The sequence below is a fragment of the Polyodon spathula genome, chromosome 3, assembly GCF_017654505.1.
Source record: "Polyodon spathula isolate WHYD16114869_AA chromosome 3, ASM1765450v1, whole genome shotgun sequence".
Classification (NCBI taxonomy): Eukaryota; Metazoa; Chordata; class Actinopteri; order Acipenseriformes; family Polyodontidae; genus Polyodon; species Polyodon spathula.
The window spans coordinates 46,899,405-46,971,493 of NC_054536.1; the positions used below are offsets into that span (position 1 = coordinate 46,899,405).

At 39.2% G+C, this 72,089-nt stretch overlaps 1 protein-coding gene across 1 annotated transcript; it reads left to right on the forward strand.

Moving 5' to 3' along the window:
• Positions 1 to 4,407: 4,407 nt before the first annotated feature.
• rnf139 (ring finger protein 139) lies at positions 4,408 to 34,255 on the forward strand. Its single transcript, XM_041245328.1, has 2 exons — positions 4,408 to 4,709; positions 32,028 to 34,255. The coding sequence occupies exons 1-2, from the start codon at positions 4,565 to 4,567 to the stop codon at positions 33,866 to 33,868; spliced, it is 1,986 nt and encodes a 661-aa protein (XP_041101262.1). The 5' UTR covers positions 4,408 to 4,564; the 3' UTR covers positions 33,869 to 34,255.
• Positions 34,256 to 72,089: the final 37,834 nt, after the last annotated feature.

Consider the following 72,089-nt stretch of genomic DNA (forward strand, 5'->3'; position numbering starts at 1 on the left):
TAGCAGTACCTATGTGGGGGTTCGTCATTTTGCAGCAGTACCTATGTGGGGGCTCGTCATTTTGCAGTCATTCAGCACAATTATAAGACTAGCCAGTCACCTTTGGAATAACATTTTTTTTTTTAGCCATGAAATATGCTTAAAAAAAAATCAAGAATAAGGAAAATAGCAAATCAAAGCTGTGTGAGATTTTCTTCTACAGTGCAGATAGTGCTGCCGACTGCGACATTTCTGGCGGGTTGTAGCGTGGGAAAAATTCTCATTTTTTTCCTGAATGGCTTTTGCGATAGGATCAACCAATTTGTAACGATCACTCTGCACAACTGAGAAGCAGTTGTACTGTCCTCCCTAAGGAGATACTACCGGCCCAATATCTAACCAATTAAGTCAGCAAGAGTGACAGACAGCAAAAGCAGGGACGTCAGAGGTGTCAATTTCATAAACCTTTTATTGTTGTGAACTATAAATATATATAAATGAAATATAATGACAACAACTTATTGCAGATAACAGTAGTTAAGTGGAAGGTACAGGTGAGTAAGAAAGTAAAGTGAATTAAACATCCAAACAAACCAACACTAAAGTGAAATGAATGTGGTGGCCGGTGGGCCTCCAATAAACCCACAACCAATGGGGGAGAGGATGAACAGAGGGTGATAGCAAGGAACTATGGGAAAATGAGTTTTAACCTGGCCAAGGTTACTGACCCTAATTAAAGGGACAGGTGGGTGAAACTTACACCCACTTCACTGAGCAAGTGAATTGCTACAAATTGAATATCTGCATTGTCTCTGCGGTAGCCCAATCATAAGTTAGCTGGGTGGGACATAAACTGTGTCTGTTTCAGGTGCAGGTACCGACTGAAGGTTTAACCAATAGGAGAGTCAAATATCTGCCAAGTTTTATGCAGCTGTCCAATCATAAGCAAGCAGAGCCCGTTCACGGTATTCTGCATGAAAATTGTGAGTAGCCAATGGGAAAGTGAAAGATCTGACAGCTGTCCAATCATTTGTGAGCAGAGGCGAGATGTTATTATGCTGGATAAGTACTAAATTTCGCCGACTGTTATTGAGAAAAATAATACATTTCAGTATTTAGAATTAAATTTTCTATCTCTATTATTTTTTTTCACCAGACAAGGGGAACATCGTAATATGTTCAGTTACGAATTCACTTTCTCTGAATAATTGTACTGCAGATGAGCGATCTTTAAAACAGAGTAGTGTTGACAAATTTGTCAAATTGAAACAGAGAGACGCTAGCTACACTCTTTTATTTTAGTTTATTCACGGTTATCTGTGTAAACATGATATTTACAAATATTTACATTGCGTATTTTATGTAAATTATTTAAAGAAGAAGCGCAGCACGCACAATTACTATATATATATATATATATATATATATATATATATATATATATATATATATATATATATATATATATATATATATATATATATATATATATATATATATTAGCTCAAAGAGCCAGCTGCCCAACGTTTCGATATGTTGTACATATCTTTCTCAAGGGAGCCTGTGTTTGAATCAAAACATCAGAGGTATTTATAGGTGTTTGACAGCATGACAACTACTTGTTATTGTTTATTTTCAAATCCACGATTTATTCTTACATGATGTAATGGTGTTCTATATGTGACATCACTTTTACTTATATCTTTAAATCTATATTAATTCTAATTAACATTATTTTATATATATGGTTCTGAATTCTTTTATATAAAGTTGTTCCAGTCTCTCCAACATATTTTATTTCATTTTATATCACATTTTTCACAGGCTATTCCATAAACAACATTGCTATTTTTACAGTGGGTATTAGTTTTTAGTGGATATGTGGTGTTCTTATGTTTAATTATATTTCTACTTTTGTCCATGTATTTACAAACTTTACATGTACTAGTGCAAGTATTTGTAGAACGTATTCTGTCAATTATTCTTTTATGTTTACTGTGAACTAGAATATCACCTAAATTAGCTTCTCTTTTCAAGGCTACAACTGGGGCCTTAAGAAACACTTTTTTCAATTTTTCTGAATTATGTAGAATGCGCAAGTGTTTCCAAACTGTCTTAGAAATATTGGGCAAAAGTTTAGAGTACGTCATTACTAATGGGACTCTCTTGACCTTTTTATCTCTATGTTTATAATCTAGTAGATCATCTCTTTAGTTTATTCACTTTTGAATTAACTCTGTCTCGATAATTCTTTCTTTGTATCCTCTTTTTTTAAGATTTGTTTTTAATACATGTCTTTGTTTTACATAGTCACTTTCTTTAGAGCATATTCTTCGTATTCTTATTCCTAGCCCCTTTGGGATTGCCCTTTTAGTGTGTATTGGATGTGCAGAGGATATGTGTAAATACTGTTGCATGTCAGTAGGTTTATAGAAGAGGTCAGTCTCAATTGAACCTTCTTCAAGTTTTGCTACGGTATCTAAAAATTATATTTCTTTTCTTGTCCATCGAAGGTCCACCTTAATATTACTGTGTCTTTCATTTGCCATTTTATGAAACTGGAAAAGAGATTCTTCTCCATGTGTCCAAACCCCAAAAATATAATCTACAAACCGAATGTATTCTAAAGATTCTCTTTCTGATTTTCTAAGTAATTGTTCTTCCCATTTCCCCATGTATGTACTGGCAAAATGCATTCCTAATTTAGATCCTATTGCGGTACCATCGTTTTGTTTGTAATTTTTATCAACAAATGTAAAATAACTGTTTTCTAAAACTACATTGATCATGTTCAGCACCTCTGCTGTGGGTATTGATTTATCTAGTCTATTATCTAATGCTTTTTGACAAGCTTCTAAAGTTTCGTTACGAGGGACACTTGGATACAAGGATTTTACATCCATGCAAAATAAAACTGTATTCTCTGGAAGGTTGTGCTTTAGTGATTCAAGTCTTTTTTTTAAATTGAGTTGTATCCTTAACATAGCTTGGTAATTTCTCAACATGTGACCTAAGTTGTTTTTCTGCTATTTCAGCTATTATGTGTGTTGGACTATCAATCGTGCTGACTATCATTCGCATTGGGTGATTTTCTTTGTGTATTTTAATTTCCTCTTGATAGGCCTATTCTTGCATTATGTGGCTGCATGTATTTTTTTTAATTCTTTTGATATAATGCCTTTATTGTAAAGTTCTGCAATGTCCTTAACCTATTTTACCAATTTATTGATCCTATTGCTTTTAACTTCTTCTTATGTATCCGTATTCTTTAATTCACATTCTACAGATTTCATATAGTCACCTGTGTTCATTATCACTATTCCTGATCCTTTATCTGCCAGTCTTATACTTATATCATCATCATTTAACAACTCAGTCAAAGCTTGTTCTTCAATATTGGTTAAATTAAGTTCACATTTTTTCTTTAGTCCTATTATAATTTCTTGTTTAACTACTTCAATATACATGTCTAACCACTTGTCTCTTCCATCTGGAGGTGTCCAAGTGCTTGTACTGTTAACCTTAATCCCATGCTCCTAATTACCCTATGAATCGGAGATCTCTTCATTGAAAAAATATTCTGCTAATCTCATGCATCTCTTCCACTCCTTTAGTTCAGTGGCCAGTTTATCTTTATCAGTGTATTTTTTAGTCGGTATAAACTTAAGTCCTTTACTCAATACTGCTTTTTGGGATGTGGCTAAAGATTTCCTTGATAAATTATATACTGTGTCTTCTGTCTTATCTTTAGTGTATTTGTACCATTTCCATTTCTGGGTCTCCTATCTTTCTGTTTTGAATTCTGTGTCCTAGTCCTGTTCAATTCTCTATTTTGAATTTTTTTGTGTACTTTAAACTGGTTTATTTTTACTGTGTTAGATGTATTTTGATTGTCTTTCTTAATGATGGCACAGTTTTCAGATGTTCCTCTGTTTTCAGTGTCTTTAAATACAATAACTGAGAAATGGTTATTGTTGTATAAAAGATTAATTGGATCGTTCTTATTTTTAATAGTTTCTATTGTGCCTTCATATTTAAAACAATCCTTATTCTTTAAGTCTGTGTATATGTGTATGGGTCTATTTAGTAGGTCTGCAGCTGCCAGAACTTCTGCTCTGTAGCCCAAGAATCTATACTGCCGTCACTTAATTTCATTTTTTCAATATGGGTGTGTGTGTGTGTGTGTGTGTGTGTGTGTGTGTGTGTGTGTGTGTGTGTGTGTGTGTTATATGTCGCGAAAAGGCAAACAGACAAGATCAATTCCTGCCCGTGCCCAAATTAATTTGAGGACCACTGCCTTATATTAAGTTTGAGTGGGCTCCAATAATGGCGCCTGTAGAGATTCGCGCATTGGGTCATGGGATATCACGATTGAACCATGGGATGGATTGTCCTGCTTTTTTTTTTTTTTTTTTTTGCTTGCTATCATTGGTTCCGCACATAGTAACGAGGAGGACTGTGAAAATGGCGGTGGGTAGGGATCCAGGGAAATAACCTGTAATATTAATTTAACGTGTTTCGAAAATAGAGACGCGAGGGCTAGTATCGTCCACCGTTGGGACAAGTCCTCAAGGAACTGTGCACCATGCCATCACCTCAGGCCTTGGCCGTGCTAGATGTTGTGCTCCGAGTTCCCTGTATTTTCATTATCGACGCCATCTTTAACTCTTACCATGATCCGGGCTCTGGGTTGGCTGGCGCAGCAGCACAGGTTTTAATCCGGTTACTGGGTAAGTAGTACCAAGCTCAAAATGCATTATGATTCAAATAAGGTATAACCTGTTAATTTCGCTTACTTATTGTCATTGCTTAGATCTTTACGAGTTTGTTCATCTGCTGAGCAAGTGCACCGACCGAGTCCACGTAAAGCCGTGTTTTAAATAAGTATTTGGGTTAAAAATAATATCTGATAGGTGTTTGTTACATTAAAGTGATTTATTCACTGCAATGTATAACTTTTATTTATTTATTTACAAATGGTAGTATTATAAAAGTATAATACGGGGGGGGATCGCCCATATTGCGCATGCGTGGACTACTAAATTTAAAGGGAGGGGTTCACGCATGCCTTAAATCGCATCGTTTTAATACTACTTTTTAATATTGCATACCGTTAAATGAATTAATATAATACTGTATTTGTTGTTATGACTTATACTGGTTAATGTTACCTTACTACCCTGTTCAAAAAGGGTGGTAAGGTGACTAAATAAAATGCAGTATTTTGTATATAACTAGTCAATTGATTTAACTTGCGGTTTATTTTGATGTGCAATTATATTTATGTTAAAACGGGTTAACCTTTTCTAAATTATTAATATTCATTTGTATGACCCTTCTCAGTTGAGTGAAAATTATCTCTTTTTTTAAGTTTGTAATATAGTCTATGTCAGTATTGAAGCCGTATAATTATTTTCGTTAATATGTATAACACGTATGGTATGACAATCAAATTAGCTTATTATGTGGATTTAAAACAGACATACATGCAAAATAAATCACGTTTTACCTGCATTGATTCACACATGGTACAACATACTAAAAACATGGTAAATTATTGGAAAAATATAGGAACAATGTTTTATTTTATTTTTTTATATTTGTGTGTTTATATATGTGTGTGTGTGTATATATTATGTATGTATATGTGTGTGTGTGTATATACAGTACCAGTCAAAAGTTTGAGTAAACTTGCTGGAAACTAGTTTTTTTCATAATTGACAGTGTTTTCGTCGTATAAGTTTCTGTAAATACTTGAAAATGAAAAAAAGGAACACACATGTTACAATATACAAAAGATAAGGAGCATCAAAGCAATGTTCAAGAAAATTGTAAATTGTCTCTAAATCTTGGATTCTTTAATAACAGCCTCACAAACATGAGGAATTCGGTTAACAAGTTTCAGTGGGAAATCACCCGACATGTCTTCCCAGCACTTCTGCAGCAATTCCCAGAGATGTAGGGCACTTGTAGGTAGCTTTGCTTTGACTCTTCTGTCCAGTTCATCCCATACAAGTTATGTGGGATTGAGGTCTGGAGACTGGGCAGGCTAGGTCATTAGATTGAGTTGTCCTTAACTTTCCTTCTTCGCCAGATAGTTCTTACACAAATTTGAGGTGTGTTTCGGGTCATTATCTTGCTGAAGAAAGAAGGACTGCCCAACTAGCCATAATCCTGATGGAAGGGCATGCCTCTGAAGTATGCTGTGATAGCCATGCTGGTTGAGCTTGCCATGGACTTGGTAAAGATCACCAACTCTGTCACCAGCAAAGCAACCCCAGATCTTGACACTGCCTCCTCTGTGCTTGACAGTGGGAACCACACATGCAGAACTCATGCGCTCACCTTTTCTGTGTCTTACAAATACGGCGGTTGGACCCAGATATCTCAAATTTTGGCTCATCGGTCCATAAAACCGACTTCCACTCCTCAAACGCCCAGTTTCCGTGTTTTTTGGCCCAGGCAAGTCTCTTCCTCTTATTCTGCACTCTTAACAATGGTTTCTTTGCAGTAATTCTTCCAGTTACGCCAGCTTCACGTTTAATTAATCGCCGGTTTCACAGACTTGACTCGAATGAACTTGTTCTCTGATTCTGAGGTCACTCGTGGCCTGCCTGACCTTGTTTGGTCCACATGAGTGCCAGTTTCATCAAATCGTTTAATGGTCTTGGCCACAGCAGTTACAGACACTTGCAAAGTTCTTGCGATTTGTCTTAAAGATTGACCTTCATTTCTTAAAGTAATTAGACTGTCTTTTTTTTTTGTTTAACTGAGCGTATTTTGCCATTTTCTGCTCCCTTACGTTCAAGAATGACAAACTTGTGCCTATGCTAAGATATTTATAGTAATCATGGACCCTCACCTGTTAACAATAATTGGTGACAAAAGGTTAATTAGGAAACATGCTAGTTAACTCAGAGAACATCTAACAAAGACCCTTTTATACTTAGGCCAGTGTTCTAACACCGTGTTATACACATTTCAGACTTTTAACTGACTTTGGCTTCAGACTGAAATCCCCTTGCTTTGGGTGACCATTGAAAATTGAAATTGACAAGATTTACATTTTCATTTAAGAATAAATTTTTTGAATGCAATTCATTTATGATTATCAGCTTATATAAGTACATGTATCATATAATTAAATATTAAGTGTTACTAGAAAAGTTTATAAAATTAAAAGCATGGTTAAACATGAAAAACCTGGTTTCAAGCAGGTGTACTCAAACTTTTGACTGGTACTGTATATATTGTAGCGTGCACGGGGGAAGGCAGCAGCATGGCTTGTAGGTGACTTGCAAAGATTCGGCTCTTTTGTACAGCAGCATCGACGATATGCTTTAGTGCGAGAGGTCCCGTTTGCATCTGCCCCATGCTTGTGTGTGGATTGCCTCTCCCTGTGCGAGACGCCTGCCTGCGGGAACCTCCAACTGACATTATATATATATATATATATATATATATATATATATATATATATATATATATATATATATATATATATATATATATATATATTACACACACACACACACACACACTGTAAAACTTTAAATAAATACCCCAGCATTTATTTATTGTATTTGCCAGTAGCCCCGGCGCCAATTGGAGATCGGCAACTATTTGAGACTGTTTATTATGTAAGATCATTAACATCTGCAAATACTTCAGATGCAATCATGAAGCTGCCTGCACACAGTCTTATAGAAACGACTTAAGTAAATTACAACATTCCAGCAATGTCATTAAAGGTTGTGTCAGTGGGTAATAACAGATTATATTGTAATAATAATAAAAACTGTAAAATCCACTAGACAGCCCTGTAAATATCAGAACACAAGCATGTATGAAGGTAGTGTGTGTGTGTGTGTGTGTGTGTATATATATATATATATATATATATATATATATATATAAAATAAAAAAATTATAAATAATAGATATAATAATAATAAAATAATAAAAAGAAAATAAATTTAAATAATATTAATTATATAAAATATAATAATAAAGATATAAGATATAAAACTAAATTCAATACTATAATTATAAAATATAAAAAAAATACATAAATAAAAAATATAATATACACACACACACACACACACACACACACACACACACACACACATATATATAATATAATATAATTGTGTATGTGTGTATAGATACGGTGACAAATGTCACATTTAAAAAAACGGTCTACCCATTTTCTGTGACAACGGTATTGTTTTATGTCACGCCCTGAAGGCAGTTTTGTCATGTTCTTAGTTTGTTAAACCACGTGGTTGTGCAGGGAGTACTGGTTTATTTTCATATAAAATAACTAAGTTAGGTGTATTCATCCCAGTGTACCAGTTTCTTGTGAACAACAGTGTGTTTCCTGGATTGTTAATTTCTAAAAGGATAACATACACAAGTACCTACTGATGACTATATACAGTTAGTAACCTATTCTATCACATTAAGTATACATAGTTACAAAGCATTACAAATGATTACATTAATGCAGTTCAGTAAAATGTTAAAACCTACCGTTAGATAATGAAATACTGTAATTAAACGTACCATATACAATACTTTGAAAATGAAAGAAAACAGAATCAGAGTTTCCTTAATACAATCCCGAAATCGGGATTCCCAGGATTGCAACTAAACGAAATTCATCACATGATTACAGGTGCGTTCAATTGATTAGTCAGTACGGTTGATAAAAGATCTGATAATTGACAACTGTATTCATAAAAAACTAACATAAAACCATTATTAAGTAGCAACTTGGTGTAAAGTTTTGTGAACAAAACATGCCTGTTGACGTTAGTGTTCTGCGATACCTCATTTAAGCAGTATCGCTATGATACCTTGCACAGTATCATGATGTTCGATACTATTTTGATACTTTGGATCTTAAGAACATAAGAAAGTTTACAAACTAGACGGGGCCTGTGACAGAATGGCGTGTGGTGACGTCAGGCCAGATGCAGGAAGAATAACAAAGGCAGTACTGCAGGGCAAAAAGATGCTGCGCACTGTTTATTTAAACACAAATAAAAGGCTTAAACAGAAAAACACTGCTCACAGAGCGAAAATAAAAGTTTTAAATAAAACAATTCACGAACATAAAAACACAACAAAACCAAGGTCAGGCTGGGCAGTCGCCTTCACTGAACCTAAACGTTTCATTTAGTTTTAAATTTCTCTCTCTCCTCTCGCTCTCCCGTACTGCCCTCTGTACACCTCACCCAGAGTGCCGAGAGCTGCAGGCGCTTATAACAGGTGACTTTAACAAAATAATTAGAAACACATTAATTCAGTAAACAACACCAGCCACATTCTCACATGTCTGGTAGTACCAGACCACATCCAAACCAAAAAATAACAAAGAAAAAATTGTATTTTCAAATAACACAACATTCATTCAAATCAACAATAACAACACACTCAGCTATTGGCCGTCATCTTTATAAATAAATCATAATGCAAACAAATACAAAACAATAAATTGCACAGGGGCGGAGGGGGGGGGAACCCCGTTCTAAAAATAAATACTAAATCAAAACAATAACGTGGCAGACAAGCATCTCGCTCGTCCTCCACATATAAAAATATTTTATAGAAGGGCTTTGCCCTGCCCCCTTTTTAATAATGTGCAGGGCTCTCCACCTCCTGCTACAAGGTCATTCATCCCATCTTGCTCATTTGGTTGTTAGTAGCTTATTGATCCCAGGATCCCAGGGTGTCAGCTTCCACAACGTTACTGGGGAGTTGGCTCCAGATTCCCACGATTCTCTGTGTAAAAAAAAAAAAAAAAAAAAAAAAAAAAAGTACCTCCTATTTTCTGTTCTGTATGCCCCTTTATCTAATCTCCATTTGTGGTCCCTTTGGTCAGCATCGTCAAGACCTTTTAGTATTGTGAATGCTTGAATCCGATCACAGTGTAGTCGTCTTTGTTCTAGACTGAATAGATTCAATTCTTTTAGCCTGTCTGCTTATGACAGCCTTTTAAACCTGGAATAATTTGCCCTTTGCACTCTTTCTAGAGCAGTAATATCCTTAATGTAGCGAGGTGACCACAACTGAACACAGTATTCTAGATGAGGTCTTACTAATGCATTGTACAGTTTTAACATTACTTTGCTTGATTTTAAATTCCCCACTTTTCACTATATATTCAAGCATGTTGTTGGCCTTTTTTATAGCTTCCCCGCATTGTCTAGATGAAGACATTTCTGAGTCAACGTAAACTCCTAGGTCTTTTTCATAAATTCCGTCTTCAAATTCAGTATCTCCCATATGATATTTATAATGCACATTTTTATTACCTGCATGCAATACCGTACGCGTTTCTCTATTAACCCTTTGCAGTCCTATGTTGGACCAAGGCCATAATTACAATTTTCCCTTTTCAGTCCGACATCATCAAAAAGACTTCAAGCACTCTAGTTATTTTTTTCTCCAGAAAAAGCAGAGAACACCTTTCAATGGCTGAGTGAGACCAATAGGAGCAGAGAGAAGCCGAAAAAAAGGGGGCATGTCTGAGCAATACACATAGCCCCTGCATCACAGAGATAACATGGACACAAACAAAGAAGATAGTTGCCTTTGCATCCAGTATTCAAAGAATATCATGGACATTTGTAGAGCTTTTTGAGATGTTCTAGTAATAATAACTTGGATCGCATTATTGAGGAGTTTGGTGGTAAATGAGTGATCAGGAGAGGAGTTATTATGCACGACTATGAAGAGGTATATGAAAAGTACAGCGAACAAGGGGTGGGGCTTGGCTTGAGATGCAATACTGGGTGTCTGTTTGCAATGCAGTGCCTTTTAAACCTGTTTGACGCTGAAAAAAATATTTTAAACTGCGCATGTGAAAATAAATTGGACCTGACGCTCCTGACAAGCACTGAATAAATGGACTGCAAAGGGTTAAATGTCATTTGCCATGTGTCTGCCCAGTTCTGATTGCTGTCTAGATCATTTTGGATGACAAGTGATTGCCTCTCCTCCTATTTTTGTGTTATCTGCAAATTTAACAAGTTTGCTTACTATACGAATCTAAGTCATTAATGTAGATTAGGAATAGTAGAGGACCTAATACTGATCGTTATGGTATTCCACCGGTTACCTCACTCCATTCTGAGGTTTCTCCTCTGATCAGTACTTTTTCTGTTTTCTATATGTTAACCACTGCCTAATCCATGTGCTTGCATTTCCTTGAATCCCTACTGCGTTCAGTTTGAGAATTAATCTTTTATGCAGGACTTTGTCAAAAGCTTTCTGGATATTTAAATAAACCATATCATATGCTTTGCAATTGTTGATGTTGCATCCTCAAAAACATCAAGCAGGTTAATTAGACACAGTCTTCCTTTTCTAAAAACATGCTGACCGTCTCCCAGGATACTGTTAGGTAATTTTCCATTTTGGATCTTATTATAGTTTCATTAAGTTTACATATAATAGAAGTCAGGCTTATTGATCTGTAGTTACCTGGTTCAGTTTTGTTTCCCTTTTTGTGGATCAGTATTACGTTTGCAATTCCAGTCTGTGGGTGCAACCCTTGTGTCAAGAGATTGTTGCATGATCTTGGTTAGTGGTTTTTAAATAACTCATTTAATTTATTTTACTATTGGGAGGATCTCATCTGGCCCAGGGGAATTGTTTATTTTAAGAGCTCCTAGTCCCTTTAACACTTCTGCCTTGGTTATGCCAAAGTTATTTAAAACCGGATAGGAACAGGTTGACATATGGGGCATGTTGTCCGTATCCTCCTTTGTAAAAATAATTTAATGTATTTGTTGTCTTTTTCTCTTCGTCTATGATTTTGCCATTTGTATCGCTTAGACATTTAACCTCCTCTTTGAATGTTCTCTTACTGTTATAATATTGGAAAAACATTTTGGAATTGGTTTTAGCTCCCTTAGCAATGTTTATTTCTATTTCTCTCTCGGCCTTTCTGACTTCCTTTTTGACTTACATTTGCAGTTAAGAACATAAGAACATAAGAAAGTTTACAAACGAGAGGAGGCCATTCGGCCCATCTTGCTCGTTTGGTTGTTAGTAGCTTATTGATCCCAAAATCTCATCAAGCAGCTTCTTGAAGGATCCCAGGGTGTCAGCTTCAACAACATTACTGGGGAGTTGATTCCAGACCCTCACAATTCTCTGTGTAAAAAAGTGTCTCCTATTTTCTGTTCTGAATGCCCCTTTTTCTAAACTCCATTTGTGACCCCTGGTCCTTGTTTCTTTTTTCAGGCTGAAAAAGTCCCTTGCGTCGACACTGTCAATACCTTTTAGAATTTTGAATGCTTGAATTAGGTCGCCACGTAGTCTTCTTTGTTCAAGACTGAACAGATTCAATTCTTTTAGCCTGTCTGCATATGACATGCCTTTTAAGCCCGGAATAATTCTGGTTGCTCTTCTTTGCACTCTTTCTAGAGCAGCAATATCTTTTTTATAGCGAGGTGACCAGAACTGCACACAATATTCAAGATGAGGTCTTACAAGTGCATTGTACAGTTTTAACATTACTTCCCTTGATTTAAATTCAACACTTTTCACAATGTATCCGAGCATCTTGTTAGCCTTTTTTATAGCTTCCCCACATTGCCTAGATGAAGACATTTCTGAGTCAACAAAAACTCCTAGGTCTTTTTCATAGATTCCTTCTCCAATTTCAATATCTCCCATATGATATTTATAATGTACATTTTTATTTCCTGCGTGCAGTACCTTACACTTTTCTCTATTAAATGTCATTTGCCATGTGTCTGCCCAGTTCTGAATCTTGTCTAGATCATTTTGAATGACCTTTGCTGCTGCAACAGTGTTTGCCACTCCTCCTACTTTTGTGTCGTCTGCAAATTTAACAAGTTTGCTTACTATACCAGAATCTAAATCATTAATGTAGATTAGGAATAGCAGAGGACCTAATACTGATCCCTGTGGTACACCGCTGGTTACCACACTCCATTCTGAGGTTTTTCCTCTAATCAGTACTTTCTGTTTTCTACATGTTAACCACTCCCTAATCCATGTACATGTGTTTCCTTGAATCCCAACTGCGTTCAGTTTGAGAATTAATCTTTTGTGCGGGACTTTGTCAAAAGCTTTCTGGAAATCTAAATAAACCATGTCATATGCTTTGCAATTATCCATTATCGATGTTGCATCCTCAAAAAAATCAAGCAAGTTAGTTAGACACGATCTCCCTTTCCTAAAACCATGTTGACTGTCTCCCAGGACCCTGTTACCATATAGGTAATTTTCCATTTTGGATCTTATTATAGTTTCCATAAGTTTGCATATAATAGAAGTCAGGCTTACTGGTCTGTAGTTACCTGGTTCAGTTTTGTTTCCCTTTTTGTGGATCGGTATTACGTTTGCAATTTTCCAGTCTGTCGGTACCACCCCTGTGTCAAGAGACTGCTGCATGATCTTGGTTAGCGGTTTGTAAATTACTTCTTTCATTTCTTTGAGTACTACTGGGAGGATCTCATCCGGCCCAGGGGATTTGTTTATTTTAAGAGCTCCTAGTCCCTTTAACACTTCTGCCTCAGTTATGCTAAAGTTATTTAAAACTGGATAGGAACTGGATGACATGTGGGGCATGTTGTCAGTATCTTCCTTTGTAAAAACTTGTGAAAAGTAATCATTTAACATATTTGCTATTTTTTTTTTTTCTTCCTCTACGATTTTGCCATTTGTATCTCTTAAACATTTAATCTCCTCTTTGAATGTTCTCTTGCTGTTGTAATATTGGAAAAACATTTTGGAATTGGTTTTAGCTCCCTTAGCAATGTTCATTTCTATTTCTCTCTTGGCCTTTCTAACTTCCTTTTTGACTTGCATTTGCAGTTCTGTGTACTCTTTCTGTGTACTTTCTTTTTGGTCCTTTTTTAATGCTCTGTAAAGTGCCTTTTTTCGCTGAATATTTTTTTTAATTGATCTATTAAACCATTTTGGCAATTTAGTTTTACATTTAGATTTGTCTACTTTAGGGATATAATTGTTTTGCGCCTCTAGTACTACGTTTTTGAAGAACAACCATCCTTCTTCTGTGGGTGTTTTCTCTATTTTACTCCAATCTACTTCTGTTAGTCTCTGTTTCATGCCTTCATAGTTTGCTTTTCTAAAATTGTAAACCTTAGCTTTAGTCTTTACTTTTGGGGATTTAAAAAACACTTCAAATGAGACCATGTTGTGGTCTGAGTTTGCCAGTGGTTCTCTGACCTCTGTTTTAGTTATTCTATCTTCGTTATTTGAAAAGACTAAATCAAGGCATGCCTCCCCTCTAGTGGGTGCCTTGACAAATTGTGTTAGGAAGCAGTCATTTGTCATTTCCACCATTTCTATTTCATCCTTCGCGCTACCCACCGGGTTTTCCCATTTTATTTGGGGGAAGTTGAAATCCCCCATTAGTATGGCTTCTCCTTTGCTACACACATTTCTAATGTCATTGTATAACAGATTATTGTGCTCACCGTCTGAATCTGGCGGTCTATAGCATGCTCCTATTATTATGCCTTTTGAATTTTTGTCTGTTATTCTGACCCATATTGATTCGGTTTTATTTTCTTTGTCCAGGTTTAACACCTGGGCTTCAAGACTGTTTCTTATGTATAGCGCTACCCCTCCTCCTCTTCTGTCCTGCCTGTCTTTCCTATACAGTGTATACCCACAAATATTATATTCGTCCCCATCACTCTCAGATAACCACGTTTCTGTAACACCTATCACATCATAGTTACCTGTTAGTGCAGTAGCTTCAAGTTCTAGAATTTTGTTTCTGATACTTCTAGCATTTAGATAAATACATTTAATGGTTGTCTTACCTGAGTTGTTGTTCTTGTTTTGATGCGGTCTCCCTTCTGTTTTTTTGTTGATTTCTCCCCCCTTCCTTTCTAGTTTAAATGCTTCCGAACCTGCTCGAGGATCTTTTCTCCAAGTAGACTAGTTCCCTTGTTATTTAAATGCAGTCCATCCCGTCTATACAGATAGTCCTCGTTGTAGAAAGTGGTCCAATGATCAAGATAGGTGAAGCCTTCCCGTGTGCACCACGTCTTCAGCCATTGGTTTTGATTAATTATTTCCAGCTGTCCATATGGTCCTTTGCAAGGTGCGGGTAGTATACCAGAAAATACCACAGTTTTGGTTTTCTCTTTTAATTTCCTTCCTAGCTCTCTGAATTTGTTTTGCAGGGATTTTGGTCTGTCTCTTCCAATGTTGTTTGTACCGATGTGGACGACTACTACCGGGTCGTCTCCTGTTCGTTCTAGGAGCCTGTCCACGTTCTCAGTGATGTGCTTGACCGAGGCTCCCGGAAGGCAGCACACTGTTGTAGTAAGGGGGTCCAAACTGCGAATTGAACTTGCTGTGTTTCTCAATATGGAGTCCCCAACAATCATGACCTCCCTTCTTTTTACTGTCTTGTCACCACTGTCAATAGGGTCCTGGATGTTGTTCCTTTCATTCTCTTGTTGTTGGTTCTGCTCATCAAAATTCTGAAGTGACTCAAATTTGTTGGTTGTTTTGATTTCTGGTGGTTGTGTTTGACGAAGTTTCTTTTTTTCCCTGCTTCTGCCTACCTGAACCCAGCTGTTCTGACCTTCTATCTCCCTGGTGGCTTTCAGTCTGTTAGGGGTGATGCAGACTTCCATGAATTGTGGGTGTGCCAGTTCCTCAAGATCCTGTTGCTGTCTCACTTCTTCCAGCTCCATTTCTAGCATGCTTACTAGTTTATGCAAATCCTGGATCGCGCGGCACTTTACGCACACTTGGTTTAGCTCCGCTGGGTTTTCTCGGATTTCCCACATCAAGCAGGTGTCACAGATTACTGGCTTGAAGACCATGTTGAGGGTTTTTTTTTTTGAAGTTTAGTTTCTTCTGCAGCCGTCAACCTGCTTTCAAACTGCTTCGAAACTGCTCTGTACTTTTCCACGCTGTACTTCTCCCACTCGCTGTCGCTTCCACTCGCTGTCGCTGGGAAGACTGCCTCGTTTAACTGCGTTGTTCTGCTGTGCTGTCGGCTCCTCCCCTCGCCCGTGTCTCAAAACGGCGCTGAATTTGAATCAGCTGCTCCGAGTTTCAGCTTGTTTGTTATCAGAAAAACACACGCCCTTACTCTTGTTTTTACCCAATGTCCTCTGTTTTCTGATTAAAGCAATTCAAGATGCAATTTCTCCTTTCTGCTTCGAAACTGCTCTGTACTTTTCCACGCTGTACTTCTCCCACTCGCTGTCGCTTCCACTCGCTGTCGCTGGGAAGACTGCCTCGTTTAACTGCGTTGTTCTGCTGTGCTGTCGGCTCCTCCCCTCGCCCGTGTCTCAAAACGGCGCTGAATTTGAATCAGCTGCTCCGAGTTTCAGCTTGTTTGTTATCAGAAAAACACACGCCCTTACTCTTGTTTTTACCCAATGTCCTCTGTTTTCTGATTAAAGCAATTCAAGATGCAATTTCTCCTTTCTGCTTCGAAACTGCTCTGTACTTTTCCACGCTGTACTTCTCCCACTCGCTGTCGCTTCCACTCGCTGTCGCTGGGAAGACTCTTTCTGTGTACTTTTGTTTTTGGCCCTTTTAAACACTCTGTAAAGTGCCTTTTTTCGCTGAATATTTTTTTTTTTAATTAATCTGTTAACCATTTTGGCAATTTTGTTTTAGATTTGTCTACTTTTGGGATGTAATTTTTTTTTACCTCTTGTACTACATTAAAAAAAAAAAACAGCATTCTTTTTTCTGTGGATGTTTTCTTTATTTTAGTCCAATCTGCTTCTGTTAGTCTCTGTTTCATACCTTCATAGTTAGCCTTCCTAAAATTGTAAACCTTAGCTTTAGTCATTACTTTTGGGGTTTTAAAAAACACTTGAAATGAGACCCTGTTGTGGTCTGAGTTTGCCAGTGGTTCTCTGACCTCTGTTTTAGTTATTCTGTCTTCGTTATTTGAAAAGACTAAATCAAGGCATGCCTCCCCTCTAGTGGGTGCCTTGACAAATTGTGTTAGGAAGCAGTCATTTGTCTTTTCCACCATTTCAATTTCATCTGTCATCCTCCCCACTGGGTTTTCCCATTTTATACGGTAGTTCCTCATAAGTTAGAAAAACTTGTTTGAAACTAGTCTCTCTACAGCTGCAAGAGTTGCTGTTTTCACCATGTTCCAGAGGCAGAACTAAATCACTTAGACTTACCATCTGTACCAGTACTAAAAGTCTGAAACTTATTTAAATCAAGTGTGAAATAAAAAATGGAAATATCTCTTATACATTATGAGATAAAGGTATTCAAACTAAGGTAAAAATCTTCTCCTTTAAGTGTGTAGCGAGTTTTCAAACAGAAAAGCTAAATTGGACATCTGCCAATCGTGTGATTCCACATGTTGGTCAACATCAAAATAAACCAGGGATAGCAAGCAGTTTGATATCCACAACGTTTATATTAAATAATTTATTTGTTTTAAAACAGCACATATCACAAAAAGAATACTGTGGTTTGAACTTGCAACATGATGTCCTTGAAGAGCACACAGCCTTAGCTCTAGAATTGCTCTATTTTCTGTTTGAAAGTATCTACTTTCCTGTTTGGTAGATACCATAGAATGGAATTGTATACAAGAGTGACATGTAGCTTCCTTGTCTAAATCTCTGATAAATTGTAGTTCGTCTTTAATTAAAAATAAATAAAGGAATAATTTATTAGGTAGAAGTAAATGATTTTAAAAATGCAGAGGAATAAATATATTTAGAAATACATATTTTTAAATAAATGCAGAAACTGATGTTTATTATAAATGTATAAATAAATTAACACTTGAACCACCATGCGGGTCATTGTGACCCATTTTGCACATAATGTTAATTACTCTTCTGTTGTAAATCATATGTGTGTGTCCATTTTTGACTTTTCCTAAATATATGAATTAAATATCCTGATGGCATTTGATAGGCAGAATTGCAAAAATGATAAAACAGCTCTACCTAGAACTGCCACGCGGGTCAATGTGACCCATGCATTACAATACATGTCTTTTTTTAATACAACAGAAGATATTCTATTTTTGTACGCTGAACAAAAATAAACACAACATGCAACCATTTCAAAGATTTTACTGAGTTACAGTTCATATAAGGAAATCAGTCAATTGAAATAAATTCAGTAGACTCTAATCTATGGATTTCACATGACTGGGAATACAGATGTGCATCTCTTGGTCACAAATACCTTAAAAGGTAGGGGCGTGGATCAGAAAACCAGTCTGTATCTGGTGTGACCACCATTTGCCTCATGCAGCATGACGCATCTCCTTCACATAGAGTTGATCAGGCTGTTGATTGTGGCCGGTGAAATGTTGTCCCACTCCTCTTCAATGGCTTGCGAAGTTGCTCCAGAGCATCCCAACCATGCTCAGTGGGGGACATGTCTGATGAGTATGCAAGCCATGGAAGAACTGGGACATTTTCAGCTTCCAGGAATTGTGTACATATCTTTGCGACATGGGGCCGTGCATTATCATGCTGAAACATGAGGTGATGGCGGCGGATGAATGGTACGACAATGGGCCGCAGGATCTCGTCACGGTATCTCTGTGCATTCAAATTGCCATCAATAAAATGCAATTGTGTTCGTTGTCCATAGCTTATGCCTGCCCATACCGCAACCCCACCGCCACCATGGGGCACTCTGTTAACAACGTTGACATCAGCAAACTGCTCACCCACATGACGCCATACATGCTGTCTGCCATCTGCCCTGTACAGTTGAAAGCGGGATTCATCCATGAAGAGCACACTTTTCCAGCGTGCCAGTGGCCATCGAAGGTGAGCATTTGCCCACTGAAGTCGGTTACGATGCTGAACTGCAGTCAGGTCAAGACTCTGGTGAAGACGACGAGCATGCAGATAAGCTTCCCTGAGACGGTTTCTGACAGTTGGTGCAGAAATTCTTCGGTTGTGCAAAACCACAGTTTCATCAGCTGTCCGAGTGGCTGGTCTTGGACGATCCCGCAGGTGAAGAAGCCGGATGTGGCGGTCCTGGGCTGGCGTGGTTACATGTGGTCTGCGGTTGTGAGGCCGGTTGGACATACTGCCAAATTCTCTAAAACGACGTTGGAGGCGGCTTATGGTAGAGAAAAGGACATTCAATTCTCTGGCAACAGCTCTGGTGGACATTCCTGCAGTCAGCATGCCAATTGCACACTCCCTCAAAACTTGAGACATCTGTGGCATTGTGTTGTGACAAAACTGCACATTTTAGAGTGGCCTTTTATTGTCCCCAGCACAAGGTGCACCTGTGTAATGATCATGCTGTTTAATCAGCTTCTTGATATGCCACACCTCTCAGATGGATGGATTACACCGTGTAACAATTTATTTATTTATTTATTTATTTATTTTTGTTCCTGGGTAGTAAGTGTTATTTCCTAATTGCTTATGCCTCAAAAGTATAGAAAATGGCTATTATTCCCCACAAACTTTGCTTTTGTGACCAGAACAGTGATATTTCAAAACATCACTATTTCCAATGGGAAAACGGGCAAATGTGTGTCTTTTCGTTCACATAAAGTCAGAAAAAAACAACATATGAATCCAAATTAACATGTATTTATACTAAAGTAATACAAAAATGACTACAAAAGATTTAGAAGAGAGTAGTTTTTTGAGATTTACGATTATACTGTAAATACAGTGTGAAATCTCCCTTGCAATGCCAACCCCACTTAATGGTGTTTTCCGTTTGTGTTCTCCCTCTGTGCGGGATGCGAAGTTTATCATTTGAATTTACTGAAACGCTTTGCATCTTTAGAAATAAGTGTAAAGTCATTTTACAAAAATGTGGAGATTTATACTTGGTTATGGACCTGACTGAAGATGTCATTAGCAAAGCTGAAGTTACTTTTTTAAACACACTTTTCTTATTCCAATACAGTATTTGTAAGCGATAATCAGTTTGTGTGAAAACCAGGCTTTAAAATCACTGATAATAGGTACACAGGCGGTGATTCCGTGAGTGCTGCGGGGCTCAAGCACCAGTGGGGGAAAATAAGGTCCTGCACAGTGCAAATAAATCACCTGTTCTGTCAAATTACAGTGTGCATGCTTCACAAGCAGAACTGTTATTGCAGTGTTTTAAAAATAAAATCCATTTATACAAAACTCACAGTTTTCTTAAAGATCTGTGGATCCCTTGTTTTTCTTTTGTATTTGTTTTGCTCTCATTAGTATCTATAGCAGATATGTCAATCATATATATACACACACACACACATATACAGCTCTGGAAAAAATTAAGATTAAAAAAAATTTCTTAAATCACATCTCTACATGTATGACAGCCATTCCATTCCAGTGTCTGTTGAATTCCAACACAGGCACACCTCATTCTACTGAATGAGGTACTGATTAGGGGATCACCTGAACCAAATCTTACTTAAAGAGGAAAAGTATAAAAACCACTCCTGTGGTCATCACTATCCTCTTGCAATAGGACCAGCTGGATGGCAAAACGGTGCTAGTAGTACCTCAAAAGTAATTGGAATCAAAAAATAACTATTGACGATGCCCAAAGAGTTGAAAAGGAAAGTTTTGAATGAGGAAAAGAAGGGTTCAATTCTGGCTTTACTGACAGAGGGATACAGTGAGCGTTGGGTTGCTTCCATCCTTAAAATTTCAAAGACGGCAGTTCATAAGAACAAAGTCAAGCAGCACACACTGGGGACAACAAAGCTACAGACCGGCAGAGGGCAAAAATGACTCTCCACTGACCGGGATGACCACCAACTCATTTGAATGTCACTCGGCAACTGTAGGATGACATCAAGTGATCTACAAAAAAAATGGCAAACGGCAGCTGGGATGAAGTGCACGGCGAGGACGGTTCGAAACAGGCTCCTAGGGGCAGGGCTGAAGTCGGGCAAAGCTAGAAAAAAGCCCTTCATCAATGAGAAGCAAAGAAGAGCCAGGCTGAGGTTTGCAAAAGACCATAAGGATTGGACCGTAGAGGACTGGAGTAAGTTCATCTTCTCTGATGAGTCCAATTTTCAGCTTTGCCCAACACCTGGTCGTCTGATGGTTAGACGGAGACCTGGAGAGGCCTACAAGCCACAGTGTCTGGGGGAGGATCGGTGATGACCTGGGGGGTGCTTCAGCAAGGTTGGAATCGGGCAGATTTGTCTTAAGGACGCATGAATCAAGCCAAGTACAAGGTTGTCCTGGAAGAAAACTTGCTTCTTTCTGCTCTGACAATGTTCCCCAACTCTGAGGATTGGTTTTTCCAGCAGGACAATGCTCCATGCCACACAGCCAGGTCAATCAAGGTGTGGATGGAGGACCACCAGATCAAGACCCTGTCATGGTCAGTCCAATCTCCTGACCTGAACCCCATTGAAAACCTCTGGAATGTGATCAAGAGGAAGATGGATGGTCACAAGCCATCAAACAAAGCCGAGCTGCTTGAATTTTTGCGCCAGGAGTGGCATAAAGTCACCCAACATCATTGTGGAAGACTGGTGGAGAGCATGCCAAGACGCATGAAAGCTGTGCTTGAAAATCAGGGTTATTCCACCAAATATTGATTTATGAACTCTTCCTAAGTTAAAACATTAGTATTGTGTTGTTTAAAAATGAATATGAACTTATTTTCTTTGCATTATTTGAGGTCTGACAACACTGCATCTTTTTTGTTATTTTGAGCAGTTGTCATTTTCTGTAAATAAATGCTCTAAATGACAATATTTTTATTTGGAATTTGGGAGAAATGTTGTCAGTAGTTTTATAGAATAAAACAAAAATGTTCATTTTACCCAAACACATACCTATAAATAGTAAAACCAGAGAAACTGATAATGTTGCGTGGTCTCTCTAATTTTTTCCAGAGCTGTATAATTATATATACACACACACACACACATACAGTGCCTTGCAAAAGTATTCAGAGCCCTGACCAATTCTCTCATATTACTGAATTACAAATGGTACATTGAAATTTCATTCTGTTCGATATTTTATTTTTAAAAACAAACTCAGAATCAATTATTGTAAGGTGACATTGGTTTTATGTTGGGAAATATTTTTTTAAGAAAAATAAAAAACTGAAATATCTTGCTTGCGTAAGTATTCAACCCCCAGACAATAATATTTGGTAGAGACACCTTTCGCTGCAATAACAGCTTTAAGTCTTTTGGGTAAGTATGTACCAGCTTTGCACACAGTGTCGGAGTGATTTTGGCCCATTCTTCTTGGCAGATTTGCTCCAGGTTGTTCAGGTTGGTTAGACAACGCTTGTGGACTGCAATTTTCAAATAGTGCCACAGATTCTCAATGGGATTGAGATCAGGACTTTGACTGGGCCACTGTAGGACATTCACCTTTTTGTTCTTGAGCCACTCCAGTGTTGCTTTGGCCTTGTGATTGGGATCATTGTCCTGCTGAAAGGTGAATTTCCTCCCAAGCTTCAGTTTTTTAGCGGACTGAAGTAGATTCTCTTGCAGTATTTCCATGTATTTTGCTCCATCCATTCTTCCTTCAATTGTAACAAGATGCCCAGTCCCTGCTGATGAGAAGCATCCCCACAGCATGATGCTGCCACCACCATACTTCACTGTAGGGATGGTGTATCTTGAGTTTTGGCCAAAAAGCTCTATCTTGGTCTCATCTGACCACAAAACCTTTTCCCACATTGCAGCTGGGTCACTCCCATGCTTTCTGGCAAACTCCAGACATGCTTTCAGATGGTACTTTTTAAGAACATAAGAACATAAGAAAGTTTACAAACGGAGGAGGCCATTCGTCCCATCTTGCTCGTTTGGCTGTTAGTAGCTTATTGATCCCAGAATCTCATCAAGCAGCTTCTTGAAGGATCCCAGGGTGTCAGCTTCAACAACATTACTGGGGAGTTGATTCCAGACCCTCACAATTCTCTGTGTAAAAAAGTGCCTCCTATTTTCTGTTCTGAATGCCCCTTTGTCTAATCTCCATTTGTGACCTCTGGTCCTTTTTTCTTTTTTCAGGCTGAAAAAGTCCCTTGGGTCGACACTGTCAATACCTTTTAGAATTGTGAATGCTTGAATTAGGTCGCCACGTAGTCTTCTTTATTCAAGACTGAACAGATTCAATTCTTTTAGCCTCTCTGCATATGACATGCCTTTTAAGCCCGGGATAATTCTGGTCGCTTTTCTTTGCACTCTTTCTAGAGCAGCAATATCTTTTTTATAGCGAGGTGACCAGAACTGCACACAATATTCAAGATGAGGTCTTACAAGTGCATTGTACAGTTTTAACATTACTTCCCTTGATTTAAATTCAACACTTTTCACAATGTATCCGAGCATCTTGTTAGCCTTTTTTATAGCTTCCCCACATTGTCTAGATGAAGATATTTCTGAGTCAGCAAAAACTCCTAGGTCTTTTTCATAGATTCCTTCTCCAATTTCAGTATCTCCCATATGATATTTATAATGTACATTTTTATTTCCTGCGTGCAGTACCTTACACTTTTCTCTATTAAATGTCATTTGCCATGTGTCTGCCCAGTTCTGAATCTTGTCTAGATCATTTTGAATGAACTTTGCTGCTGCAACAGTGTTGCCACTCCTCCTACTTTTGTGTCGTCTGCAAATTTAACAAGTTTGCTTACTATACCAGAATCTAAATCATTAATGTAGATTAGGAATAGCAGAGGACCTAATACTGATCCCTTTGGTACACCGCTGGTTACCACACTCCATTCTGAGGTTTTTCCTCTAATCAGTACTTTCTGTTTTCTACATGTTAACCACTCCCTAATCCATGTACATGTGTTTCCTTGAATCCCAACTGCGTTCAGTTTGAGAATTAATCTTTTGTGCGGGACTTTGTCAAAAGCTTTCTGGAAATCTAAATAAACCATGTCATATGCTTTGCAATTATCCATTATCGATGTTGCATCCTCAAAAAAATCAAGCAAGTTAGTTAGACACGATCTCCCTTTCCTAAAACCATGTTGACTGTCTCCCAGGACCCTGTTACCATATAGGTAATTTTCCATTTTGGATCTTATTATAGTTTCCATAAGTTTGCATATAATAGAAGTCAGGCTTACTGGTCTGTAGTTACCTGGTTCAGTTTAGTTTCCCTTTTTGTGGATCGGTATTACGTTTGCAATTTTCCAGTCTGTCGGTACCACCCCTGTGTCAAGAGACTGCTGCATGATCTTGGTTAGCGGTTTGTAAATTACTTCTTTCATTTCTTTGAGTACTACTGGGAGGATCTCATCCGGCCCAGGGGATTTGTTTATTTTAAGAGCTCCTAGTCCCTTTAACACTTCTGCCTCAGTTATGCTAAAGTTATTTAAAACTGGATAGGAACTGGATGATATGTGGGGCATGTTGTCAGTATCTTCCTTTGTAAAAACTTGTGAAAAGTAATCATTTAATATATTTGCTATTTTTTTTTCTTCATCTACGATTTTGCCATTTGTATGTCTTAAAACATTTAATCTCCTCTTTGAATGTTCGCTTGCTGTTGTAGTATTGGAAAAACATTTTGGAATTGGTTTTAGCTCCCTTAGCAATGTTCATTTCTATTTCTCTCTTGGCCTTTCTAACTTCCTTTTTGACTTGCGTTTGCAGTTCCAAGTACTCTTTCTGCGTACTTTCTTTTTGGTCCCTTTTTAATGCTCTGTAAAGTGCTTTTTTTCGCTGAATTTTTTTTTTTAATTGATCTATTAAACCATTTTGACATTTTAGTTTTACATTTAGATTTGTCTACTTTAGGGATGTAATTGTTTTGCACCTCTAGTACTACATTTTTGAAGAACAACCATCCTTCTTCTGTGGGTGTGTTCTCCATTTTACTCCAATCTACTTCTGTTAGTCTCTGTTTCATACCTTCATAGTTTGCTTTTCTAAAATTGTAAACCTTAGCTTTAGTCATTACTTTTGGGGTTTTAAAAAACACTTCAAATGAGACCATGTTGTGGTCTGAGTTTGCCAGTGGTTCTCTGACCTCTGTTTTAGTTATTCTGTCTTCGTTATTTGAAAAGACTAAATCAAGGCATGCCTCCCCTCTAGTCGGTGCCTTGACAAATTGTGTTAGGAAGCAGTCATTTGTCATTTCCACCATTTCTATTTCATCCTTTGTGCTACCCACCGGGTTTTCCCATTTTATTTGGGGGAAGTTGAAATCCCCCATTAGTATGGCTTCTCCTTTGCTACACGCATTTCTAATGTCATTTGTATAACATATTATTGTGCTCACCTTCTGAATCTGGCGGTCTATAGCATGCTCCACATTATTATTCCTTTTGAATTCTTTGTCCATCATTCTGACCCATATTGATTCTGCTTTAATTTTTTTTTCTAGATTTAACACCTGGACTTCAAGACTGTTTCTTATGTATAGCACTACCCCTCCTCCACTTCTGTCCTGCCTGTCTTTCCTATACTAGTGCATACCCACAAATATTATATTCGTCCCCATCACTCTCAGACAACCACGTTTCTGTAACACCTATCACATCATGCAGTTCTAATATTCAGATAGTCCTCGTTGTAGAATGTGGACCAATGATCAAGATAGGTGAAGCATTACCATGTCCACCACGTCTTCAGCCATGCGTTTAGATTAATTTTTTCCAGCTGTCCATATGGTCCTTTGCAAGGTGCTGGTAGTATACCAGAAAATACCACAGTTTTTGTTTTCTCTTTTAATTTCCTTCCTAGCTTTCTGAATTTGTTTGGCAGGGATTTTTGTCTGTCTCGTCCAATGTTGTTTGTACCAATGTGTACGACTACTACCGGGTCATCTCCTGTTTGTTCTAGGAGCCTGTCCACATTCTCAGTGATGTGCTTGACCGAGGCTCCCGGAAGGCAGCACACTGTTGTAGTAAGGGGGTCCAAACTGCGAATTGAACTTGCTGTGTTTCTCAATATGGTGTCCCCAACAATCATAACCTCCCTTCTTTTTACTGTCTTGTCACCACTGTCAATAGGGTCCTGGATGTTGTTCCTTTCATTCTCTTGTTGTTGGCTCTGCTCATCAAAATTCTGAAGTGACTCAAATTTGTTGGTTGTTTTGGTTTCTGGTGGTTGTGTTTGACGAAGTTTCTTTTTTTCCCTGCTTCTGCCTACCCTGGTGGCTTTCAGTCTGTTAGGTGTGATGCAGACTTCCATGAATTGTGGGTGTGCCAGTTCCTCAAGATCCTGTTGCTGTCTCACTTCTTCCAGCTCCATTTCTAGCACACTTACTAGTTTATGCAAGTCCTGGATCGCGCGGCGCTTTACGCACACTTGGTTTAGCTCCGCTGGGTTTTCTCGGATTTCCCACATCAAGCAGGTGTCGCAGATTACTGGCTTGAAGACCATGTTGAGGTTTTTTTTTTTTTTTTAAGTTTAGTTTCTTCTGCAGCCGTCAACCTGCTTTCAAACTGCTTCTAAACTGCTCTGTACTTTTCCACGCCTGTACTTCTCCCACTCGCTGTCGCTGGGAAGACTGCCTTGTTTATAGCTGCGTTGTTCTGCTGTGCTGTTGGCTCCTCCCCTCGCCCGTGTCTCAGAACGGCGCTGAATTTGAATCTGCTGCTCCAAGTTTCAGCTTGTTTGTTATCAGAAAAACACGCGCGGCTGTTTGACTTTGAGCTGCTGTTGTGTTTCCCCAATGTCCTCTGTTTTCTGATTAAAGCAATTCAAGATGCATTTCTCCTTACTGCTTCTAAACTGCTCTGTACTTTTCCACGCCTGTACTTCTCCCACTCGCTGTCGCTTTCCCTAGTCTATGCATTTTGTATTACTTTATCTCTAACTTCTGTAGAATGCTCTTTGGTCTTCATTTTCCTTCTCACAGCCTTACCAATGATCCTTCAACAGTGGGGTTTTTATCCAGAAAATGTGACGGCAACTTTAATGGTTCACAGGTGGAGGCCAATGATAAGGTAATTGTGTCCGCAGCACAGGGGTTGTATACTTGTGCAAGCAAGACATTTCAGTTTTTTATTTGTTAAATATTTCCCAACATAAAACTAATGTCACCTTACAATAGTTGATTCTGAGTTTGTGTTTAAAAATAAAATATCAAATAGAATGAAATTTCAATGTACCATTTGTAATTCGGTAATATGATAGAATTGGTCAGGGGTCTGAATACTTTTGCAAGGCACTGTGTGTGTGGCCTTTCTGTGTCTGTTATATTAATATATATATATATATATATATATATATATCTAATAATCTATATATATATATATATATATATATATATATATATATATATATATAAAGTCCGTTTCTTTTTTTCAGGCAAACTGGCTGAAAAGGTACCCATGGCTGGAGTTAAATAATGATAGTGGTCAAATGAGTTGTTCGGTCCGCAATGTCTGCGCAGCTGTAGTTTGCTAACCACTGTTACAAAACCTCTACATACAACGCGGCTTTGGAAAAATAAAGCGATCGAAATAGAAACTGTCAGGTCAAATATAAAACTAGCTTATGTCCTTAGAGTGCAGATAGGGTCATGGCTACTATGGAATGTATATAGGAACACATATGCTGTATTAAAAGATTGTCTTTATTGTGACCTTTAAGCTCTCCTTAAGGTCAATGTAAAACTAGCTTATAATTCTTAGATTATGCAGATAGGGCCATGGTAACTATCCTGAAATTACCTTAACATTGTCCTTTGACCTATGAAGTTTGTTGAAAGTTGCTGCACCAAAAAACACAGGCCACTAACAAATCAAATGTCAGCCTACTCTATATTATAGCTATTAATCTATGGTAGACTATAGTAGAGTCTTAAGACTAGTAGAGGCCAGTGGGGTGCTATGCCACAGGGGAAATACGGTCATAGGTCACATGGTCTGACATTTGGTTCTCGGTCATTGTTGCGTGCAGCTATATTTATTGGGGGCCAAGCAACGAAGTACAACCTTTTTGCTGTTAAGGTTTGTATTATTATTATTATTATTATTATTATTATTATTATTATTATTATTAATAGGTCCTAAGCCAGAATAGCTGCGGAAGCCAATTGTTATTTTAAATATTATTATTATTATTATTATTCTTATTATTAGGCTTCCAAACTGGCTTAGGGAAGCCTGTTGTACAGATTTTTTTTGTTTGTTTAATTTCTTTTTTTATTGTCATTTTTCCTCTCAAAACTTTAACCCTTAGTGGTGCATTTATTCAGCACTTGTCAGGCGTGTCGGGTCCAGTTTATACACCTTTTGTTTACTAAATTAGAATACACAGAACTCAGTGAGCAGCAATGTCACAGCGCGTATCTCTTCCAATTAAAGCAACAGTAGCATAATACTGCGCAAACCACCAAATAATAATTTTTGCTGTAGTGTATTCAGAATAAAGTAACACCTATCATGTAGCAACCTAAATATTCTACATCTGTTTAATTCTAACAAATAATATTTATAACAATCTTCGTGTAAATATTGTAACCTGGCCAAAATAGAAAATACATTCCAACATTACAATAGTTTAACGTTACTAATTACAACTAGCCATCAAGTACTGACATCAGATGAATTTAAGTCAAGTTACTTTGTTTATTCAATAAACCTCTCCTAAGGTTCAAAACCCATAAATTGGCCTATAGCTCCTCGGGGAACACCGTTAGGGTCATTGTTCATATTGAACACGTATAGGAAGTCATATATGCTTTATGAAAATGATAGCCCCATTACTTTCAAATGTTGATGCATCCCTATAGAAAGTAATGGATGGCAACAGATCAATGTTAACTTCACTATTACATTATGCACTATAAAGTAATCGCTGAAGCAGTAATTGTTATACAGTAACATTTAAACCCAGTCAGCTTTGTTTCATCCATTGCTTTCAGAGTGCTGTATCAGCGATTTATTTGTGATGATTGAACCATGTTTTCTTTGGAAGCCTTTATGGTTGCTAGCAACTTTGTTGTTGTTATTGTTGTTAATTAGTCATTTAGTAGATGCTTTTATCCAAAGTGACTTGGAGGACTACTTAATAAAAAAAATAAAAAAAACACAGAACTGATGCTCCATCTGTACACACTGCAGCGAGGTTTCCCCCTTTAATGCCTTTCTCAGTAAGTAACTTGTTAACTTCTTGAAAAATGGTTTCTGCCTTTCTATCAATAAGTTCCACATTACAGTAAAGATTTGTACAAGGCTTATTGTTCTCTGTCTACCAGACATAAGCGATAAGCATCTTACAATTCCTGATGTCTGTTGACACCTAAAATCAAACCAATTACAGGGCTGTCCTTCACTGACATTAAGATCCTCAACAAAAGTGTTGCAGTGGCTTCATGCATTTCTGCCAAACCTTTGTCATTCATATATGTGCCATAGCTGTTCCCTTTCTCTGACCTGAATTGTTGAAAGGCTGGGCACTCATCTGCTTCAAAAACTGAACAAGTGCTTTAAAGTCAAAGTTTGCTAATTTGGTTTCTGCAATAAAATGCTGCTTTCAGACCTAGCAGACCTAGCAGATGTTCATCACTGTGAGACAGAGCACTCTTCATTGCCATTGCCTGACATGAAGCTTCTTCACATTTCTTTTTCAAAGCTGCGCTATATGCACTGGCACTAGAATGTTTCAGTAATGTAGGGTTTTTTTTTTTATAGTGGTTAGCAAACTTTAAAGGTGCGTAGAGACTGAACAACTCACTTAACCATTATTAAACTCCAGCCATGGGTAAATCTTCAGACAGTTTGGCTGAAGTCTTATCTTTTTTGCCTTTCCGTTCACTGGCATTGCTGATTTGTGTTGTATTATCACATTCTGCCTCAACTTTTTTCATTTAACAACGGTGCCTTTCCTAAACTTTGTTCTGCTGAAGGCCAATAATTTGCTGCCTTATCGTTGCAAGGTGCTTTTGTTTTCAACCAGTGGTCCTTTTAGGCTGTAAGAATCACTGATATAAGAATCAACCGCATATAGTGATCAAAATCACTCCGCTTAATGAAAAACTGTGAGATTTGCATCTCAACCAAAAATAAGCCACAGATGCTTAATGCAGTGGCAGTCCTAACGGTAAATACTGTACTATGTCATTTTAATTCAGAGGCTATTACACGTAACAAACAAACTAAATAAACCAGTTGGAGCACTACCAATGCTTTGTGTGGTCCCTGAATATTGTGTTCAATTCTGGTCACCTCACTACAAAAAGGACATTGCTGCTCTAGAAAGAGCGCAAAGAGCGACCAAGAATTATTCACGGTTTAAAAGCCAAGCCATGTCATGTGCAGACAGGCTACATAGATTGAATCTATTCAGTCTTGAACAAAGAAGACTACGCAGCGATCTGATTCAAGCAATCAAAATTCTAAAAGGTATTGAAAATATCAACCCAAGGGACTTTTTTGAACTGAAAAAAGAAACAAGGACCAAGGTCAAAAGTGGCGATTAGATAAAGGATCATTCACACAGAGAATTGTGGGAGTCTGGAACCAACTCGCCAGTAATGTTGTTGAAGCTGACACCCTGGAATCCTTCAATGATGAGATTCTGGGATCAACAACTAAATAAGCAAGATGGGCAAACTTTCATGTTATATGCATTATTATCTGCGAAGTGTAGGTACAATAAATAAGTAAATCTGGTCAAAACGACCATACCAATCCTGACATGGTTTCCTTACAAACCCCTGTAACACCAGCAAAAAAAAAAAATAAACTCATCTCATTCTCAGTAGATACAGGCGTCCGTTTTTCACTCTCAACTGTGTTATTTACAGAAGAGTAGGTCTGCAGACTGCAATTTACCCAATAGTCTACTTATTTATTCACTGAAGCATTTCAGAAAGACGTGTTAAACTTTGCAGATGCACATGTAACCCCCTGCACACTGTTCTCACTGAGTGACAAATTTCGATTTGCTTGCACTCGTGGGAATAAGCAGCTGGGTGGTTAAGATGGTTGCCGAGAATCGCCTATCACAGTACGAGAGAAGTTTTGCAGCATTTCATATATCCAGCACTACTGAATGTGCTTAAATTAGAAATTCCAAATTGGGTGGGGAAAAAAACAGGTGCTTCCTTGCAGTCTTAATATATCGCTGCAGAATTTTCCCATACTGAAAGTTGCAAATATACAGGAGCACCTTGGAAAATGTGCGATTTCCGTGGTCAAGCGCTGAAATTCAAGCTCTGAGTAATCTGCATCAAACATATTTGTCAAAAACAGCTGTTAACTATTCTGAATAATTATTTCCTAAGATCCCTTTGTAGATTTTTGGTAAAACTGCTGTTAAAAATGTAAAAGATTGTTGGCTATTAGTGTATTGCATATATTCAGGCCTACTTATTACTGTTAGTACCTGAAAAAAGTCCAAGAAACAGACGATGAGCTGTATGAAAAGAATTGGAAAGCCCCAAGCATACAAACGGTGGTTATGCATAAACGTAAAATCTGTGCTACAGTGTTAACATGACTAAATGTTTGCAATAACCAAACGTTAAAAATAATATTGCACTTCCTACTGCAAGCTGCCACACCCATAACAGTGTGTTCTGACAAATGCAGTTTGCTTGATTGATGGGGAGAGTAAACTGCACAGGATGGCAATTTGTAGAGCGGGGATTGGAGATGACAACTAAACTGAAGTATAACGTCACAGATTTCAGATGGAGCTTTCAAGGGAGGATCATTATCACAGATTATTATGACAGTAAAATGCTATAACAGATTATGATATTTTGTTATAATTGGCATCGATTCAGTACAATGATCAGTGCATCCCTAGTTTCAATTAACCACTGAATACTTTGGAAGCACTTGTCTGTCCAAATTTTTTATTGTCCCATGCATTGGACGAACCTTAAAATCAAATCCTTGCTACTCCAACAGGCCTTCTAAAACCAGTGTCCCAACGTAATGTGTCAGTCTCTGCTTGAGTGGTCCATAATTGACTGGCAGGAGGTGTAAAATTAAGCTGTAGAGCTATGAGGGGAATCTCTCATGGCACTTCCACGTACCAGTGACACTGGCAGCACTAATTTCATAAAAAAGTTTTAACATGTTGAATCAATTGTTGTAAAATAATAAAAGTAACACTTCCAACTCTTTGTCTGTTGCAGGTGTTCTAGTGTCCGGTGTGGTCCTGGTCTTATCACAAAAAGCACTTTTCAAATTCTACATGTTGTGCTTTGCTCTCCTCTTGGGAGCAGTGACAGTTCTGATCAACTACTTTGCCACCTCGCACATAGACTTCTACAGTGCTTATTACACTGCAGCATTAGGAGTCAAGCCGTCTCCAAAAAATGGACCCACACTGTGGTTGGGCTTGGTCATGCTCCAGCTCATGTTTGGAATTGGATATGCGGCACTTCTTAATGTACAGTCAGTTTATGCTGCATTAATTGTCCTGGACATTTTGATCCCCATATGGGGCTTGATTATGGAGCTGCCAGTGGATGTTCGACAGTTGGTGGCTGTGGCATCCGGCCTAGTTCTGACCATGCACACTGTTGTGTATTTAACTATGAAACTTAAGTGGTTCTATTACTCAGGCCGCTATGTTTACCTTCTCATCCGACACATGTACCGCATCTATGGGGTCCAGCTGCTAGTGGAGGACACTTGGAAGAGGATTCGCTTTCCAGATGTCCTTAGGGTCTTCTGGTTGACCCGACTGACCGCCCAGGCCATTATATTGGTCTACGTGGTCAAGGTGGCAGGCAACGATGAAGGAAACCAAAATTATTTGATCTCCTGGGATGATTTCTGGGAAGTGTTGTGCAACCTTATCATAAGCGGCTGCGACTCCACATTGACAGTCCTGGGTATGAGCGCAGTCATCTCCTCCATAGCACATTACTTAGGCTTGGGGATCTTGGCTTTTATTGGGTCCACAGAGGAAGAAGACAAACGTCTGGGCTTTGTGGCCCCAGTACTGTTTTTTGTTTTGGCTTTGCAGACTGGACTCAGTGGTCTGGACCCAGAAGAGAGATTTGTGCGGCTCAGCCGCAACATGTGCCTTCTATTAACTGCCATCTTGCACTTTATCCATGGGATGACCGATCCAGTCCTCATGTCTCTGAGTGCCTCACATGTCTCATCTTTCCGAAGACATTTCCCAGTCCTCCTGGTCTCCTTGTGCCTTTTTGTGCTGCCCATTTTGCTCAGCTTTGTGCTCTGGAACCACTATGCACTCAACACATGGTTATTTGCAGTGACTGCTTTCTGTGTTGAACTGTGTCTGAAGGTCATAGTCTCCCTGACTGTTTATACACTGTTCATGATTGATGGCTACTACAATGTCCTGTGGGAGAAGCTGGACGATTATGTGTACTATGTGCGCTCGACTGGCAATGTCATTGAATTCATATTCGGGGTGATCATGTTCGGGAATGGAGCTTATACCATGATGTTTGAATCTGGCAGCAAGATCCGTGCTTGCATGATGTGCCTCCATGCTTACTTCAACATTTATCTTCAAGCCAAGAATGGATGGAAGACCTTCATTAACCGAAGAACTGCTGTGAAGAAGATCAACTCCCTTCCAGAGATGAAAGGTGAGCATCTGCGGGAGATCGAGGATGTCTGTGCAATCTGCTACCAGGAGTTCACTGCTTCTGCTCGTATTACCCCGTGTCAACATTACTTCCATGCTCTCTGTCTCCGGAAGTGGCTCTATATACAGGACACATGCCCCATGTGCCACCAGAAGGTCTATATTGAGGAGGGCTCTAGAGAAAATGGCACCTTTGCCAACAACAATGGATATGTGGCACCAAACGGAAACCAAAGGGTAGCAGTGGGTGCTGAAGCTGATGCAGGTGGGCCTGAACCTGATAACGAGCTTAATGAAGATAATGACAGTATTGAATATGATGAGGAAGAGTGGGGGACCCAGAATGGCAGTACAGCTGTAGAAGAAGAATATATTAATGATGACACAGACTCAAGTGGAGAGTAATCAGAAATTATATTTAAGAATTAATTTGTAATTAATAAATGTCAACATCAGTGAAGATCTTTTTTTTTGGGGGGTGGTAATGATTAGTATGAGGTATATCATACAGTGCATATAGTAGGCAACATCAAGCTTAATCCCCACATTCCATTTTTTAGGACTAGAGCATACCATGTGAATTCTGGTTTACTGAAAAAAAAAAAAGTCTGTTAAATACTATCTTTTTAAGTTTTGTTTGAACATCTTAAGAAATTGCAAGCTTGATTTTAATACTATTATTGAGTGATTTAAAGTTTTTCAGGTTGGGATTTGTTTCAAAAAGGGCTTGAACGTTTTGGTGTTTATTTTTTTACAAGTGCCCACAGTACTGTAATAAACCTGTTAATTGTGCAACAAGTGTCAAGCTTTTCCATAATGTAATAACTTTTAGTAATGTATTTTTTGTGCCTTAACGTTACTAGTGCAGGGCGCATGTCGTTTGGATGTCAACCATATGTTACAAAACCTCTTAACAGCACAATTCTCCGGTAAGGCCTTTGGTTTATGTCTAACTTGCTTATCGTGAATCAGAAAGATCTGTATTGATCTAGTCCTTTTAGGTCTTTCTATTAAACAAGAGTCCCCTAGGTCCTTTATTGGAGGTTATAAATGTTAATACATTAAATGCAGTGATTGGCTGAACAAGATCGCAGGACTGCAATAAGAATTGTCTTACTGCATGTCTAGGGGCGAATTGCCTGAAGATCAATGTGGTTCTTGGTCAACAGCTTGAAGGAAAAAAACTCAAATCGTCTATCGCCTAAACTCACCAACTACTGCCAGCTAAGGACTTGAGTCTGTTTAGATTTTTCAGGGGTTTTATCTTTATTTTTTTTTTTTTAATAGTCAAACACTAGCAAATTAAATATGATTTATTTTCTTTAAAATCTCTTCGGCCACAGCAGTTCGTGCAGGATTTAAAATCGGTAGAGAGAAGCTGTGTTGAACCATCTGACTGAAGTTAAATCAGTACTGAGAAGTGACGTAGGCAGCATCTCGCAGGAACACAGTGATTTCAAACATCAACTTTAATTACCTAAATGTAGAAAAAATGTAAGTAAGCAGTTTTCTGTCTCTGTCTATCTATATCATTTATTTACACACATATACATACATACCCACCTACCCCTCATTTCATCGCCCCTCACTATACTGTGGATTCAGATATATTGCGGTCCTAGAGATTGCTCCCCATTTTTACTGTTAACTATGTATGCCTTAGCTGCAATATACGTAGGCACTTAGATTTGCTGTTTGTTTTATTTCATACTACACTTTGCAAACAACAATATACAAAACAATTAAAAACAAAGCAATAGTAACATACTGTTGTCATATATACACGTTGCACAATAACACAAAGCAAATTAAATATTTACTTCCTGAAGCGGTTTTTATTTTAGCCAACGAGGTGCTCACGTGTGGCAGCAATGGACTAGCAAAAGCCACAAGGCAGTGACGTCAGCTCCCTAGCAACAAGCCTCCTATGTTGTTAGGAATGGATTATTTCAATGCAGTCTGTTTGTGCATTTGAGGAAGGAGAGAAAGATTCAGAAAATTAATTTAAGTTGATGAGAAGCAATTATCCCCCGCTGTACAAGTTAAAACAGTGTGCTGCTTTTATATGAAAAATGAAAACAATCAGGTTGCGGAGAGTATTTAAACTGGACCCTGACATATCCCATAAAAATAGGGAGAGGTTGTACAGTATTTGTTAGCCTATTGTTCTATGGGTCTCGGTCCTCGATTATATAGCGGATTTATATTGGACCCTGACACCCGCCATATATAGAGGGATATAGATGTACACACCCAAATACATACATTCATACATACATACACAGTGCCATGAAAAATTATTTGAATCTGATTTTCTGCATTTTTGCACATTTTTCACATTGAACTTGGTCAGATCTTTTTGTGGGTTGTAGTATATAGAGGGAGTCAGAGAGAAAAAAATGACACCAAAGTTTGGTGCTGCTTTCATTTGTTTGGTGTGCATGGTAATAAAACATGCAATCTTCAGGTGTGAAAAGGTTTATTGTCCCCCTAGTTAACTCAACCCAATGAAAGGGATAATTAGGGTCAGCTGTTTGAATACTTTGGTTAACAATCAGGCCTGTTTTGGGCCAGCTCTGCCCAATATAAATGTGACTGACTATGGCTGTTACCATCAGAGTGAATTTGTCAAGACACAGGTTCTAGAGGCACATCATGTCGTGATTTAAAAAAAAATTCCTGAAGACTTTCAGGAGAAAAAGTTGTTGATGCCTATCAGTCAAGAAAGGGTTACAAAGCCATTTCTAAGGCCGCTTGGCTCCACCAAACCACAGTCAGAGCCATATTCTCCAAATGCAGAAAGTTTGGGACAGTAGTGAATCTTCCCAGGAGTGGCCGCCCTGCCAAAATCTCAAGAGCAAGGCGTAAAATCATCCAGAAAGTCGCAGAGAACCTTACAACAACATCCAGGGATCTGCGGGCCTCTCTTGTCTCGGCTAAAGTCAGTGTTCATGACTCCACCATCAGAAAGACACTGGGCAAAAATGGGATTCATGGCAGAGTAGCAAGGCGGAAACCACTGCTCATTAAGAAGAACATGAATGCTCGTCTGAAGTTTGCCAAAAAATACTGGTCAAGCATTGTGATTGTAGTGTCGTGATTTGGGGATGCTTTGCTGCATCAGGACTTGGACGACTTGCCATCACTGAAGGAACCATGAATTCTGCTCTGTACCAGAATTCTACAGGAGAATGCCAGGCCATCTGTCCGTGACCTGAAGCTGAAGCACAGCTGCGTCATGCAGCAAGATAACGACAAATAAGCATGTCTACATCAAAATGGTTGAAGAACATCAAATTTAAAGTTTTGGAATGCCCTAGTCAAAGTCCGGGCCTAAAACCCATTGAGATGTTGTGGCAGGATCTGAAACGAGCAGTTTATGCGCAAACCCACAAATGTCACTGAGTAGAAGCAGTTCTGAATGAAGGATTGGGCCAAAATTCCTCCACGGCGCTGTGAGAGACTGATCAATGACTACAGGAGGGGTTTGGTTGCAGTTATTACTGCTAAAGGTGGCGTAACCAGTTATTGAGTAAGGGGGCGATTACATTTTCACACAGGCATTAGGTGTTGCATAATTTTCTTCAATAAATAAATGTAGTAAGTTTCAAAATGTTGTGTTATTTGTTCACTCAGGGTCCCTTTTATCGAATATTAGATTTTGGTTGAAGATCTGATAACATTCAGAGTCAGAAATATGGAAAAATGCAGAAAATCAGACGGGGCAAATACTTTTTGAGAGAGAGTGTGTGACTGACTGACCGACTGACTCTCTTTTATTATCAAATTCTTTTCACAATCTATAAGTAAATACACAGTAATTTTACTGGCTCCAGGGATCAGCCTGAGCATCCCAAGCCCATCAACACAAACTCAAAAACACACAATCACAGATGTTAAAAGAACAAAATCAGTTCATTTTCCTCATTCACTTCACACAGAGCACTGTATACACACTTCAGACTTCTCCATATTGTTCATTGGCTTATAAAAAATGTTCTAGTTTTATCCAAGTAACAAGCAACAAATTAAAAATACTACAGATTTATGTTCTCACTCTCTGCCAATCTCTTCCTACTCTTTAATATAGCTTATTTTGCCTGCCCAAGTATAATATTTGCCACCTGACACCTAAAACTCTTATTCCTCCTATACTGCACCCTCATAATAAAAATCTCACTAAAACACAAAGAAAGTCTGGAATAAAAAGCTCAGTTGTCTAAAAAGAGGTTTCAAATGGGCGCAGTTCATGAAAGCATGGAACACAGTTTCCCTCTCACTGCAAAACGGACAACAGTCTGAAGTGTCGGGATTAATAATAGAAATGAATGAGTTGATAGCAATGATGGTGTGTAAAATCCTCCACTGTAAATCTCCAAATCTCTTTGGGATTGGGGTTTTATACAGAGCTCTCCAGGCTGGCCGCACCTCATCCCCTATCCCCAAATGCTCTCTCCAGAGCGTGTCTGACACCCCCCTGCAAGGCAGGGACGTGCCTCACACATGCACTATACAAACTTTTCTTCTCTACCATATAGAAGGAAATACTGCCAAGCCTGGCAGGGTCCAGCAGCGCTCCTGATCTAGTCCAAGTTCTTATTTTCGGTGACACTATTATCAAGGGGAACAGTTCCTCTATCTCACCCTCCCTTGGTTCCTCCTCATCTAGCTTGTGCTTAGCCTTCGCTGGCAATAATGATCGGAGCTGTTCCATGACACCCCTCAGATCTCAGTTTCATTACTCCTGCCCTCATTAGCCTGGAAACAAAGCTCTGTGAATCCAGCACCTCCAGTTTTAATGCTGGATTGCTCATCAGGGGCTCCTCTAGGCACCGATGCCTGCTACCTCCACAGCCCCATGCTCTCAGCATGCTGCTGTAGACCTGTAGGAGCTGGGATGTATCCATTCCTTTCTCAATATCAATTAGGAGAACATGTTTATCGTAGCCTAGCCCCCCAACTCCTGTAACATTTTCTTTTTTAAACTGAGCTGCTCAATTAAAACTGTTCTGCTGAGATTCCAAACTCTCAACTAATCCCATAATATCAGCCTCCAGCTGCTTCTTTACCCCTCACTGCAGCTCAGAGCAACATCCTTAGTATACTTTTGGCAAAACTGTTTTATTTGAATTTTTCCCACATCCCTCCATTGCCACCATGTAGGTTTTACCCTTTCGCCCTCCTCTCCTCTCCGCCTCGCCCCCCCCCCCCCCCCCCCCCCCCCCCCCCCCCCCCCCCCCCCCCCCCCACAAAAAAAATGTAAACAATTCATAAAATGAGCATCTTTCAAATATCCTGTATTAAAATGCCAAAAGGGGCTACCTACGCATTCTAGAATCAGGAAAAATCACTTTAACCAACATAATACTGTGGTCTGACAGCCCATTTGGTATTATTTTAAAATTTTCAATAAAATGTATCTGATCTTTATATACATAAACCCGGTCCAGCCTGGCATCAGATACTATGATGTTGCCCACTCTCATCCAAGTATACTGCCGATGTCAACCTTTTTTATTCCTCCACACATCCACCAAATCAAAACAATTCAAGATAGCAGAAAGCTACCGAGCAGACTGGGGGTGTGGCTCTGCATGATCTAACACATCATCTTCAGTACAATTAAACACCGCCCCCCTTTAAAATCTTTGCTTTAACTTTTATCATCCTCCCCACAACCACCTCCTGATATGAGAGAACTTCAACTGCACATTTCTCCAAGAACAGGAGTGCCACTCCCGCACTAAAGTTTGAATCATGACTAAACACACCCTCTCCTTTCCACTAATAATTTTGCTGTTTTCACCATGTTGCAGCAGCAAAACTAAATCACTTAGAATTATCATCTGTACTAGTACCAAAAGTCTGAAACTTTCTTACATCAAATGTGAAAAAAAGTAAATACCTCTTTTATACAATGAGATATAAGTTGTCAAACTAAGGTAAAATTGTTATTCTCCTCTTCTATTTACTTTAAGAGTGTGTAGCGACTATTCAAATAGAAAAGCTAAATAACTGGACATCTACCATGTGCTTCCACATGTTGGTCAAGGTCAAAATAAACCAGGGACACAGCCAGTTTGATATCCACACCATTTATATTAAACAATGTATTTATGTTTTAAAACAGCACATATGGCAGAAAAAAAGAATTGCTGTGGTCTGAACTTGCAACGTGAGGTCCTTGAAGAGCACACGACCTTAGCCCACTGCGCCACCTGGCAGTTGTTGAAATGTGTTAATTTTTTAAGCTTATATCCGTGCCTGATTAGCTTTTGCTGAAAATGAAGGTTCTGCTCTGTTCTAGAAATGCTCTATTTCCTGTTTGAAAATTTCTGGTTTCCTGTTTGGTAGAATGTAGTGCTCCGGGCAGATTGTTCCCCCAAGTCCTGATCTAGGATCAGTGAGAAAAACAAAAAACAAAAAATACCTTTAAGTCCTGATAAGTAGGAAGGCAAACTTTACCTAACTGTACCTAACCGTACCCTAACCCTAACCTTAGCCATAACATTGTACTATTGTATTCTGAAAATCGTTTTCTGTGTTTTTCTCGCACTGATCCTGGATCAGTACTTAGGGGAACAATCTGCCTGCACCGAATGTAGTTCCTCGTTTAACATTAGAACTGCCGGGTTTATGCTACTAACCGCCAGCAGTAGTCATTTTGATGGGTACATTTTAAACAGCTTCAATATAAAAATGAAGCGCAAACTCAGATACAACTCAAAATATTTATTTATGAACGTCATATGTAACATTTGCTTAGCAGAAACACCATATTTAAATGAAAAAATAAACATATCATTTTTGAAATTCATGCATATAATGAATAATGTAAAAAAAATGAAAAACTATAATAAAATAAACAATTCAAAAGAAGCTATTGTTTAAACAGATGTAAACTGATATATGTACATACAAAATTATAAAAAAAAGTAATTATTTACAAAAATAACAAAAGGCTTTTTTCACATTAGCCTAGTGGAAGTGACAGCGTGGGAGAAGTACAGGCGTGGAAAAGTACAGAGCAGTTTAGAAGCAGTTTGAAAGCAGGTTGACGGCTGCAGAAGAAACTAAACTTCCCAGCAACAGCGAGTGGGAGAAGTACAGGCGTGGAAAAGTACAGAGCAGTTTTGAAGCAGTAAGGAGAAATTGCATCTTTAATTGCTTTAATCAGCAAACACAGGACATTGGGGAAACACAGAAGCAGCTCAAAGTCAAACAGCCACGTGTGTTTTTCTGATAACAAACAAGCTGAAACTTGGAGCAGCTGATTCAAATTCAGCACCGTTCTGAGACACGGGCGAGGGGAGGAGCCAACAGCACAGCAGAACAACGCAGTTAAATGAGGCAGTCTTCCCAGCGACAGCGAGTGGGAGAAGTACAGGCGTGGAAAAGTACAGAGCAGTTTAGAAGCAGTTTGAAAGCAGGTTGACAGCTGCAGAAGAAACTAAACTTCAAAAAAAAAAAAAAAACCTCAACATGGTCTTCAAGCCAGCAATCTGTGACACCTGCTTGATGTGGGAAATCCGAGAAAACCCAGCAGAGCTAAACCAAGTGTGCGTAAAGTGCTGCGCGATCCAGGACTTGCATAAACTAGTAAGTATGCAAGAAATGAAGCAGGAAATGAGACAGCAACAGGATATTGAGGAGCTGGCACACCCACAATTCATGGAAGTCTGCATCACCCCTAACAGACTGAAAGCCACCAGGGAAATAGAAGGTCAGAATAGCTGGGTTCAGGTAGGCAGAAGCAGGGAAAAAAAGAAACTTAGTCAAATACAAACACTAGAAATCAAAACAACTAACAAATTTGAGTCACTTCAAAATTTTGATGAGCAAAATCAACAACAACAGAACGAAAGGAACAACATCCAGGGCCCTATTGACAGTGGTGATCAGCTGGGGACTCCATATTGAGAAACACAGCAATTTCAATTCGCAGTTTGGACCCCCTTATTACAACAGTGTGCTGCCTTCCGGGAGCCTCTGTCAAGCACATCACTCAGAACATGGACAGGCTCCTAGAACAAACAGGAGATGACCCAGTAGTAGTCGTCCACATCGGCACAAACAACATTGGAAGAGAACAAATTCTGCAAAACAAATTCAGAGAGCAAGGAAGGAAATTAGAAGACAAGACCAAAACTGTGGTATTTTCTGGTATACTACCAGCACCTTGCAAAGGACCATATGGACAGCTGGAAATAATTAATCTAAAACGCATGGCTGAAGACGTGGTGCACACGGGAAGGCTTCACCTATCTTGATCATTGGACCACATTCTGCAACGAGGACTATCTGTATAAACAGGGACAGATTGCACTTAAATAACAAGGGAACCAGTCTACTTGGAGAAAAGATCCTCAAGCAGGTTCAGAAGCATTTAAACTAGAAAGGAAGGGGGGAGAAATCAACAAAAAAACAGAAGGGAGACTGCATCAAAACAAGGACAACAACTCAGGTAAGACAACCATTAAATGTATTTATCTAAATGAAGTATCAGAAACACAATTTTAGAACTTGAAGCTACTGCACTAACAAGTAACTATGATGTGATAGGTGTTACAGAAACTTAGTTGTCTGAGAGTGATGGGGACGAATATAATATTTGTGGGTATACACTGTATAGGAAAAACAGGCAGGACAGAAGAGGAGGAGGGGTAGCGCTATACATAAGAAACAGTCTTGAAGCCCCGGTGTTAAACCTGGACAAAGAAAATAAAGCTGAATCAATATGGGTCAGAATAACGGACAAAAATTCAAAGGGCATAATAATAGGAGCATGCTATAGACCGCCAGATTCAGACGGTGAGCAAAATAATCTGTTATATCTGTTATACAATGACATGTAGCAAAGGAGAAGCCATACTAATGGGGGATTTCAACTTCCCCCATATAAAATGTGAAAACCCGGTGGGGAGCACGACAGATGAAATTGAAATAGTGGAAATGACAAATGACTGCTTCCTAACACAATTTGTCAAGGCACCGACTAGAGGGGAGGCATGCCTTGATTTAGTCTTTTCAAATAATGAAGATAGAATAACTAAAACAGAGGTCAGAGAACCACGGGCAAACTCAGACCACAACATGGTCTCATTTCAAGTGCTTTTTAAAACCCTGTGATAAAGTGCCCGCCCCTGTGTATATTATCTGTTATGTGTTGCGTGTGGTGTGTTTAAATGTTGGTGTATAGACATTGGTACACGGGATATAAACGGGTCTGTGTAACACGAGTGTTTAAAATGTATATGTGTATTTAGGCACGAGGATTGCACAGCACTTCACGTGCAAGTAAAATGTAGTAATATGTGAGCACGGGGAATTGCACTTTATTAATTCACGTGCTGGGATTCAAGTGAATAATTAATTGGTAATTGAATCCCAGCACAACAGTATATATAGATGCACATTGTCACATACTTGCGGATGGGTGATCGGTGAGCGGAGAACGGGATTGGAGACGGAGGAAATAATAAGTACAATAATAATAATAATAACAAAGTATCTGCTCACCGTATTTTTGTTTATTACTAGTCCATTTTTGTTTGTCTTTTTATTTTGGCATTGAGTGCCGTGTCCTGTTGTTTTCTGTTTGTTTAAAACCTTTTATTTACAATAAACCGGCGCAAGCAAGCGCCATCATTATTTCACATCATCTGTCTTTGTGTTAATTCCTTTTCCTGGTTCTGACGCCGCCCTCTTCGGCCGTCTCTGTGACAAACCCTAAAAGTAATGACTAAAGCTAAGGTTTACAATTTTAGAAAAGCAAACTATGAAGGTATGAAACAGAGACTAACAGAAGTAGATTGGAGTAAAATAGAGAAAAAATCCACAGAAGAAGGATGGTTGTTCTTCAAAAATGTAGTACGAGAGGCGCAAAACAATTACATCCCCAAAGTAGACAAATCTAAATGTAAAACTAAATTGCCAAAATGGTTTAATAGATCAATTAAAAAAAATATTCAGCGAAAAAAGGCACTTTACAGAGCATTTAAAAGGGACCAAAAAGAAAGTACACAGAAAGAGTACACAGAACTGCAAACGCAAGTCAAAAAAGAAGTTAGAAAGGGCAAAATAGAAATGAACATTGCTAAGGGGGATAAAACCAATTCCAAAATGTTTTTCCAATATTACAACAGCAAGAGAACATTCAAAGAGGAGGTTAAATGTCTAAAGAGATACAAATGGCAAAATCATAGATGAAGAAAAAAAAATAGCAAATATATCAAATGATTACTTTTCACAAGTTTTTACAAAGGAGGATACTGACAATATGCCCCACATGTCATCCAGTTCCTATCCAGTTTTAAATAACTTTAGCACAACCGAGGCAGAAGTGTTAAATGGACTAGGAGCTCTTAAAATAAACAAATCCCCTGGGCTGGATGAGATCCTCTCAGTAGTACTCAAAGAAATGAAAGAAATTATTTACAAACCGCTAACCAAGATCATGCAACAGTCTCTTGACACAGAGGTGGTACCGACAGACTGGAAAATTGCAAACGTAATACCGATCCACAAAAAGGGAAACAACACTGAACCAGGTAACTACAGACCAGTAAGCCTGACTTCTATTATATGCAAACTTATGGAAACTATAATAAGATCCAAAATGGAAAATTACCTATATGGTAACAGTGTCCTGGGAGACAGTCAACATGGTTTTAGGAAAGGGAGATCGTGTCTAACCTGCTTGATTTTTTTGAGGATACAACATCGATAATGGATAACTGCAAAGCATATGACATGGTTTATTTAGATTTCCAGAAAGCTTTTGACAAAGTCCCGCATAAAAGATTAATTCTCAAACTGAACGCAGTAGGGATTCAAGGAAACACATGTACATGGATTAGGGAGTGGTTAACATGTAGAAAACAGAAAGTACGGATTAGAGGAGAAACCTCAGAATTGAGTGTAGTAACCAGTGGAGTACCACAGGGATCAGTATTGGGTTCTCTGCTATTCCTAATCTACATTAATGATTTAGATTCTGGTATAGTAAGCAAACTTGTTAAATTCACAGACGACACAAAAATAGGAGGAGTGGCAAACACTGTTGCAGCAGCAAAGGTCATTCAAAATGATCTAGTCAAGATTCAGAAGTGGGCAGACACATGGCAAATGACATTTAATAGAGAAAAGTGTAAGGTACTGCATGCAAGAAATAAAAATGTGCATTATAAATATCATATGGGAGATATTGAAATTGGAGAAGGAATCTATGAAAAAGACCTAGGAGTTTTTGTTGACTCAGAAATGTCTTCATCTAGACAATGTGGGGAAGCTACAAAAAAAAGGCCAAGATGATGCTCGGACACATTGTGAAAAGTGTTGAATTTAAATCAAGGGAAGTAATGTTAAAACTGTACAATGCATTAGTAAGACCTCATCTTGAATATTGTGTTCAGTTCTGGTCACCTCGCTACAAAAAGGATATTGCTGCTCTAGAAAGAGTGCAAAGAAGAGCGACCAGAATTATTCCGGGTTTAAAAGGCATGTCATATGCAGACAGGCTAAAATAATTGAATCTATTCAGTCTTGAACAAAGAAGACCTGATTCAAGCATTCAAAATTCTAAAAGGTATTGACAATGTCGACCCAAGGGCCTTTTTCGACCTGAAAAAAGAAACAAGGACCAGGTGTCACAAATGGAGATTAGACAAAGGGGCATTCAGAACAGAAAATAGGAGGCTGTTTTTTACACAGAGAATTGTGAGGGTCTGTAATCAACTCCCCAGTAATGCTGTTGAAGCTGATACCCTGGGATCCTTCAAGAAGCTGCTTGATGAGATTCTGCGATCAATAAGCTACTAACAACCAAACGAGCAAGATGGGCCGAATGGCCTCCTCCTCGTTTGTAAACTTCCTTATGTTCTTTTTGTACTGCACGACTTCAAAAATAAAAACTATAATAAAATAAACATTTCAAAAGAAAATATTGTGTAACCAGCTGTAAACTGGTTATATGTAGACTTACGTACCGAACTGTAAAATCAAGATCATTACTTATAAAAAAAGAAAATAACTCTTCACATTGTGTAACGGGAATACGCATTCAAGGAAACATACTTCAAAGTGTCCCCCATGTCAGCAGAATCCACATATTTGTAACACTATCAACGTTAGGTTATTAACATAACCCTTGTTCCTGAAAAGAATGACAACCATTACCGAACGGGAAGAGCCCTCTTTGACCGTCAATCACTGAGCATATATAAAAAGCTGCCCTATCAGGGCCCTGCTGTGAGAAGGACGTCTCTCCCACCTCCTGTTGAAAAGGGTCGTCCTCACAGTAACATATCGCCATTTTCTTTCGAAATCGGAGGTCAGCTGGGGACATGACTTCGAATGGTAATCATTACCGAATGGGAAGCTGTACCAAAGCTGTCGTGGCTCCAGATTACCGACAGTACAGCCTCGCGGCGATAGCCTCAGAGCCCTCATGACGCCTAAGGGCATGCCGCCTGCAACATTCTAGAGCCCAGAGAGGGCCTCGCTTGGTTTGCAACATCAAGGCGGTAAAAACGTGCAAATGTCTGACTACCTGTCCAGGTAGCCGCATTGCAAAGCTGATCCACTAAGTCGCTTGGCCCCTGGTAGAATGGGCCATAATGTCTTCTAGCAAGGGGGAGTTCATCTGTTCATACGCCAAGTGTATGGCATCTGCCACCCAGTGTGCCTGACCTCTAGAGTGGGAACCATAGCAGACAAACAGCTGGTTGGACTGTCTCCAGGATGCCATCCTATCCAGGTAACAGCGCAGAGCCCAAACTGGGCAAAACGTGTGCTGTCTATGGTCCTCCTCTGACTCATGTGAGGGAGGTCTGAAAGTTTCCAAAACCACTGGTTGGTTAACATGGAATGATGAAACCACATTTGGCAAAAAGGCTGGATTTGTTCTTAATGTTACCCGTAAGTTAGTCCCAGTGAAAGTCACACACGTGTCATCGATGGACAATGCATGAAGCTCACTTACATGTTTTTTTGTGGGAGGACGAAGCCTCCGAGCCCCTTTAACAAATTGCACTGCCAGGAAGTGTGCCCCAGGGGACACAGCCAGTTTTGGCATGGCACATTGATATTGCTGCCAGATATACCTTCAGAGTGGACGCTGATTTTCCCACATCAAACAGGTGCTGTAAGAAGGTTAGTATTGTCTCAATAGGGCAGGTCACCGGATCGTGACCTTCAGCAATGCACCAGTCTTCGAAAACTTTCCATTTATAAGAATACTGGGCTCTAGTGCTCAGTGCTCAAGCAGACTGTAGTGTCTCTCCACTGCATCTAGCAAACCTTGTCTGAATAGACGACTCTGTTCAACAGCCAGACCCAGAGTTGGAGCTGGGCTGGGTTCGGGTGCCATAATAGCCCCTCCGCTTGGCTCAGGAGGTCCTTGCACAGCGGGAGCTACCACGGTTGACCCAACAACATGCAACCAGCAAAACCTGTGCTCTCTCCACCCTGATACTCTGTAGTATCGGGTAGTAGCAGTAGCGGAGGGAACACATCCAAGAGCTAGCGCATCTACTACCAGGGGGGCCCCTTTTCTCTCCATAGAGAACATTAGGGGGCAATGAGTGGACTCGACTGTGGCGAAGAGGTTGACTTGAGCAGTATGAAACCTCTCCCAAATCTGTTTCACCACCTGAGGGTGCAGTATCCATTCCGAGCTCTCTGGAGCTCTTCTGGACAGGAGGTTTGCTGCCTTGTTGTCTACACTGGGGAGGTGAACCACCCTGATGGAACGAAAATGAGAGTGCCAGGGCTATTGCCTGCAGCTCTTGGGCATTTATGTGCGACTGCTGCCTATCCCCCTCCCATTCCAGACCGCTTCCCAGCCCAGGTTGGAGGAATCCGTAGTGACAACTTCCCTTCTGTGAGGGGAGCCAAGGGGAGATCTGAGGCGCAGATTGCCGGGACGGAGCCACCACTGCAGTGTCCGGACACTCGCACCAGCTGGTGTCAATCATGGACCGGGTGCACCTTGAGTGTATTTACCCAGGCTTGAAGCAGACGCATTCTCAGTAGCCCTAAGGGAAGGATTCTCGAGGCGGCTGCCATCAGCCCCAAAAACCTTTGGAATATTCTGAATAGAAGAGCATTGTCTGAATTTGGAGAGTGTGACTTCCAAAAACTGAATCCTGTCTTCTGACGTGAGGCAAGATCCACAGGAACACTGTGGACTGAGACGGTATGAAGTTGCTCTTCTGTTGATGTATGGAGAGCCTTAACTTTGTCACATGATCTATGACCTGTTTGGTGTGCGCCTCGGCGCATGCTTTGGAATGTGTGCAAACTAACCAATTGTCCAGATAGTTCAGGATCCGAATACCCCACAGCCTGAGTGGAGCTAGTGATGTATCCATGCACTTTGAAAATGTGTTGGGCGCTAGCGAGAGGCCAAACAGCAGTACGCAGAATTCGTACGTGTTGCCTTGAAAGACGAAGCACAGATACTTTCTTTGCCGGGGACGGATCAGGACATGGAAGTAGGCATATTGCAGGTCGATCAATGTGAACCAGTCGCCCGGCTGGAGGGACTGGAGGATACTGGGGGAGAGCTTGCAGCTGGGGCCCCACAGGAGCAGTCTCCCTTGGCTTGGGAGGGGGCACATCTTTCTTAGGCCCCGGCCCCGGCCTCAGTCTCCAGAACCAGTTCCCTCTGGCCGGCGGTGGTCCCTTACCGCCAGATCCTCCTCTGCCTGCTTGCTTGTTCTGGGGTGGAGGGTGGCGTTTAGGCCCAGTTGCCCCTGCAGGCTATGAAGGCCACCTTGGGCGCTGGTGGTAAGCAAGGAGACGACAGAACTTCAAAGTGACTTCCGTGGACTTGTGGGACCTCTCAAGGCTCACATCAATGGTCACTCCAAAAGTCTGCCCCGGTGTAAGGGGGGCATCTAATAACTCCACCTTCTCGGTCTCCACGACCCTGGCCTGCCATAGGTTTCTGCGAGCGGCTACCAGCGCCGCTAGAGACCTCCCTGATGCCTGACCTAACTCTCCCATTAGATCAGTCATTGCCTTTGTTCCGCCTCAGATGCCTGTTCCTGCAACTTCTCAGCCAGCTGCAACTGGTACAGGACCAGCATGGCCATTGCATTGGCCGCCCGGACTGCTAATGCCGCTGATGCATGTGCTTTCTTGAGCATAGCATTAGTAGTCCTACAGAGCTTAGATGTGCAAGTGGGGTCTTTGTCCCCTTTGTTAAAGGTGGAGCCTTGCACCAGTACCATGGCAGTGTCCTCAGTGGTGGGTAACGGGACTAGGCCAGCTTCTTGGACTCCTGCGGTGTGAAGCAGGGATTCTGCCATTCTGGAGCTTGAGGGAGTGGACGCTGGGTTGCCCCAAGAGGCGCGAACCAGCTCCAGGAAGTCCTGGCACAATGGTAAGGCTTGTTGTGGGTGCCTCTCTTGCTTCAGGAAGCGGTTCCCTTCCCCTCCTGTTCTGCCGACCAGGGAACGTCTGTGGCAGCAGCTGCACGCTGCGTCAAGGCTGGGAACTCCTCCCTCCATGACACATGCAGCAGGGACAGTATGGATCCCCATCGCTGTGGCCTGTCCAACTGAAGTGGCGGGGTCAGATACATCCGATCTCGACGCTGTAAAGGACAGCTCGCCTGGGCTTGGGGGTCTATATGGGGCTGGGGATGAAGAGCGGGAGTGGGGAAGCTGTGGCTGCCCGGTGGAAGGGGGCAGTCTACCCTGCGACTACATGACAATTTAGACTACACGAGGTAGTAAAAGGAGAATTACAGCTGCTTGCCAATCTCAAAAGAGGAGTCCTAACTAGCTCTAATCAGTAATACTGATGCCAGACTCGGGCAAGAGCAATCTAAAAAAACACTTGATAGTGTAGCTTACCGTGTAATAAATTTGTAGGCTCGAAGAACCAACAAATCAGCCAATTTCCAGAACAAAAATGGATGAGGCAATCTGTGACCTGACTCAGTGGACTGAGACAGAAAATGACCATATGCTACTGTGAGGATGACCCTCTTCAACAGGAGGTGGGAGGGACTTCCTCCTCACATCAGGGCCCTGATAGGGCAGCTTTTTTATATATGTACAGTGCAATTCGAAGATGCTTTCTCATTATTATTGTTTGGTACTGAAAACATGCGTACATTGCAATTTTTTTTTTTAATATGGTTCATATCAAATTAGCTTCATACAGGGCTTATTTGTATCCAAATATCTCATAGGGAGCTCAAAGCAACCCACAAACACATATGAGTGAGTCAACGGGGCTGACAGACCACCCTGGCTGTACTAGTGAACTAACTTTAATTTAAGAGTGCAGAAAATATAAACTGTGTTCAAGTGCTGTATGGTGTATAAGTGTATAAGAACAATGACCGCAGAAAGATGGACACACACATGGATGAAGTTTCTCACATTTTTATATGGCACAAATGCAGCTTCACAATCGGGAGGCACACAGGCTCACACAGGTTATTTTCCCTTCAAACTCAACATCCAACACACAGGATTGAAAGGAACAGCACTGACATGCACTTTTAATTACATAAAAAAAACTAAAATAAACAAAAAAACAAACACCTAGCTCCTGCAGAGCACTGACTAAACATTCGTCAGGGACCTACTCTAATAAAACCAGACAGCTAAGCTGTTTACCGGCTGAAACAAAAACAAAAGGTAGAACACCAAAATGGCTTTTACACAGTATCTTTTTTCTTAACTGTTGAAAACACCATCAACCGGGCCCTCCACACAGCAGCCCTGAAGGGAATGGCTGCTCTCTTTAAATACCTGCACCTGGCTCTAAATTTACAATAATAGCCAGGTGTAGGTCATAATTAACTAATAAAACAATTAAACAATTATGTTTTTGGCAGGGAGTTTTTTGGCAGGGATGATACTACTGTGTTACTAATATATATATATATATATATATATATATATATATATATATATATATATATATATATATATATATATATATATATATAAATGAAGAGTTTAGATGCAAAACGCGATATACGCTATTTGCACCAAAACTGAGCTAAAAGCAGGTTCATACATCTCACAGTGCCTACTTTCTGATGTTCAGTGTCCTTTGGCCTCAAAACACTATATACACCATGTTAAATACAACTCAAATGATCGTTTCTTTCCATAACGCGCTATACGCCAGGCTTCTAATTTAGCAAAATCCGACATATCCACTGAGCCAATAGACGTGCAGTATCACAGTCCTGTGACCCTATCATGGCAGAGCACAGGAGGAGTATAGTAGCGTATTTAATCTTGTAAATTGTGATTTTATGATTAAACAATGAATAATGTAAAAAAATGCAGAGAAGTCATTTTTCTAACAGGGTGTAGCAATGGTAAATATGCATTCACAAATAATGCTTGGAAAACTCAGTTGATCGTAACTGTGAAACCTCCCGTCATCTCCCTTGCAATGCCAACCCCACTTAATGGTGTTTTCTGTTTGTTCTCTTCTGCGTGGGATGAGAAGTTTATCGTTTGAATTTATTGAAACGCGTTGCATCTTCAGAAATAAGTGTAAAGTCATTTTACAAAAATGTGGAGATTTATACTTGGTTACGACCCTGACTGAAGATGTCGTTAGCAAAGGCCAGTTTGTACTTACAAGGTCAAACAATAGGTCATGTTTTAATAAACATTTTAAAACTAATAAACAAACAATTACCACAATGAACACTATTGTAGTATGTTGCTTAAAACATAATAACACAATATTCATAATAAAGTTGAGTTCTTATTTATAAACAATAACATTTTGCTCTTATTAGTATCTATAGTAGATACAGCGTCCATCAGTTCCGGTAGATTCTACTGTACCCACTGCTAATTTTTAAAAAAAATAGCCACCTAGCTATTTCATCCCGAGGGCTCAACCTGCGTCATGGCTACTGTAGATGCCTGTAACCAGATCCAGACTGCTGTGGATCGTATAAAAAAGGCTAACAAGATGCTCGGATACATTGTGAAAAGTGTTGAATTTAAATCAAGGGAAGTAATGTTAAAACTGTACAATGCACTAGTAAGACCTCATCTTGAATATTGTGTTCAGTTCTGGTCACCTCGCTATAAAAAAGATATTGCTGCTCTAGAAAGAGTGCAAAGAAGAGCGACCAGAATTATTCCGGGCTTAAAAGGCATGTCATATGCAGACAGGCTAAAAAAATTGAATCTGTTCAGTCTTGAACAAAGAAGACTACGTGGCGACCTAATTCAAGCATTCAGAATTCTAAAAGGTATTGACAGTGTCGACCCAAGGGACTTTTTCAGCCTGAAAAAAGAAACAAGGACCAGGGGTCACAAATGGAGTTTAGAAAAAGGGGCATTCAGAACAGAAAATAGGAGACACTTTTTTACACAGAGAATTGTGAGGGTCTGGAATCAACTCCCCAGTAATGTTGTTGAAGCTGACACCCTGGGATCCTTCAAGAAGCTGCTTGATGAGATTTTGGGATCAATAAGCTACTAACAACCAAACGAGCAAGATGGGCCGAATGGCCTCCTCTCGTTTGTAAACTTTCTTATGTTCTTATGTTCTTATGTATGCCTGGATGGCATTCATCTCATGGATTGTGGACTGCCCTTTTAACTTCCAGAGAAATGTGCTGACAAAAATGAATGCCTACAAGGCTGACTGCAGTCTTACAGCTGGACTGGAAACTGCCATACGAGTCAAAATAGGCTGCAAACTGGTGCTTTGCAAGAACACTGATAATGCCACTGGTCTCATCAATGGGGCAATAGGGAAGCTTCAAGCTGTTTCCTACTATCTGGAAAACACAAGTATGGTCAAAACCATAACCATCTCATTTAACAATGGAGTCACCCCTACCTTTGAACGTTTACGCTGTTTGAAATCATGGACAGAGTCTATATTGTTCGAGAGCACTTCCCAGTCATTAGTGCTCATTCAATCACCATTCACCAATGCCAGGGTAAGACTCTGAAAACAGTTAGGATGGATCTTGATAATTCCACTTGCTCCTTTGGACAAAGTTTTGTTGCACTTTCCAGAGTTACATCCTTAAGCGGTGTCCACCCTATCAATTTTGACTCCATCTGCATTAAGGCACCTCAAACTGCAGTTGCAGAGTACAATAGGCTCAGAGGATTTATTGCCCTAAGTTGATAAGCTTGAAGGATACCAAGGGACACAAGGTAAAAGATCAAGTGCATTTCATTCACTGAGCCATCACTAATGAACAGCAAAAGCTTCAACCTTCTAGACTTGAGGAACCCCAATTTCAGCTCATGTTATGCAAATGCAACATTGCAGTTCTTTCTTCACTTGTAGCTTCTGAAGGATTCGTTAAAACACAGTCAACAAAAGGCTATCAGGAGCTTTGTTTACCACTATGATCACTTGCCATCCACTGCATGGGGATATCTGTCACTTCTTAGGAGAACCCTTCAGTAGAGGTGAGCAGCAAGATGTTGCAGTTTCTCACCAAATTGTCTGAAATTTCTCCTGTAGTATCTCGCATGGTTTCAGCCACAATAAGTGAACTTATTCAGTCAACAGGAAGAATGATTGCAGTGCAAACCAGACAGTACCGTTACAAAGCGGCACAATGCCAAGTTTACTGCTGTGCAGAAGAGCAAAATTACTGTGGACAACAGGAATGACCAGTTATCTTCCATTATCATACACCAGACAGGGTGTTACTTCAGGACACTATGTGTCTTTTCTTGTTGTGGGTGCTACTGGAAAATAGGGACATGCATATGATGCACTTATTCAAGTCAAACCATGGCTAACAGATGCAAAGGACATGGATATGGCCTTTTATCAAGAGATTGAATGCTTTACAAATGCCTTACATTGGCCTAACTTCAACACCTTACAACAAGGAGAATAATGTTGTTTTTTTTTTTCCAGCATTAAAATGTGTTAGTATACTACCCTTTAACATTGACATGCATCTGTACCTTTTTAACCATTCATAACATTGTTGTTTTGTACCTACGTAAATATCAGTATATCAATACCTATCAAAACAAGCATATTGTTTTCACCTCTCATGGATGTACACTTGCAACTAAAACAATAAGGTTTACACATAAATATTTATATAAATATCAATATTGTCCAAAAGTCCCTTCTACCATTATTTTACTTTCAAATCTTTTCTGTTTTCTGTTATTAGTCTCTTGTCTTGTCTGTCTGTTTATTTACCGTACACATTCTCGAATAGCTTTCCTTCGCTTTATTCATTATTTCATCAAGTAAAAAAAGAAGTGATATCTATAACAAAAACATTGCCAATGTAAAAAAAACAAGTTAGAAAAACGTAACAAGTGTTTAAAGGGGTGTGTAGCAGGGCGGTAGGAAAGCCCTGCTTAAATGTATTTTGTTTGTTTATTTTTAGAATGGGGTCTCCCCCTCCACCCCTGTGTTATTTGTGTATTATGATTTATTTATTTATATATAGATGATGGCGAACCGCCGTGTGTTTTGTTTATTATTTGTATAAATGTCGGCAAATGGCATGTTTTGTTTTGTAAAATGGGTGTTATTGTTTCTGTCTTGTTTGATTTAAAACCTTGTGCAGAAGGTGGCCATCTCCTGAATTAAGTGATTAATTTGTTGCTAATCGGGAGATGGTCACCTGTATAAATACCTGCAGCTGTCTGCACTCCGGGGGGGGGGGAGGGGGAGGGGGAGGGGGAGGGGGGGGGGGTGTTCAGAGGTGGAACGAGAGCGAACGAGGAGAGAAATCTAAAATCTAAAATAATACAGGATCAGTGACAGTAACCTGTGTGTGTAATTCATTTTGTGTTCATGATGTTGTTTGAATATTTATTTTGCTGTGAGCAGTGTTGCACACATGAAGTGACTGAGACATACACACACTGAGACTGTATGTTGCAGTCACTTCATGTCATACAAAGAGCAAAAAAGTGGAGTGAATTGATCAAAACAATGCGCCAAGTTTGAAGCAAGAATTTTGTGAATCTTGGGCCCCCACATCTTTCCTATTGTGCGCATTTGCTTGATGCTTGACAAGATTGGCCTAATTGCTTCTCCTAACTTGGACTTTTGTGTGTGATATCACCCCTTTTAACGGTTGTAACGTTTTTCTACATTGACAATGTTTTTGTTATAAATTTAGTTATACAACGAGACACTAATGATCCTTTGTTTGCAGCATCTGTGGAGTAGTGGTTTGAGCACTGTCCTCCTGACTGGAGGGTTGTGAGTTCAATCACGGGTGGGAGACACACTGCTGCTTTACCTAGACTGATCCAGTAAAAAAAACCTGACTGTATACATGGGTAATTGTATGTCAGAATTGTAAGTTGGCCTGGATAAGTGTGTCTGCTAAAAAACAAAAATAATATGCGAGCCTGGGTGGTTGACTGCTTGGCAATACCAGGTACTTTATTCTTTTTTTTTTTTTTTTTTCTTTTACTCAGTGGTGTAGTCGAAGGTATATGCAGGTAAACGGCGTTTACCCACTTTGAATTTGGGCAATATATCACTTACCACTTCTCATAATGGATACAGTTTACTCACTTCTACTTTCCTGTGATGTGTTAAAGACAATGGGCCCGAGCTTCGCGCAATCTCCTTGCTAAATTTGTGAAGCGCAAAAAAATAGTGCTTTGGCACAAAATTAGATATTCCAAAACGGCACAAAGCAGTTGCGAGATTGGAATATAGCAGTTTTTTGAGCAATTCGCAAATCTGTTTGTGCCTCGCAAATCCGTCTGCGCATTCACTACCAATATAGCAACTGCACACAACAGCCATGTGAGAATGCAGAATGATGGACAGTCACCATTACCAATGCATTACCCTAACAAGCTGCTATCATTGGTGTCGCCACAGTATGTACCGATATGACAGCAGACGAGACCACACAATACATTATGCACACATATGCACAGGACCATTCAAATATACAATTGGTTCCATAGCAAGGCGTTGAGTTAATTGTAGAATTTATTTTTCTCTTTGAGATTATGGTCTTTTTCTGTGTTAATCAGTGGCAAAAACTAATAACTAAATCCATTCTGATTCCATGTTGTAACTAAAATGTGGAAAAGTCCAAGGGGGGTGAATACTTTTGACAGCCACTGCAAGTCATGTCGTGACAAAGTCTACTGTAGCACACTCTGATTTGTAAATGTAACAAGTTCATTCACCTGCAAAGTAAACATCAATCAAACATTTTTATATACACATTCTACTCACCCATTTGAACATAATGATTAAGCCCAGTTTGTAAGGTTTTGACTGTTGCCGGAATGGATTTTTTTTAGTTATGACATTTTTTTTGTAAGAATAATAAATTCTAAATATGCTTCTAAAATGTTATTTGCAGCCTACTATGATTTCTCTATAAATGAACAGTCTTTGTACAATTAGCAACATCGACATTCAGAAGACTATACCGCTGCACAAAAATGGTCAGAAATTACAGATAAGTTATATTTTATGCTAGAAATATGGGAAAACAATATTATTTTATACAAATACAATTACTCAGAGAAAACATTTATTTTTAACAATAATTTTGTTTTCTCAAAATGACAGGCGTCAAAATTGGCATCCCTAAAGATTATTAAATAAAATCAAACAAAATTAAATCTGCATTAACATTCTACTTTAAGTTCATCTTCCATGGCTTCCTGTTTCACTGGGGTATAAAAATGAAGTAACACACATGTAAAATCCATTTGTCATTCATCCATCACCATGGGGAAAGGCAAAGAACTCACAAATGAAAAGAAAAAGACAAATGGTTGTTGACCTTCATAAATCAGGCAATGGGTACAAAAAAAAAAGCTAAAAACCTTAATATACCACTTACCACTATTAGGGCAATAATTAAGAAGTTCAAAACCAGTGGAGCAGTGGTAAATCTGCCTGGTAGAGGACGCAAGTGCATCTTGCCCCCACGCACAGTGAGGATGATGGTTCGGGAGGCAAAGAAGAATCCAAGGGCCACAATTTATGATTACAGAACTTCGTTTCATCTTGGGGTCACCAAGTCTCCAAGTCTACAATTAGACATAAGAACATAAGAACATAAGAAAGTTTACAAACGAGAGGAGGCCATTCGGCCCATCTTGCTCGTTTGGTTGTTAGTAGCTTATTGATCCCAAAATCTCATCAAGCAGCTTCTTGAAGGATCCCAGGGTGTCAGCTTCAACAACATTACTGGGGAGTTGATTCCAGACCCTCACAATTCTCTGTGTAAAAAAGTGTCTCCTATTTTCTGTTCTGAATGCCCCTTTTTCTAAACTCCATTTGTGACCCCTGGTCCTTGTTTCTTTTTTCAGGCTGAAAAAGTCCCTTGCGTCGACACTGTCAATACCTTTTAGAATTTTGAATGCTTGAATTAGGTCGCCACGTAGTCTTCTTTGTTCAAGACTGAACAGATTCAATTCTTTTAGCCTGTCAGCATATGACATGCCTTTTAAGCCCGGAATAATTCTGGTCGCTCTTCTTTGCACTCTTTCTAGAGCAGCAATATCTTTTTTATAGCGAGGTGACCAGAACTGCACACAATATTCAAGATGAGGTCTTACAAGTGCATTGTACAGTTTTAACATTACTTCCCTTGATTTAAATTCAACACTTTTCACAATGTATCCGAGTATCTTGTTAGCCTTTTTTATAGCTTCCCCACATTGTCTAGATGAAGACATTTCTGAGTCAACAAAAACTCCTAGGTCTTTTTCATAGATTCCTTCTCCAATTTCAATATCTCCCATATGATATTTATAATGTACATTTTTATTTCCTGCGTGCAGTACCTTACACTTTTCTCTATTAAATGTCATTTGCCATGTGTCTGCCCAGTTCTGAATCTTGTCTAGATCATTTTGAATGACCTTTGCTGCTGCAACAGTGTTTGCCACTCCTCCTACTTTTGTGTCGTCTGCAAATTTAACAAGTTTGCTTACTATACCAGAATCTAAATCATTAATGTAGATTAGGAATAGCAGAGGACCTAATACTGATCCCTGTGGTACACCGCTGGTTACCACACTCCATTCTGAGGTTTTTCCTCTAATCAGTACTTTCTGTTTTCTACATGTTAACCACTCCCTAATCCATGTACATGTGTTTCCTTGAATCCCAACTGCGTTCAGTTTGAGAATTAATCTTTTGTGCGGGACTTTGTCAAAAGCTTTCTGGAAATCTAAATAAACCATGTCATATGCTTTGCAATTATCCATTATCGATGTTGCATCCTCAAAAAAATCAAGCAAGTTAGTTAGGCACGATCTCCCTTTCCTAAAACCATGTTGACTGTCTCCCAGTACCCTGTTACCATATAGGTAATTTTCCATTTTGGATCTTATTATAGTTTCCATAAGTTTGCATATAATAGAAGTCAGGCTTACTGGTCTGTAGTTACCTGGTTCAGTTTTGTTTCCCTTTTTGTGGATCGGTATTACGTTTGCAATTTTCCAGTCTGTCGGTACCACCCCTGTGTCAAGAGACTGCTGCATGATCTTGGTTAGCGGTTTGTAAATTACTTCTTTCATTTCTTTGAGTACTACTGGGAGGATCTCATCCGGCCCAGGGGATTTGTTTATTTTAAGAGCTCCTAGTCCCTTTAACACTTCTGCCTCAGTTATGCTAAAGTTATTTAAAACTGGATAGGAACTGGATGACATGTGGGGCATGTTGTCAGTATCTTCCTTTGTAAAAACTTGTGAAAAGTAATCATTTAATATATTTGCTATTTTTTTTTCTTCCTCTACGATTTTGCCATTTGTATCTCTTAAACATTTAATCTCCTCTTTGAATGTTCTCTTGCTGTTGTAATATTGGAAAAACATTTTGGAATTGGTTTTAGCTCCCTTAGCAATGTTCATTTCTATTTCTCTCTTGGCCTTTCTAACTTCCTTTTTGACTTGCATTTGCAGTTCTGTGTACTCTTTCTGTGTACTTTCTTTTTGGTCCTTTTTTAATGCTCTGTAAAGTGCCTTTTTTCGCTGAATATTTTTTTTAATTGATCTATTAAACCATTTTGGCAATTTAGTTTTACATTTAGATTTGTCTACTTTAGGGATATAATTGTTTTGTGCCTCTAGTACTACGTTTTTGAAGAACAACCATCCTTCTTCTGTGGGTGTTTTCTCTATTTTACTCCAATCTACTTCTGTTAGTCTCTGTTTCATACCTTCATAGTTTGCTTTTCTAAAATTGTAAACCTTAGCTTTAGTCTTTACTTTTGGGGATTTAAAAAACACTTCAAATGAGACCATGTTGTGGTCTGAGTTTGCCAGTGGTTCTCTGACCTCTGTTTTAGTTATTCTATCTTCGTTATTTGAAAAGACTAAATCAAGGCATGCCTCCCCTCTAGTGGGTGCCTTGACAAATTGTGTTAGGAAGCAGTCATTTGTCATTTCCACCATTTCTATTTCATCCTTCGCGCTACCCACCGGGTTTTCCCATTTTATTTGGGGGAAGTTGAAATCCCCCATTAGTATGGCTTCTCCTTTGCTACACACATTTCTAATGTCATTGTATAACAGATTATTGTGCTCACCGTCTGAATCTGGCGGTCTATAGCATGCTCCTATTATTATGCCTTTTGAATTTTTGTCTGTTATTCTGACCCATATTGATTCGGTTTTATTTTCTTTGTCCAGGTTTAACACCTGGGCTTCAAGACTGTTTCTTATGTATAGCGCTACCCCTCCTCCTCTTCTGTCCTGCCTGTCTTTCCTATACAGTGTATACCCACAAATATTATATTCGTCCCCATCACTCTCAGATAACCACGTTTCTGTAACACCTATCACATCATAGTTACCTGTTAGTGCAGTAGCTTCAAGTTCTAGAATTTTGTTTCTGATACTTCTAGCATTTAGATAAATACATTTAATGGTTGTCTTACCTGAGTTGTTGTTCTTGTTTTGATGCGGTCTCCCTTCTGTTTTTTTGTTGATTTCTCCCCCCTTCCTTTCTAGTTTAAATGCTTCCGAACCTGCTCGAGGATCTTTTCTCCAAGTAGACTAGTTCCCTTGTTATTTAAATGCAGTCCATCCCGTCTATACAGATAGTCCTCGTTGTAGAATGTGGTCCAATGATCAAGATAGGTGAAGCCTTCCCGTGTGCACCACGTCTTCAACCATTGGTTTTGATTTATTATTTCCAGCTGTCCATATGGTCCTTTGCAAGGTGCGGGTAGTATACCAGAAAATACCACAGTTTTGGTTTTCTCTTTTAATTTCCTTCCTAGCTCTCTGAATTTGTTTTGCAGGGATTTTGGTCTGTCTCTTCCAATGTTGTTTGTACCGATGTGGACGACTACTACCGGGTCGTCTCCTGTTCGTTCTAGGAGCCTGTCCACGTTTTCAGTGATGTGCTTGACCGAGGCTCCCGGAAGGCAGTACACTGTTGTAGTAAGGGGGTCCAAACTGCGAACTGAACTTGCTGTGTTTCTCAATATGGAGTCCCCAACAATCATGACCTCCCTTCTTTTTACTGTCTTGTCACCACTGTCAATAGGGTCCTGGATGTTGTTCCTTTCATTCTCTTGTTGTTGGTTCTGCTCATCACAATTCTGAAGTGACTCAAATCTGTTGGTTGTTTTGATTTCTGGTGGTTGTGTTTGATGAAGTTTCTTTTTTTCCCTGCTTCTGCCTACCTGAACCCAGCTGTTCTGACCTTCTATCTCCCTGGTGGCTTTCAGTCTGTTAGGGGTGATGCAGACTTCCATGAATTGTGGGTGTGCCAGTTCCTCAAGATCTTGTTGCTGTCTCACTTCTTCCAGCTCCATTTCTAGCATGCTTACTAGTTTATGCAAATCCTGGATCGTGCGGCACTTTACGCACACTTGGTTTAGCTCCGCTGGGTTTTCTCGGATTTCCCACATCAAGCAGGTGTCACAGATTACAGGCTTGAAGACCATGTTGAGGGGTTTTTTTTTTTTTTTTAAGTTTAGTTTCTTCTGCAGCTGTCAACCTGCTTTCAAACTGCTTCGAAACTGCTCTGTACTCCATGCCAATAGCCTATTTGGAAGGGTTGCCAGAAAAAAGCCTTTCTTGAGGACAACCAACAAATTTAAGAGCCTGGAGTTTGCTAAACAGCATTGGCACTTGAATTGGAACCGGGTGCTATGGTCAGATGAGATGAAAATAGAGGTCTTTGGCCACGCACACCAGCGGTGGGTTTGGAGTTGAAAGAAGGATGTGTATGCAGAAAAGAACCTAGTACCTACTGTAAAATATGGTGGTAGATCTTTGATGTTATGGAGCTGTTTTGCTTCCACTGGTCTGGGGCCCTTCTTAAGGTCAATGGCATCATGAACTCTACAAAGTACCAGTACATTTTAGCCAAAAACCTGGTTGCCTCTGCCAGGAGGCTGAAACTTAGCTGCAAGTGAATCTTCCAGCAAGACAATGATCCCAAGCACACATCAACAAAAACAAATCCACAAAGAAATAGTTAATTGACCACAAAATCAACATTATGCAATGGCCATCTCAGTCTCCGGACTTGAATCCCATTGAAAACCTGTGGTTTGAATTGAACATAAGAACATAAGAACATAAGAAAGTTTACAAACGAGAGGAGGCCATTCGGCCCATCTTGCTCGTTTGGTTGTTAGTAGCTTATTGATCCCAAAATCTCATCAAGCAGCTTCTTGAAGGATCCCAGGGTGTCAGCTTCAACAACATTACTGGGGAGTTGATTCCAGACCCTCACAATTCTCTGTGTAAAAAAGTGTCTCCTATTTTCTGTTCTGAATGCCCCTTTTTCTAAACTCCATTTGTGACCCCTGGTCCTTGTTTCTTTTTTCAGGCTGAAAAAGTCCCTTGGGTCCACACTGTCAATACCTTTTAGAATTTTGAATGCTTGAATTAGGTCGCCACGTAGTCTTCTTTGTTCAAGACTGAACAGATTCAATTCTTTTAGCCTGTCTGCATATGACATGCCTTTTAAGCCCGGAATAATTCTGGTCGCTCTTCTTTGCACTCTTTCTAGAGCAGCAATATCTTTTTTTATAGCGAGGTGACCAGAACTGCACACAATATTCAAGATGAGGTCTTACTAATGCATTGTACAGTTTTAACATTACTTCCCTTGATTTAAATTCAACACTTTTCACAATGTATCCGAGCATCTTGTTAGCCTTTTTTATAGCTTCCCCACATTGTCTAGATGAAGACATTTCTGAGTCAACAAAAACTCCTAGGTCTTTTTCATAGATTCCTTCTCCAATTTCAGTATCTCCCATATGATATTTATAATGTACATTTTTATTTCCTGCGTGCAGTACCTTACACTTTTCTCTATTAAATGTCATTTGCCATGTGTCTGCCCAGTTCTGAATCTTGTCTAGATCATTTTGAATGACCTTTGCTGCTGCAACAGTGTTTGCCACTCCTCCTACTTTTGTGTCGTCTGCAAATTTAACAAGTTTGCTTACTATACCAGAATCTAAATCATTAATGTAGATTAGGAATAGCAGAGGACCTAATACTGATCCCTGTGGTACACCGCTGGTTACCACACTCCATTCTGAGGTTTTTCCTCTAATCAGTACTTTCTGTTTTCTACATGTTAACCACTCCCTAATCCATGTACATGTGTTTCCTTGAATCCCAACTGCGTTCAGTTTGAGAATTAATCTTTTGTGCGGGACTTTGTCAAAAGCTTTCTGGAAATCTAAATAAACCATGTCATATGCTTTGCAATTATCCATTATCGATGTTGCATCCTCAAAAAAATCAAGCAAGTTAGTTAGGCACGATCTCCCTTTCCTAAAACCATGTTGACTGTCTCCCAGGATACTGTTACCATATAGGTAATTTTCCATTTTGGATCTTATTATAGTTTCCATAAGTTTGCATATAATAGAAGTCAGGCTTACTGGTCTGTAGTTACCTGGTTCAGTTTTGTTTCCCTTTTTGTGGATCGGTATTACGTTTGCAATTTTCCAGTCTGTCGGTACCACCCCTGTGTCAAGAGACTGCTGCATGATCTTGGTTAGCGGTTTGTAAATTACTTCTTTCATTTCTTTGAGTACTACTGGGAGGATCTCATCCGGCCCAGGGGATTTGTTTATTTTAAGAGCTCCTAGTCCCTTTAACACTTCTGCCTCAGTTATGCTAAAGTTATTTAAAACTGGATAGGAACTGGATGACATGTGGGGCATGTTGTCAGTATCTTCCTTTGTAAAAACTTGTGAAAAGTAATCATTTAACATATTTGCTATTTTTTTTTCTTCCTCTACGATTTTGCCATTTGTATCTCTTAAACATTTAATCTCCTCTTTGAATGTTCTCTTGCTGTTGTAATATTGGAAAAACATTTTGGAATTGGTTTTAGCTCCCTTAGCAATGTTCATTTCTATTTCTCTCTTGGCCTTTCTAACTTCCTTTTTGACTTGCGTTTGCAGTTCTGTGTACTCTTTCTGTGTACTTTCTTTTTGGTCCTTTTTTAATGCTCTGTAAAGTGCCTTTTTTTCGCTGAATATTTTTTTTAATTGATCTATTAAACCATTTTGGCAATTTAGTTTTACATTTAGATTTGTCTACTTTAGGGATATAATTGTTTTGCGCCTCTAGTACTACGTTTTTGAAGAACAACCATCCTTCTTCTGTGGGTGTTTTCTCTATTTTACTCCAATCTACTTCTGTTAGTCTCTGTTTCATACCTTCATAGTTTGCTTTTCTAAAATTGTAAACCTTAGCTTTAGTCTTTACTTTTGGGGATTTAAAAAACACTTCAAATGAGACCATGTTGTGGTCTGAGTTTGCCAGTGGTTCTCTGACCTCTGTTTTAGTTATTCTATCTTCGTTATTTGAAAAGACTAAATCAAGGCATGCCTCCCCTCTAGTGGGTGCCTTCACAAATTGTGTTAGGAAGCAGTCATTTGTCATTTCCACCATTTCTATTTCATCCTTCGTGCTACCCACCGGGTTTTCCCATTTTATTTGGGGGAAGTTGAAATCCCCCATTAGTATGGCTTCTCCTTTGCTACACACATTTCTAATGTCATTGTATAACAGATTATTTTGCTCACCGTCTGAATCTGGCGGTCTATAGCATGCTCCTATTATTATGCCTTTTGAATTTTTGTCTGTTATTCTGACCCATATTGATTCGGTTTTATTTTCTTTGTCCAGGTTTAACACCTGGGCTTCAAGACTGTTTCTTATGTATAGCGCTACCCCTCCTCCTCTTCTGTCCTGCCTGTCTTTCCTATACAGTGTATACCCACAAATATTATATTCGTCCCCATCACTCTCAGATAACCACGTTTCTGTAACACCTATCACATCATAGTTACCTGTTAGTGCAGTAGCTTCAAGTTCTAGAATTTTGTTTCTGATACTTCTAGCATTTAGATAAATACATTTAATGGTTGTCTTACCTGAGTTGTTGTTCTTGTTTTGATGCGGTCTCCCTTCTGTTTTTTTGTTGATTTCTCCCCCCTTCCTTTCTAGTTTAAATGCTTCCGAACCTGCTCGAGGATCTTTTCTCCAAGTAGACTAGTTCCCTTGTTATTTAAATGCAGTCCATCCCGTCTATACAGATAGTCCTCGTTGTAGAATGTGGTCCAATGATCAAGATAGGTGAAGCCTTCCCGTGTGCACCACGTCTTCAACCATTGGTTTTGATTTATTATTTCCAGCTGTCCATATGGTCCTTTGCAAGGTGCGGGTAGTATACCAGAAAATACCACAGTTTTGGTTTTCTCTTTTAATTTCCTTCCTAGCTCTCTGAATTTGTTTTGCAGGGATTTTGGTCTGTCTCTTCCAATGTTGTTTGTACCGATGTGGACGACTACTACCGGGTCGTCTCCTGTTCGTTCTAGGAGCCTGTCCACGTTTTCAGTGATGTGCTTGACCGAGGCTCCCGGAAGGCAGCACACTGTTGTAGTAAGGGGGTCCAAACTGCGAACTGAACTTGCTGTGTTTCTCAATATGGAGTCCCCAACAATCATGACCTCCCTTCTTTTTGCTGTCTGGTCACCACTGTCAATGGGGTCCTGGATGTTGTTCCTTTCATTCTCTTGTTGTTGGTTCTGCTCATCAAAATTCTGAAGTGACTCAAATCTGTTGGTTGTTTTGATTTCTGGTGGTTGTGTTTGACGAAGTTTCTTTTTTTCCCTGCTTCTGCCTACCTGAACCCAGCTGTTCTGACCTTCTATCTCCCTGGTGGCTTTCAGTCTGTTAGGGGTGATGCAGACTTCCATGAATTGTGGGTGTGCCAGTTCCTCAAGATCTTGTTGCTGTCTCACTTCTTCCAGCTCCATTTCTAGCATACTTACTAGTTTATGCAAATCCTGGATCGCGCAGCACTTTACGCACACTTGGTTTAGCTCCGCTGGGTTTTCTCGGATTTCCCACATCAAGCAGGTGTCACAGATTACTGGCTTGAAGACCATGTTGAGGGTTTTTTTTTTTTTAAGTTTAGTTTCTTCTGCAGCTGTCAACCTGCTTTCAAACTGCTTCGAAACTGCTCTGTACTTTTCCACGCTGTACTTCTCCCACTTGCTGTCGCTTCCACTCGCTGTCGCTGGGAAGACTGCCTCGTTTAACTGCGTTGTTCTGCTGTGCTGTCGGCTCCTCCCCTCGCCCGTGTCTCAAAACGGCGCTGAATTTGAATCAGCTGCTCCGAGTTTCAGCTTGTTTGTTATCAGAAAAACACACGCGGCTGTGTTTCCCCAATGTCCTCTGTTTTCTGATTAAAGCAATTCAAGATGCAATTTCTCCTTTCTGCTTCTAAACTGCTCTGTACTTTTCCACGCCTGTACTTCTCCCACTCGCTGTCGCTTCCACTCGCTGTCGCTGGGAAGACTGCCTCGTTTGAAGAGGGCAGTCCATAAGTGCAGACCGAAGGATATCAAGGACAAAGAGTCTGTATGGAGGAATGGTCTAAGATCCTTTCCAATGTGTTCCTCAATCTCATAACAAATTATAGAAAAAGACTCTGTGCCATTATCCTTGCAAGGGGAGGGTGCACAAAGTACTGAAAACAAGGGTGCCAATAATTGTCACAATTAATTTTTTTGGAAATAAATTTATAATTTGAGAACTATGTCATTTTGGTTGATTCCCTTGAATCATTAATATAGTACGATATATTCCACATGTTGGAAAATTAGAATATAGCTCATTACGTGTGTTTATTTTATACAGCTTTTTTTGCTCATCTTTATCAAGGGTGCCAATAATTTTGGAGGTGCCTGTTTATCAAATATCGATGTGTGTGTGTGTGTGTGTATATATATATATATCTCAAATATCAATCCATATATCAAACATTGATGTATATATGTCAAATATGAATTCATATATCAAACATTATACATATTGTAGTGTGCAAGGTATATTTGTATTTTGACTAGTTTTAATTGTAATTAAATACCTCGTTTTGAATTCAAATCATGTAGAACCCGACCCTTATTGAAATAATCAGACTAGACCACGTTTCTAGTGAATACAAAGTACAGTTTTATTAGAAATAAAACTAAATAAAGGAAAAATTAAAGGTGCAACAACTAAACTAAGATAACACAGAAAGGAAAAATTAACTAAACAGTACAGAAAATAAGGTTCAAACAAACAACACCCCCACTCCCGCTGGTTGATTAGCGATTCAAAGCAATCTATGGGAGATTCCCTTAAGGTTACAACTGCATTCCTGACAGCTATTTAAGACGAAGGTTAGTCTTAAACGGGGTATCATTAGTAACACAAATATACACTTTCGTTCATATTTGATAATCAAAGCATCGTTAAATCAGTCTCATATATATAGTTTCGGTTCAGAAAGCAATTCTCACTCTTGCGAGGTAAAGACGCTCTTTGCATCCAGACAACCTATCAAGAATGATCTATTATCAAGATAGCTAAATTTGGATTCTAGCTTCTAAACGCAGAATGATAATTGCCTTATGAAACTCGCATTAATTTGTATAAATAACATACAAACAAATACAAATAGTGCTTGAGCCCCGCAGCACTCAAGGTATCATCGCCTGTGCACCTATTATCAGTGATTAAAAGCTAGTTTTCAAACAAACCGATCATCGCTTACCAATACTGTATTGGTATAATAAGTGTTTTTTTTTTTTTTTTTAAAGTAATTTCAGCTTTAAATCACTTAAAATATGCTGAAGATAACGTAAACAACACCAAGCTACAGACAGGGAGTCTCAAGTTTTAAACGTGTTACTGTTTATAAATAAGAACTCAGCTTTATTATGAATATTGTGTTATTATGTTTTAAGCAACATACTATGATAGTGTTCCTTATGGTAATTATTTGTTTATTAGTTTTAAAATGTTTAGTAAAACGTGACCTACTGTTTGATCTCATTAGTACAACGGCCCCCTTTGCTAATGACATCTTCAGTCAGGGTCATAACCAAGTATAAATCTCCACATTTTTGTAAAATGACTTTACACTTATTTCTAAAGATGCAATGCGTTTCAGTAAATTCAAACAATAAACTTCACATGGTTACAACATGGTCTCATTTGAACTGCTTTTTAAAACCCCAAAAGTGATGACTAAAGCTAAGGTTTACAATTTTAGAAAAGCAAACTATGAAGGTATGAAACAAAGACTAAAAGAAGTAGATTAAAATAGAGAAAACATCCACAGAAAAAGGATGGTTGTTCTTCAAAAATGTAGTACTAGAGGTGCAAAAAAATTACATCCCTAAAAGTAGACAAATTTAAGTGTAAAACTAAATTGCCAAAATGGTTTAAAAGGTCAATTTAAAAAAATATTCAGTAAAAAAAGGCAATTTACTGAGCGTTAAAAAGGGACCAAAAATAAAGTACACAGAAAGATGCGGGATGAGAACGAAGTTTTAATCAGCCTACAGTGTGTCTGCACTGTTTTTCTGTGACCTGTACTGTGCAGTAGGGGGTGGGACAAAGTTAGGTGCTGCATTGTTTTCATTTAGGTTGCTAAAATCTAGTTATCAGCATTGGCGGTAAAATAGTAGAAATGGACGACAAAAAAAGCAAAGTATATTTCGGCTAATGATCGTTTAAAGATATTTGCCAAACAAACTGTACATACATAATGTGTCTTTGGAGAAAATACGATCGATCTCTATTTAGCTTCAGAATCACACATTAAACAAGGCTACTACAGAGGCTGTTGAACAGGACGTAAAACAAACAGCTTTCAGAAACCAAACTGGAAAGTCAGCCCAGATAAAAAGTATTCCTGTCTGCAAGTTAAATCAGTACTAAAATGTTCTAGCACAGCAACCTCGCTTCAACCTGCTGCTTACTTTTTCGCAGTTGGAATTTTAGATCCAAATATCCATGTTTTCTTTGTTTTGACGCGGTACTGATAAAATAAATTATTGGATGGGCCAAATAACACGCCAACGAACGTGCTACATACATTGCCTTTATTAAAGTATGCCGATGGGCATACTTTAATAAAGGCACTGTATGGGTAAGTCAACTGCAGGGGAATGCTGCTTGCTTGCCTTTAACAAATGATAGCACTCTGTTTTAGTAAGGAAGCAAGTACCACTATTTTATAGGCTTTGTAGTGTTCTGAAACACTATCTACTTAGGTTTATTTAATATTTAAACAGGTCCGCAAAATGTCTGCGAAATCCTAATTTTATTTCGCAACTTATCTGTGAAAAGTATGTAAATTTACCACGATTTAGACCTCTAATTATGAGAAGTGAGCAGAATTGTCACTGTTTCGCTCCGCTCACATTCTCTGAACAACACAGACGCTCGCCTTTAAAATACATTGTCTTTAACATATGATTTGCTCATCACAGGACAGTAGAAGTGAATAAACTCTGTATCGCTTGTATGAGAAGTGGGTAAATGATATATTGCCCAAATTCAAAGTGGGTAAACACCATTTACCTGCATATACCCTCGACTACACCACAGAGTAAAACTCCAAAGAAAAGTTTAAAGTACCTGGTATTCCAAGGCAGTCTTCCATCCAAACTAACTAGGCACGCGTATTATTATTATTACTTTTTAGCAGACATGCTTATCCAGGCCAACTTACAATTGTGACAATTACCCATTTATACAGTCAGGTTTTTAAATGGACCAGCAGCAATCTGTACAACTGTGATTGAACTCACAACCCTCCAGTCAGGAGAACAGTGCTCTAACCGCTACTCATAAGAACATAAGAAAGTTTACAAACGAGAGGAGGCCATTCGGCCCATCTTGCTTGTTTGGTTGTTAGTAGCTTATTGATCCCAAAATCTCATCAAGCAGCTTCTTGAAGGATCCCAGGGTGTCAGCTTCAACAACATTACTGGGGAGTTGATTCCAGACCCTCACAATTCTCTGTGTAAAAAAGTGCCTCCTATTTTCTGTTCTGAATGCCCCTTTGTCTAATCTCCATTTGTGACCCCTGGTCCTTGTTTCTTTTTTCAGGCTGAAAAAGTCCCTTGGGTCGACATTGTCAATACCTTTTAGAATTTTGAATGCTTGAATTAGGTCGCCACGTAGTCTTCTTTGTTCAAGACTGAACAGATTCAATTCTTTTAGCCTCTCTGCATATGACATGCCTTTTAAGCCCGGGATAATTCTGGTTGCTTTTCTTTGCACTCTTTCTAGAGCAGCAATATCTTTTTTATAGCGAGGTGACCAGAACTGCACACAATATTCAAGATGAGGTCTTACTAGTGCATTGTACAGTTTTAACATTACTTCCCTTGATTTAAATTCAACACTTTTCACAATGTATCCGAGCATCTTGTTAGCTTTTTTTATAGCTTCCCCACATTGTCTAGATGAAGACATTTCTGAGTCAACAAAAACTCCTAGGTCTTTTTCATAGATTCCTTCTCCAATTTCAGTATCTCCCATATGATATTTATAATGTACATTTTTATTTCCTGTGTGCAATACCTTACACTTTTCTCTATTAAATGTCATTTGCCATGTGTCTGCCCACTTCTGAATCTTGACTAGATCATTTTGAATGACCTTTGCTGCTGCAACAGTGTTTGCCACTCCTCCTACTTTTGTGTTGTCTGCAAATTTAACAAGTTTGCTTACTATACCAGAATCTAAATCATTAATGTAGATTAGGAATAGCAGAGGACCTAATACTGATCCCTGTGGTACACCACTGGTTACCACACTCCATTCTGAGGTTTTTCCTCTAATAAGTACTTTCTGTTTTCTACATGTTAACCACTCCCTAATCCATGTACATGTGTTTCCTTGAATCCCAATTGTGTTCAGTTTGATAATTAATCTTTTGTGCAGGACTTTGTCAAAAGCTTTCTGTAAATCTAAATAAACCATGTCATATGCTTTGCAATTATCCATTATCAATGTTGCATCCTCAAAAAAATCAAGCAAGTTAGTTAGACACGATCTCCCTTTCCTAAAACCATGTTGACTGTCTCCCAGTACCCTGTTACCATATAGGTAATTTTCCATTTCGGATCTTATTATGGTTTCCATAAGTTTGCATATAATAGAAGTCAGGCTTACTGGTCTGTAGTTACCTGGTTCAGTTTTGTTTCCCTTTTTGTGGATCGGTATTACGTTTGCAATTTTCCAGTCTGTCGGTACCACCCCTGTGTCAAGAGACTGCTGCATGATCTTGGTTAGCGGTTTGTAAATTACTTCTTTCATTTCTTTGAGTACTACTGGGAGGATCTCATCGGCCCAGGGGATTTGTTTATTTTAAGAGCTCCTAGTCCCTTTAACACTTCTGCCTCAGTTATGCTAAAGTTATTTAAAACTGGATAGGAACTGGATGACATGTGGGGCATGTTGTCCGTATCTTCCTTTGTAAAAACTTGTGAAAAGTAATCATTTAATATATTTGCTATTTTTTTTCTTCATCTACGATTTTGCCATTTGTATCTCTTAAACATTTAACCTCCTCTTTGAATGTTCGCTTGCTGTTGTAATATTGGAAAAACATTTTGGAATTGGTTTTAGCCCCCTTAGCAATGTTCATTTCTATTTCTCTCTTGGCCTTTCTAACTTCCTTTTTGACTTGCGTTTGCAGTTCCGTGTACTCTTTCTGCGTACTTTCTTTTTGGTCCTTTTTTAATGCTCTGTAAAGTGCCTTTTTTCGCTGAATATTTTTTTTAATTGATCTATTAAACCATTTTGGCCATTTAGTTACCTTCATAGTTTGCTTTTCTAAAATTGTACACCTTAGCTTTAGTCTTTACTTTTGGGGTTTTAAAAAACACTTCAAATGAGACCATGTTGTGGTCTGAGTTTGCCAGTGGTTCATTGACCTCTGTTTTAGTTATTCTGTCTTCGTTATTTGAAAAGACTAAAGCAAGGCATGCCTCCCCTCTAGTCGGTGCCTTGACAAATTGTGTTAGGAAGCAGTCATTTGTCAAATTTGCCACCATTTCTATTTCATCCTTCGTGCTACCCACCGGGTTTTCCCATTTTATATGGGGGAAGTTGAAATCCCCCATTAGTATGGCTTCTCCTTTGCTACACGCATTTCTAATGTCGTTGTATAACAGATTATTTTGCTCACCGTCTGAATCTGGCGGTCTACAGCATGCTCCTATTATTATGCCCTTTGAATTTGTGTCCGTTTTTCTGACCCATATTGATTCTGCTTTATTTTCTTTGTCCAGGTTTAACACCTGGGCTTCAAGACTGTTTCTTATGTATAGCGCTACCCCTCCTCCTCTTCTGTCCTGCCTGTCTTTCCTATACAGTGTATACCCACAAATATTATATTCTTCCCCATCACTCTCAGACAACCAAGTTTCTGTAACCCCTATCACATCATTGTTACTTGTTAGTGCAGTAGCTTCAAGTTCTAAAATTGTGTTTCTGATACTTCATTTAGATAAATACATTTAATGGTTGTCTTACCTGAGTTGTTGTCCTTGTTTTGATGTAGTCTCCCTTCTGTTTTTTTGTTGATTTCTCCCCCCTTCCTTTCTAGTTTAAATGCTTCTGAACCTGCTTGAGGATCTTTTCTCCAAGTAGACTGGTTCCCTTGTTATTTAAGTGCAGTCCGTCCCGTCTATACAGATAGTCCTCGTTGTAGAATGTGGATGTGCACCACATCTTCAGCCATGCGTTTTGATTAATTATTTCCATCTGCCTCTTCCAATGTTGTTTGTACCGACGTGGACGACTACTACCGGGTCGTCTCCTGTTCGTAGGAGCCTGTCCACGTTCTCAGTGATGTGGTTGACCGAGGCTCCCGGAAGGCAGCACACTGTTGTAGTAAGGGGGTCCAAACTGCGAATTGAACTTGTTGTGTTTCTCAATATGGAGTCCCCAACAATCATGACCTCCCTTCTTTTTGCTGTCTGATCACCACTGTCTATAGGGTCCTGGATGTTGTTCCTTTTGTTCTCTTGGTTCTGCTCATCAAAATTCTGAAGTGACTCAAATTTGTTGGTTGTTTTGATTTCTGGTGGTTGTGTTTGACGAAGTTTCTTTTTTTCCCTGCTTCTGCCTACCTGAACCCAGCTGTTCTGACCTTCTATCTCCCTGGTGGCTTTCAGTCTGTTAGGAGTGATGCAGACTTCCATGAATTGTGGGTGTGCCAGTTCCTCAAGATCCTGTTGCTGTCGCTCTTCTTCCAGCTCCATTTCTAGCATACTTACTAGTTTATGCAAGTCCTGGATCGCGCGGCACTTTACACACACTTGGTTTAGCTCCGC

What these genes read in the sequence shown, in the direction of transcription:
- rnf139 (XM_041245328.1), top strand. Translation starts at nt 4,565, where the DNA reads ATGCCATCACCTCAGGCCTTGGCCGTGCTAGATGTTGTGCTCCGAGTT. An exon ending in GGTTTTAATCCGGTTACTGG is followed by an intron (nt 4,710 to 32,027) that starts GTAAGTAGTACC and finishes TGTCTGTTGCAG; the next exon opens with GTGTTCTAGTGTCCGGTGTG.